The 60,948-nt window shown below is 38.6% G+C and overlaps 2 protein-coding genes and 3 long non-coding RNA genes across 7 annotated transcripts in view; all 5 read left to right on the top strand.

The window, feature by feature from the left end:
- Window positions 1-1,774: 1,774 nt before the first annotated feature.
- On the top strand, window positions 1,775-2,961 carry LOC144195802 (uncharacterized). Its single transcript, XR_013326162.1, has 3 exons — window positions 1,775-2,392; window positions 2,500-2,685; window positions 2,756-2,961. It is a non-coding gene; the product is annotated as an uncharacterized LOC144195802 (long non-coding RNA).
- An 8,563-nt stretch (window positions 2,962-11,524) lies between these two features.
- LOC144195792 (uncharacterized) lies at window positions 11,525-13,412 on the top strand. The gene is made up of 3 exons (XR_013326161.1): window positions 11,525-12,076; window positions 13,200-13,269; window positions 13,343-13,412. It is a non-coding gene; the product is annotated as an uncharacterized LOC144195792 (long non-coding RNA).
- A 1,354-nt stretch (window positions 13,413-14,766) lies between these two features.
- Window positions 14,767-16,328, top strand: LOC144195579 (uncharacterized). 2 transcript variants are annotated; one of them, XR_013326104.1, is made up of 3 exons: window positions 14,767-14,810; window positions 14,990-15,114; window positions 15,950-16,328. XR_013326104.1 is itself a non-coding variant. In XM_077715309.1 (3 exons), exons 1-3 carry the CDS (start codon window positions 14,777-14,779, stop codon window positions 16,224-16,226), a joined length of 384 nt encoding a protein of 127 aa, XP_077571435.1. In that variant the 5' UTR covers window positions 14,775-14,776; the 3' UTR covers window positions 16,227-16,328. The 2 variants fall into 2 exon arrangements, 1 of the variants encoding a protein (XP_077571435.1); XM_077715309.1 differs by having other exon boundaries at window positions 14,775-14,810; window positions 14,990-15,062.
- Window positions 16,329-16,451: 123 nt separating this feature from the next.
- LOC144195682 (uncharacterized) lies at window positions 16,452-48,102 on the top strand. Of its 2 annotated transcripts, XR_013326133.1 has the most exons (5): window positions 16,452-17,018; window positions 17,890-17,997; window positions 19,038-19,114; window positions 19,811-20,091; window positions 48,045-48,102. It is a non-coding gene; the product is annotated as an uncharacterized LOC144195682 (long non-coding RNA). The 2 variants fall into 2 exon arrangements; XR_013326134.1 differs by lacking the exon at window positions 19,038-19,114.
- A 6,772-nt stretch (window positions 48,103-54,874) lies between these two features.
- The window catches only part of paqr3a (progestin and adipoQ receptor family member IIIa), a 6,377-nt gene continuing 303 nt past the window's right edge, over window positions 54,875-60,948 (top strand). The window contains exons 1-7 of the mRNA XM_077716067.1: window positions 54,875-55,074; window positions 55,461-55,686; window positions 57,490-57,652; window positions 57,736-57,891; window positions 59,897-60,094; window positions 60,675-60,765; window positions 60,833-60,948. The exon at window positions 60,833-60,948 is cut by the window's right edge and continues 56 nt beyond it. Coding sequence (XP_077572193.1) covers window positions 55,014-55,074; window positions 55,461-55,686; window positions 57,490-57,652; window positions 57,736-57,891; window positions 59,897-60,094; window positions 60,675-60,765; window positions 60,833-60,948 — 1,011 coding nt within the window. The 5' untranslated portion in view covers window positions 54,875-55,013. The remainder of the gene's footprint in view (window positions 55,075-55,460; window positions 55,687-57,489; window positions 57,653-57,735; window positions 57,892-59,896; window positions 60,095-60,674; window positions 60,766-60,832) is intronic.

The raw sequence follows: 60,948 nt of genomic DNA, 5'->3' as shown, positions 1-60,948 counted from the left end.
TAGCTTAGCACGCAAGCTACAAATAGACGTAACGTGTGCGGGGGCGCTGATGTGACCCTCGGGGAGTCAGGTGTTAACTCCAACCTGATGGTCAGGTGATGCTTCATTTAAGCGAGCAGCAATTGGACAAAAAAATGAAAAAAACAACCCACAGCTAGCCTTATCTAGAACAGAGTTTGGAATAATTCATGTGGTCATTCTTATATTTTTCCTCAGTAACAACGCTTTATAAATATTCAAGTTTATGAATTCTCCTCCCAGTATTACTTCATTTACCTAATATTGAATGTTTTTTTTTGTCATTGAACAAGTATAATGAGATTTAAAGCTAATTTAAACATTAATAATAAGAAATACTAGCATTAAGTTATAAGTAAACAAGAAGTAAACAACACAAATAAGTAGAAAATGCACAAATAACCGCAAGAACTGCAATAATTAACAAATAATAAATAAACAATGAATAAGAAATAAATTAGTCATCAACATAAATAAATAGTATAGTAATTTAAGTATGGAAATTCACAAATAAGAACAACAAACTAATAAATAATCAATAAATAATAAGTAATAATCATAAAAGTAGTCAACACAAGAAGTAGTCAACAACATAAATAAGTAGTCAACATAGATAAGTAGTCATCATAGATAAATAGTCAACATAGATAACTAGTCAAGATACAAGGATAAGTAGTCATCATAGATAGTTTATCAACATAGATAATTAGTGATAAGTAGTCAACATAGGTAAGTAGTCAACATTTATGGGTGGTCACCATAGATAAGTAGTCAACATAGATAAGTAGTCAACATAGATAAGTAGTCAACATAGATAAGTAGTCAACATAGATGAGTAGTCAACATAGATAAGTAGTCAACATAGATAAGTAGTCAACATAGATAAGTAGTCAACATAGGTAAGTAGACCACATAGATAAGTAGACCACATAGATAAGTAGTCAAAATAGATGAGAAGTCAACATGAATAAGTGGTCACATAAATAAATTAATTTCCGGTTGACGTAACCAGAAAACACTGCTTTACTTAGTTTGTTTATTTATTGTTGGTAAAGTAACTAGGTTACTTTTGCAAGAAAAGTGTGTCAAACAATGGTACTAAGACCCCCGTGCAGATGTTAGCATGAAGGCCCGCTTTAATCCAGGACATGAAATTAAACAGATATGCTGATCTCAAATATTTATTAAGAGTATGTAATCCTAATATGGAGGGATTGTGAGGGGGGGGGGGGGGGGGCGTAATAGGGAGGTTTACGTGCGGAGTCTAAATCCAGGTGTACCAAGTACTAAAGCAGGCAGGATTAGGGAAAAGGTTATTGTCATTTTTTCGATAACACAAAAGCAGATTTGGTTATTAAAAAAGGCCCAACGGACCATCTGCAACTGCTACTCGCTAGATTTACCTTGATTTGGTTTTTCTGCTTTGACGTCAATCATTAATATTGTTTTTCATCTCGTGAGGACAGCTGGGGGGATGAACCAAAACTGGGCTTGTAAACAGGTAGCTTAGCATTGATTAGCATCGGGCAAACTCAGTCGAATCTATTGTTAAAGTCTGACCAGTTATTTCCGAGCGTACATTGCTGAATTTAAGAGACTTGGTTTTAGTTTTTTATTTAATATTTTTTTTATTTTTTTTTATCGTTTAAAGCATTTCGTCTATGCAGAGGCGAACTTAATTTTTTTTAAAAATAATTATTGATCTGTGACTATTTTTTTAGTACTCTTTAAAGAGATTTAATAATTTAAAACGGAATAGGACAACAGTGGCATGGTGGTGTAGTGGATTCGCATGTCCGCCTCGCATTTCTGAGAACGAGGGTTCAACTTAAAAAAAATATTTTAATAATTATTGATCTCTGACTATTTTTTTAGTACTCTTTAACAAGATTTAATCATTTAAAACAGAATAGGACAACTGGCACGGTGGAGTAGTGGACTTGCATGTCCGCCTCGCATGTCCGAGATCGAGGGTTCAATCTCTGCTGGCTTCTAAACTTCCCATGTGGAGTTTGCATGTTCTCTGCATGCCTGTGTGGGTTTTCTGCGGGTTAAAAAACATGCACGGTTGAATACTCAACAGGAGGGAGTGCGAATGATATGTCTATCGCGGCTAACGGGATTAGCATAACATAGCATCAAAGATACCCTTTTTTTCTTGTGTTCCCAGTAAATTTCCATTGCTGACACAAAGCAACCAAGGCACGCAAGGGACTAGAAAGTGCTGACCGAGTGACGCACCGCCGCGCCGGAGTTGGGCGCCCCCTCCCCTCGTCCCCTGGCGCCCCCCCGCCATTCCGCCGCACCCCTGGGCGGACTAATGTGACACCAGCCACCTCGTTTCTGAAGCTGGGCTCGCAGCTTTGGGTGACAGGTACGCCAGGCGGCATCAGCGTATCCCGCCACGCCGCCGCCTGCCCGCCGGCCTTCAGGTTCATGCGTTGTGACGGATATACTCTGCCGCTCGCCCGGGCGCCCCAGGGTCCGCCGGCGCCGCCCCGGCCGCCGACGACGACGCCCAGGCGCGAACGGGGTCTTTCTGGGGAAAGTGGCCGTCTGCTCCTCTTGATCCTCAGACTTGAAATCAATGAAGAACCATCTTTAAATGATGTAAACATCTGCTAGGATGGTTCCACTCCAATCCTGCGGGTGGCAGTGTAAGATACAGTACGTGCATCGTCATAGTCACTTTTCTTTAATAGAAATATGTTTTGTTGCTATTTTAATTCCTCACTAGGGTTGAGGGGGATGCATGAGCCTATCCCAGCTGACTTTAGGCCCGAGCCTGAATTGGTGGTCAGCCAATCACAGAACACCAGGAAACAAACAACCACTCATGTTCACATATAAGGACAATTTAGCCTACAATTAGCCTAGCTAACATTATTTTGGGATGGTGGAGGAAACCGGAGTACCCAGAGTAACCCTACACAGGCCCGAGGATAACATTCCACACAGATAGACTGACCTGGATTTGAACCCAGGTCTTCCACCGTGAAGCCGACGAGCTAACCACTTAATCCACCGCGCAGCCCTACCCATTTGCATTGTGGGAAAAAAATAGAAGGCAAAAAATTAACCCACAATTGACAAAAAAAAAAATCTTAAATTTGAAATGTAAAAAATTAAAAAGTATAATAAACCAACTAATTCAAGGTATTAAAATAATTAATAATAACACTCATTTTTGTTCCAGTTCAAAATAGTAGCCTTTTAATACCTAATCAGCCAATCCTCAATCATTAAAAAAGACCCACTTTTTAAATTTAAATAAAAACTATCTAATTAACCAACTAACTCGAGCTAAAAAAACATAATTGTTGTCCCATTTCAAAATAGTAGCCATTTGTAACTAATTATAGAAATATCAACATACAAAAGTCATTCTAACCAACCATTTAACAGTTATTATTAAAAAAACCTAACAGATTTTGACACAAAACGCCCCATCTAGTTTGCGTGAATATGTGCTTTGCGGCCATCTTGCGTTATTAAAGTCAAGATGCATTTACACTGACCTTCAAATTTCGGGGACTTCCTTGAATCTTCCCTCCCTCGCACGAATGAGCCCCTATAATGTCCCACAATGCACTTGTGTTGAGCGCTGGTATTTACAGCGAATGGGCACCACGCGGCGGGGGGGCCACGCCTTGATGTATGCGCGCAGTCACGGTCATGCACTGGCGGCTAGCGAACGGTCGGGGGTCTCCGTCCTGTTGTTTGTGATGGGGGGCAAACAAAGGGTCAGCGGCTCCGTTAGTAATGGAATCCCAGCCATGACGGCGGACTGACTACTTTTGCTACAAAAACACGCTTCTTTTGACCTTAAATCCAAAGAAAATATGTACAAATAGATTTAACGCAAAACCAAAGGTTCCTGGGCGGAGATTTGGTAGTAAAAGCGGCCATGATTGGTTGAGTGGAAACTAAAATAAACAGGGCGATAATATAGTACCGTATTTTCACGACTATAAGGCGCACCCTCAATGAATGACATTTTTTTCCATATATAAGGCGCACTGGATTATAAGGCGCCCTGTCTATTTTGGAGAAAATTTAAGACTTTTAAGTGCGCCTTATAGTGGTGAAAATACAGTAATTGCTATTGACTTCCAGGTAAGAAGCACTCACTACTTTACAGTCACCTCTAGAGCCAGCCATTGTTGATGTTTTGGATTTTTTGGTATAAAATCTTGTAGTGGGGGAGGAGCTATATGATGGAATATTTTGTAAACTAAGATGGCATCTGCATATTTAACAGTATTGTTTCAGTTCAGGCATTTGTGTTTTTTTAATATCCGACAGTGGTGGTTTTTGGTTTTCTGTTTTTTCCATATATAAGGCGCACTGGATTATAAGGCGCACTGTCTATTTTGGAGAAAATGTAAGACTTTTTGGTGTGCCTTATAGTCGTGTAAATACGGTAATTGTAGAAGTTAACTTTGTAATGTGATTTGATGCAGAATTTCGGAATTTTAGCTGGACTAAAAAAGCCATGCCCACACAGTGTTGTTTACCATAGTTGTTGTGAATGGTCTTATTATTTTTATGATAAAACCTAACCTTACACTAAACTTAATTCTAATTTTATTTCAGATTTGGATACGTTTCTTCTCCCGGGTTGGCTCGATTTTCCCCGTCTCCATCCTGACTTTCAGCTGCAGTTTTTATAGGTAAGCTTTTGTATTCCCTTAAAAATAGTTCAAAAATGATGTACACAAATGTCGTCACAATAGGATAATGCACGACTACTTGCCAACTAGAAGTAGTATATACTCCTCTTGTATTAGCGAGCAAGCTCCGCCATTCGTACTGACTAACGGGGGGAAAAAAACACTGAAGAAAATGCAAAGCTCCGCCCAGTACTCATAGAGACATTACACTTATATGTATAAAAATGTATCCCGTATCTCAAGCTAAATATTTGCTCAAAATTGTACTTGTATCAAATGCTACTTTTCTCTATAACTCAGGTGTGTGTCAAAGTGGCGGCCCGGGGGCTAAATCTGGCCCGCCTTATCATTTTGTGCGGCCCGTGAAAATAAATCATGAGTGCTGACTTAGGATCAGATTAAAATGAAGAGTATAGATGTATTTTACATTTCCTGATTTTCCCCCTTTTACATCAATAATTGTCATTTTTTAATCATTTTTTTCTGTGATTTTAGTTCAAAAATCATTTTGTAAAATCTAAAAATATATTTAAAAAAAGCTAAAATAAACGTTGTCTTAGATCTATAAAAAAACTGAATATTCAGGGCTTTTAATCCAGTTCATTTAATCCATTTATAAAAATAAAATCTAAATATTATATCTAATATGGTCCGGCCAACATATAATCGTCATAAAACGCGAACAGGGAGAGACTTTACTAATTTCTCTCCATCGTCTATCATCTTTTGTGTTCTTGGGAAGATTCCGGAAGATAACGTTTGGACAGATCTCCTGCACGAGTGTGTAAAGCAGAATTAATTATCACCACAACAAATGTCTGCTGTCCCGCTCTGTGGGAGGATGTGCTGGTGTGACGCTCAGACATTTGGAGACGGAACACTTTCGCAGCGTTTCTTTACACTTCGGACTTTTGGCGGGGAATAATATCTTCGTTCTCCGCGCCGGAAACAAACGGACAAGTCGAGGCCACGGATGCTCACCACTGCCGAGTCTGACGGCTTTGGCAGCCCACTCAATCACTTGGCCACAGAAACTCCTCACAAACATATCCGTCCACCCACCCACACTCTTTGGAGTACGTAGCCGAGCATCAGGTAGCACAAAAACTTCAATTTTAGCTTCAACCTAGCCAAACCATTTAGCTAGCGCGATCTGAAAATGATATTCAGTTCTTTGTCAACCTTCACCAGTTTATGAAAATATTGTTTGTGTTGTTTTTAGCCAGTTTTTAGCCTTAGCGGCTAACTGCGAAAGTCTTTCTTTGATGGACTTCCCGCTTGCTAACTCCCAAATGCTAACTAACAGACCTAGTCGACTCATTCAGTAAACAACAAGTTGGGGAACATGGACAAAGTAACTGTTTTGGTGACGAATTAAACAACTAGCAAACAAGCCAAACCGTTAGCTAACTCCCTAGCTGGCTGAGTTAAACAAGGAACTGGCTAACTTAGGATAGCCAAGCTTAGAACTTTATTTCATCTTGTATTTGGGAAATATTTTGGTTGCAGTAGCAAGACTGACACAAGACACACAAGACAATGTAGACCTAGTTAAAAAACTTAACCACTCACAAAGTAATCAAACCCGTCTGGCTACCCTACCCAAGTCAACTCTGACTAACTAGCTTAACACCCAAACTGTAGCTAGCTACCTTATACATTCACTCACAAAAATCCAACTCATTTACTAATTTACCAAATCAACCAACAAAAACTGACTAAATAACTTCCTCAGTGATAACTTAACCAACTACCAAAGTCAATCTACCTCACTTAAGTTTACTCTGACAAAGTATCTCAAGCCCAAAACTGAAAACAACCTAATTACCCAACTACATAACATTCACAAATGACCAACTAACCAACAAAACATCAAAAAATTCAGTCAAACCAACAATTTTACCGAAAAATACTACCATCTGACCAAACTAAACAACCCACCAACCAACCACACCCTATCAATTAACCACCTTGACTAACTAACTAACTAGCAATTTAGAACCCGACAACTCGCCTACATGCAACAAATCATAAAGCTAAATATTCCCGTTTTAAACATTAACCTGAAGGTGACTTCCATTCATGGAAGTTGGCACCAGAAGCCTGGCAGGCGAAGGGGGCGGGGCTATGTGGAAGGGGTGTGTACGGGGGTCCTGCTAGGCCGGCTGAGGCTGACCAGGTGGGAGATGTTAGCTCGTAAGTCTGCTGAGTGATGTGCTGATGGATATAAACAGCTGTTATTCTTGCTAATGGAAAGCAATTAGAAACATCTGCACGCTTGGCGGCAATTCGTGAAAAAAACCCTTCGCCCCCGCCCCCCTTCGCAGTTGCGCAGGTGCTGCTGGGAAATAATTACATCATCAGGACAGAAGGAAAGGGGGCGGGGCTGTTTGGATGGCGCTAGAACCTGGCTGATGATCTGTGAAGAGCGGAGACAGTTTTTGGATCCAAACCAAAGAAGAAGAACTTTGACTTGAGATGGGTTTTGATGGATTAGTGAGGTTGGGGTTCAGGTTTTAAGAAAGTTTGGGGACGTTAGTGATGATAAGGAGGAGTTTTGATTTGGGTTTTGGTTAAAGTTGAGGTTTTAAATGAGTCTTTCGGGCGGTATTAACGTCAACTCCATTTCAAGTGGGCTGGACCAAATTTTGATATAATATCTAGATTTTTTTTTTAAATTAATGGATTAAAAGAACCGGATTAAAAGCCCTGAATATTCTGTTTTTTTTATAGATCTAAAATAATGTTTATTTTAGCTTTTTTAAAATATATTTTTAGATTTTTTAAAACATTTTTTGAACTAAAAACACCGAAAAAATGGATTAAAAATGACAATGATTGATTTAAAGGAGGAAAATCAGGAAATTTAATATACATCTATACTCATTTTAATTTGATCCTAAAACAGAAAGTCGGCACTCAAGATTTACTTTTCGGGCCCCACAAAATAATCCGGTGGGCCAGATCTGGCCCATGGGCCACCACTTTGACACATGTGGTTTAGACGCTAAGGTTAGCATTTTAAAGTATATTTTGAAGCTCATTCCTGAAATGAGGCTTCCAACCATTGTTTTGTGCTTTAAAAACAGGATTGAAGTCACAGTTAAGAATTTCAAATGAAGCTAAGATTTGTGGTGTGCCTCGTTGATTAGCGTTTCAAGTTAAGAGCATTGAATGTGACTGTCTTGCTGGCATTTTGTGTGTGTGTGGCACGTGTGGCGTGACGCCAAGGAGAGCAGAATGTCATTAAGAGCGTCAGAGCGCCGCAACGGTGAAGGGGAATTCATCAGCGCCGCTGATGATGCTAATGGACTCGGCCGCAAATGACTTTGGATGAGCGCAGCTTCATTTTCTGCCGCTGGCACGCTTTCGTGTTTGCGCCGTAGCTCGCAAACCGGCCGGCTGGAAGAGGTCGCGCTGATGTCATCGCACGTCAGCCAATCAGAGTCTATTTCCCAGGAAGATTGATTTAGCTAGGATTTAAAATTTGGGTTTCAAATCAACTTAACAATGACATTTCAGTTCAATCTGTTTTTCACATTCTAGTTGTCCTCCCGAGCTAATGGAGCTAATGTAGCTAGCAACATGTCTTCTGGCTAACCTCGTCTCATGTAGGTCAGGTCGGAGCTTTTAGTTGAATTAATGCATATTCATGTAGCCCCTCCATTTTGGCTTCACTGCGGGGCTCTTTTTCACAAACATATGCAATGCAAATGGGGATGATAGTTGCTAACGGATGCTAACGGCTAGCTTAGATCCCCGCTAGCACTTTTTAAAATTATGTTTGTCCTGAACCAACTGCCATGTTTTGCAGTACAACTTGGACATTCAAAAATTAGCCTAGAAAGTCAATTTGTGGATGTTAGCTAGCTTTCATAAGCATGGAAATGGAGATGATAGTTGCTAATGTATGCTAACAGATAGATTAGATCCACCGCTAGCACTTTTTTTAAGTATGTTTGTCCTGAACCAACTGTAGTACTTGGACATTCGTAAGCATGGAAAAGGAGTTGATAGTTGCTAATGGATGCTAACGGCTAGCTTAGGTCCCACTCTAGCACTTTTTTAAAGCATGTTTGTCCTCCACCAACTGTAGTACTTTGCAATATAACTTGGAAATTCAAAAAATAGCCTCCAAAGTCAATTTGTGGATGTTATCTAGCTAATGGATGCTAACAGCTAGCTTAGGTCTCCCGCTAGCACTTTTTTTAAGCATGTTTGTCCTGAAGCAATTGCATTTAGCCTACAAACTCAATTTGTTCACTTAGCTAGCTTTAGCATGCATTGGCTATTGTGAGTACACCCACTAAAAAAAACTGAAAATCCGCCATTTTGGTTAAAAAATAAGTATTGAAATTATTTGGGAAATTCCGCCCAGAAACCCAATTTTACTTCGTAATATTTTTGTACTGATAGTCATTACTATTAAGAATTGACCCACAAAAACCGTCTTAAGGCCACAGTTGTTGGGTAAAAATTGGGCGTCTGGGTAGTGCGGCAGCTGTGTCGACTTAAACTGTTATCAGCAAGACAAACTCGAGCGGTCAGGACGTCGTGGTCACGTCAGCCCGCCGCGTGGCAGCCATCTTCAGCTCAGCCTCAGCGAGCGTCTGCTTCCATGTCAGTCAAGTCTTGTTTACTCGCATCCCGCATTGGCAAAGCTCTGATGCATCGTGGGTAATCAGATAAGTTGGGTCGCATCCTCCCGCCTTGGCGCCGAAAACGACAAGCCGGGCGGGATGCGCTCCACTGAAAACCAGAGTGCGCGTGTCAGGAAGATGACTGAGTGATGACTCCATTTTTGTCGGCCACCAATTAAAATGGCACAGCAGGGTGCCCCCGTTGGTAATATGCGTGACGGAATGTTGCATTGTGGGGGAATGGAGGAATTCCTACAATTGCCTCTGCACTTAATCATGTAGTTTTTATCCACTAAAAGTGTTTTAGTACTAAAAACAAAGCGTTAGACCATAGGTGTCAAAGTGGCGGCCCGGGGGCCAAATCTGGTTCGCCACATCATTTTGTTTGGCCCGGGAAAGTCAGTGATGACTTTGTTTTAGGATCAAATTTAAATCTAAATATTATATCTAAGAGAGTTAATGTGGGCTTTTCTCGAATACTCTGCTTTGCATGCTAAGCTAGCTCGTAGAACAGTCTAAATTCCCTTTAGCAATGATTAATTTGTTGTGCCCTCAGATTGGCTGACCATCATAGTCTCCGACACCCCTTGCAACCCTAGTGAGGGTAAGTGGTGATTATATTTTTATATCGTGATAACAATTTGAGTATTGCTCCTTATATAAAGCGCACTGGATTATAAGGCGCACTGTCTATTTTGTAGAAAATGTAAGACTTTTAAGTGCGCCTTATAGTCGTGAGAATACGCTAATTAAAATAGAGTCCAAAAATTATTTTATTCAAATTGAACTTTAAAAAAAAATGCCATAAAATCCCAATTTAAAAAACAATGCTTCAAAATCTCAGTTAAAAATCGAATATTTTCCAAAAAAATGGCCGACTTTGACGAATCATATTCCCGACTGTTTGACTTTGTAAACTCATGATTCCCCCCTAATTGCCTGGCATCCTCATAGCATCGCTCTTCCCACATTTTTTTGCAACCACCGCCCGCAGTGCAAGCTACGAATTAGCGTAGCATTTCCGCCTATCCAACAAACTACCCCCACCCCCTCAAAAAAAAAAACCCGAACTCAACAAGCGCTGCGGGTCCAAAGTGTTGTTGACGCTCACTCCCCTTCCGTCTTTGTCAAGGCGCAGATTAGCATTCCCGATGCTACCGGACAGCTGCTGCTGGCAGGCCTCTTTTTTTTCCGAGCGGCCCAGGCGGGAATCTGTCAGCCAGGCGGCGTCGCCAATGTGCTTCGCGCACCCCCGCGGTAGAGTGCGCGGGCGAGTGGGGCTGTGGGGGGTAGTGGTGGTGGTGGTCATGCGCCAATGAGGGCAGACAGATGTAAAAGTCCACTGTGGTTTTTTACAGCCTGGGTGCTTTCGCCCGCTTCCCATTATGCAGCACTCTGGCAGGGGCGCATTAATGCTCTGTGAGTGGACGCCTTCGCCAGAGTCCAGCTGCATCGCGCCTGGCGTGTTGACGCCAGCCAGCCAGAGAGAGAGCAAGCGGCGCATCAAAAATAATGAGAGCCAGCCTGGATGCTTGTTTTGAGAAGTCCTGACAAGGGAAGTCTGCCATTTTGGGTCAAAGGAGATCTTTTAGTATTGTTTGGTCTATTTTCAGTACGGATTTCAAATACATGCTTGGTTTAGATGTGTTGGCCAGTGGAGTTCATGATGCTAAATTGTCACCCCTCTTATAAATATTTGCCTGTGTGTGTATGTGTATGTGTGTAAGTGTGTATGTTTGTGTATCTGTGTGTATGTTTATGTGTGTGCTTGTGTATGTGTGTATGTTTGTGTATCTGTGTGTGTGTGTTTGTGTGTGCTTGTGTATGTGTTTTTGTGTATGTTTGTGTATCTGTGTGTGTATGTTTGTGTATGTGTATTTTTGTGTGTGTTTGTATTTTTGTGTGTATGTGTTTATTTGTGTTTGTGTGTGTGTTTGTGTATCTGTATGTATGTTTTTGTGTGTGTATGTGTATGTTTGTTTGTGTGCCTGTGTATGTGTTTTTGTGTATGTTTGTGTATCTGTCTGTGTATGTTTTTGTGTGTATTTTTGTGTGTATGTGTGTATGCATGTGTGTATTTGTGTGTGTATGTGTCTATGTATGTATGTATGTGTGTATGTGTGTGTATATGTGTGGCCAAGTCCTCATACGAACAAAAAAACAAATTTGGGTGGCCCGGTGGGGAAGGTGGTTGGCACGTTGGGCTCACAGCTCTGGGTTTTTGGGTTCAAATCCAGGTTGGTCCACCTGAGTCCAAATAAGCTACAATTGAAAGACTAGCCAAAACAGCTATTTTTGCCTTTGTTTGTGCATGGTCAAGTCCAAAACATTTCATCCAGGACGGCCCACTTTTTTTTAGCCATTCTGGCTAAGGATTTAAGATCATGTTGAGCTAGCTAGTGCTGTTCTAGCTAGTACAAGTATACCTGACATTATGGGCACATGGTAACAACAAAGTTTAAAAGCTTTGAATAGCATGCTAGCAGATTACAAATGGTGAATGCTAATATATAGCGAGAGGTTTTTAGCATGTCTAAAGCACTTTACCCACGGATGCTAACACCAATTTACCCACACATCTGCCATCCCACAGGTGCGCAATTAGCGTTCAAGGGCAGTAGGAGCCTGGAATCGAACGCTGACCCTTTAGTAACAGGACAAGTCCAGAAAATTCCAGCTAGCGTTGGGCTGACTTTTCCATCTCCTGCCAATTAGTGCGGGTTTTCTGCATGTGGTGAGTAAGAGGTAATTATGTTGCATTTTCTTACCATTTTCATGTCAGTTAGGGAGCTAAAATGATTAGCAATCCGTCAAATTGCGCGGATAGAACTGTCAATCAAACCATACCTTGGTAAAATGCCAACGTTAGCTATTTTAACGGCGTGCAAATTAGCTCGACGCCAATATGTCGCTGGCTAGTTGAACGAAATATGCTAAGGTCACGTTAATTGCTAGCATGCTCATAGCTAAGGAACATTTTGAGTGTTTAACCAGCTAGCTTAGCATGTATGTGAGGATGTAGGGAGACCGACTTGGGTTCGAACCCGGAACCCTGAACAGTGAACCGCCGATGCACTGACCACTACTCCACCGCGCCACTCTATAATTAATTTGTTCCTAAAAAGATGCTAACTTGTGAGGCATGCTAATGGAAATGTTGTGTTTAACCAGCTAGCTTAGCATGTATGTGCTAATCACAATTTGTCTAATTTGTAGAAAATTTAGGACTTGTAAGTGTGCCTTATAGTCGTGAAAATACGGTAATTATAGGAAGTCCGACTTGGGATCGAACCCGGAACCCAGAATAGTGAGCCACCGATGCGCTAACCACTACCGCCCCGCGCTATAATTAATTTGTTTCCAAAAAGATGCTAAATCGTGAGGCGTGCCGAAGAGACTCCTAGTGGCGGTCTTTGGATTTGGATTGACGAATGGGGTCCATTAAGGGCTTGCCGCCTTCATGAAGATGGACTCCCACGCAAGTGACACTATGAATCATGGGAGAGCGTTTGGACCCCAACAGACGCGTCGCCCTCAAACGGCGCAGCTAGCCAAATGCTAACGATTAATGATGCGGCGGGCCAAAACGCAGCTGCGGGATTTGATCTCGGGACTGCCACGTCATTGGTTGGCACGTGTGGCTAACGAGAGCTCGTTTAAGCAAATGATTGTCAATCAGAATCCGGGCTGCTCTTTAGGCTTGTCGTTATTTTGATTTAAATGAACGGACATTATTTATTTTTATCGATGCTTGGAGCATAAAATGGCAGAATTTTATAATTGTGTTTTCAATACTTGGATTTGAGTTAAAATTGAGTGGTGAAAATATTTATTGATTTATTTTTCATTATTTTTGTACACCCACAAGGTCCGCGAGGGTGCTGGAGACCTTATTTAGAGAAAAAAAATCATCGTTTTTTACAGAACTTCAAGTTCAGGTGCTATATTTTATCATTACCAGATCAGAATTGAATATTTATTGATTAATGTCCCTTTTTATATCCACTCAAGGCTCGCGGGGGTGCTGGAGACCTTATTTGGAGAAAGAAATCATCATTTTTTACAGAACTTCAAGTTCAGGTGCTATATTTTATTATTAACAGAGCAAAATTTTATCCAAAATTCTTCGCATTTTCTTCTAAATGATTAAATTTCCATTTATATCCCCACAAGGCTCGTGGGGGTGCTGGAGACTTGACCTGGAGAAACAGATCATTGTTTTTTACAGATCTTCAAATTCAGGTACTATATTTTATTTTTAACAGATCCAAATTTAATCAAATTTTTTTGCTATTTTTTCTAAATGTTTTTAATTGGAATTTAATCAAAATAAATTACATTAGCAACCCATTAAAAGCATATACTTCAGAAGAGAATCATAATCCATTTAATTTGATCAATAAAAAAAAAATCCCCAAAAATATTCCAAAAAATGGCTTTCCTACATTTTTTTCTAAAATATTTTTGTATTTTTCTCTAAATAATTTTCATTTGGAGTTTAATCAAAATACATTACATTAGCAACCCTTTAAAAGCATATATTTAAGAACAAAATTGATTTGATAAAGACACCATGGCGAAAGTGAGAAAGTGTCCCCGATTGCCAAATGACATATTTCCTGATAATGAAGCACTAGCATGGCTGAGTAAGTGTCAGATTTGGCGCGCTCCCCAACGCCGAAGCGTCTCGGAGCGCGCCCGAGCGGCGTTTTGTCCGCGAGCATCTGACGTCCACTCGAGATGATGAACAGGCTCGCACTTCACACATTTGAGTGGTTGGCAGCGGACGGGCCGGAAATCCCGTCCAGAAAAGCAGATCCCGACAACGTGCTACTTTAGCATGCTTCTTGGACGCTCCTCGGACAGATGGCGCCGCCGCCGTCCGTCTTTGGGGTCGGAAGGGGGTCTCGGACCCTCCCAACCGGCAATAACGCTACATCAATATACTCTCCTCGGGCTTCATTAACAACACATTAAAAAAATGGAGGAAAAAAACATATATTAGACATTACGGTATTGTAGAGATGCATTCTATACTATTTGGTTTAATTTTAAGAATATTTGGACTTATTTTATAATGTCAACTTCCATTTTCTAATGAGTAGTTTTCATTAACATCGTTTTATAAACATAGAGACTTTATTCGTTCATGGTTTTGGATAAAAATTAAAATATTTTGACCTTTTCTATGCAGGCAATGTTCGGCCATTTTGGGTCCTAATGTCACAGTCTCTTAACTATAAAGTTGGAAAAAAGATTTAAGTGGAAGAAATTGAATATAAAAGTAATTTAAATTACTTTTTTAGATATAAAATGAACAATATTGACAATATTTAGAGTTAAAAAGTACCTTATTTTTCATCTTTGTCAATTATATTCCGTTTTTTTCAGTGTTGAATAGTAATTAATTTTCAGGCAATGTATGGGTAGCTAATTCGGGTCCTAATGTCAGTGTTGTCACAATTGGAGAAATACGGAGGTAAAATATTTAAATAAATTGAAAATATATCACATTTTTGACATATACAAACTAATTATATAAACAAAAAAATATACTGAAGTGTGCTCTGTTTATTTATCAATTATATTAGATATCTGGAGATAAGGTTTAGGCTACCAAATTGATGCTAACAAGATTTTATGGAACTTTCTTTTCAGATATGGCCGGTCCGGTGGGGCAAGTGGTTGGCGTGTCGGCCTCACAGCTTTGGGGTCCTGGGTTTGAGCCCAGGTAGGTCCACCTGTGTGGAGTCTGCATGTTCTCCTGCATGGGTTTCCTTCAGGTACTCCGGTTTTCCTCACATTCCAAAAACATGCATGCTAAGCTAACTGTAAGCTAAATTGCCTCTAACTAGGAGTGATTGGTTGTCTGTTGTTCTTTTTGTGGCCTGTGATTGGCTGGACACCGATTCAGGGTGGCCCAGTGTCCGCTGGGATATGCTCCAGCACCCCCGTGACCCTAATAAGGATAAAGTGGTTCAGAAAATGAGACTATTTTCAGATATATTTATTCCTTATTTTCAAGCAATTTTCGAGTAGTTAATTCAAGTCCAAATGTCACCGTCAAGCAAGCGTGGAAAAGAAGAACCGGCGACCATTTTTTTTTTCATTGACTGCCAAGCTTAAATGGATTGTCACAACCGTAAAATGACAGCAAATGATTTGAAATTAAAAAATCCTAATGAATCACTGGCTAGCGGACATGCCAATCACTTCAACAAAAAACATTGATTGCTCTTGATTCAATCACCCCCCAATTTTTTTTTACATCTCATTAGCAACAGAGGAGAAGGAGGGTCGGCGTCAATTTACATGCTACAATATGTGCCGCATTCCCAAAAAAAAAAAAATCTCCAAAACACTCCAGGCCACATCTGTGACGATCTCGGGTGAGGTGACGCATGACTAATTCATTTTTGCGCATCACAATGAGGACCATCGCCAAACCCCGCCCCCTCCTCGCCAAAATGTGCATCACGGGGTGAAATGGGCAAGATGTCGGCTAATTTTATTTCTAATCTCTTTTTTTTTTCCTTCTTCCCCCTCTCTCTGGTGGTGGCCATCTTGTGAAACGTCCTCGCCTCTTTGATGGAAACATATTGGGGCGGAATGCGCCAGCTGTCGGCCTCCTCTCGCCGCGTCTGCCGCCATTATCCCGGGGCCCCGCCTCGCCTTATGGCCCGGGCCTCGGCGTTGCCAGACAGTCGAGCCTAGGTCCAAAAAATCAAAAGGTGGCTCTTTGAGATTCAAAAGCCCCGCACCACCACCACCACCATCGCAACCAGCCGTGCGTACAACCTTCAGAAACACGCCATCCGTGTTTGTGGCCGTCGCGCGTAGCATCACACGTGGGGCCATTTTGGCTCTCAGGCAACTTGTCATGCCTCTCATGTGACCATATGCCAACTTTCTACCTACTTATTTATATGACTGCTTATCTATTTGGACTATTACTTATTAATGTATTACTCACTTATTTATTGCGTATTTATTCATTACTTATTTATTTATAACCTATTTTTTAATTTATTTATTACCTATTTATTTTTTAAAATTTATTTATTACCTATTTATTTTTTTATTACCCATTTATTTTTACTTATTTATTACTTATTTATTTATTATTTTTATTGATTATCTGTTCATTTATTTGTTGTTGTTTTTTGTGCACTTCCCTACTTATGTTGTGACTACTTATCTATTCAGACTATTACTTATTATTTTTATTGATTATCTGTTCATCTGTTTGTTGTTGTTATTTGTGCACATCCCTACTTATTTAAGTTGTGAATAATTATGTTGACTACTTATCTATTTTGACTATCACTTATCTATTTATATTGTTTATCTGTTTTTGTTTGTTGTTGTTATTTGTGCTACTTCCCTACTTATGTTGTGACTAATGTTGGCTACTTATTTATTGATTATTTATTTCTTTGTGTGTTTGTTGTTTGCATTCACGGTGAACGCTTTAAATCTCTTTATATACTTGTATAATGAATTCAATTCAACAAAACACGTTCGAACTTTACGTGTGTTTATGTTCATTCACATCCTGTTTTATTTTGGTGGTTTCCTGTGTTATTCTCTGTACGTTTCGGTAGCTTCCTAATCAATTGCGTTCCGCACCTGTCTGTTGTTAGAACTAGCGTAAGCTAGTACGTCGGTAGAAGACACGACACTTAAGGTTTGCCTTTTCTTTCATTCTATTTAAAGTTATTATGTTCTTAGTTGTGCTTTTGCTAAACTTTGAATATTTGCCTGCTAATAAACGTCACGAAAACAACGTGTATCACATCTAGCGTCATGACCGACTATATTTACAACAACCGCTATCCATCTATGCCGTACAATGTACTTAATGTAAACTTTTTAAGTCTTCTTTATTTTTTAACATCATAATAGTGTGTAGTTCTATCTTATATAGCAATTTGGTCTTGGATATCGTGGTGAAAGCGAACTTGTTCAACTGTTTGTGTATTTTTCACATTTAAATTCGTTTGGAATAGGTTTGCACTGTGACGTCATCAAAATGCGCGACCTGTTCAACTGCGTATTTTTCACATTAAATTTGTTTGGAGTAGATTTGCACTGTGACGTATTCAAAATGTATATTCATAACAACACTAATTGCACGTATTTTGACAAAATATCTTATCTATCTTAATTCTGTTATGCGCAGTTGTATATTATGACAATAAGGGCTTTTTATTTTGTTGACGACTTCGGGCGGGGCGGTCGGTGGATTAGTGGTTAAGGCGTTTGGCTTGCCGTTTTGATATCCACGGTTCAATCCCGGTACAAGCCGTACAGAAAATGAAATGTAGCCAATCTCCAAACAAACTGTCAGAAGAAAAAAATAGTCAAAGAAAAAAATACAAATATTTTGAAAAGTTTGCTTCTATCCAATCAGAATGTGGCATTCCTGTCCGTGGGTTAAGTCCAGGGACTTGTTTTGACCTTTTCCCACCAAATGTCATCATGTTGTTAGGCGCACAATCTTAATTGGATGTGATTTCCTTTTTGAATCTTTATTTTTCTTTACCAATTGTTCACAGCGTTCATTAGAAGCAAACCAGCGTAATCCCGCTTCCCGCCACCGTCGTCCATCTTGCATCCAAGGGAGCGTCCACGTCCCCCAACCCTGTTAATGAGGCCTTCCTGAGGTACGCTCCTGTAACGCCGGGATATTAGCGGAATGATGCGCTCTCTCTCTTTCTGACCAATTTCCGGTGACATTTGCCATTAGCTCCTCGCTGAATTTAACGGGCGTCCTAAGCTGAAGAAAAAGCTCAAATCATTCCCAATTAGCCAAGGCATCAAAGACGGGGGTAAAAGTGCGACTTAGCAGGAGACTCCACGGCCGGCGCCCTGAGAAAGGTCACTAACAAAGACGTTGCGTTATGTTACGGCTAATGAGCGCGGCCACAGAATTAACCATTGGACGTCACGCCCTAAAAAAAACGTGAAAAAATGGACACTCGATCCGATGAAACTAAATCAGACATTGGCAAACTATGGCCCGCGGGCCACATATGGCCCGTTAGGCTTTTTTTAATCCGGCCTGCTGCCAATTATTAGTATTTTTTAAATTTTTTATTTTATTAATATTATTATTTTTACCCCAAGATGGCGCTGTCACGCAAAAGCCTGGGGCAGTAGCTCTGTCCACTCTTATTCGTTTTTTTGTGTTTTACAGCCCTTTTATCTTTTTTAAATGACATTTTAGTATTTCTTAATACATTCCTTTTTACTTGACTTTGTACTTTATACTTTTTACTTTAATAATGAGTGATGATAATGTTAATACTTTAGTTAGTCCTTTTTTTCAGTTTATGATTCATATGTACTGTTAACGGATGCACTTTTTTATATGTATCATATCTTGTGCTGACCTGGCCTATTTGTCTAATTTTTAAAGTCTTTTAATATTTGGTCTGTTGAGGTGTCACTCAAAAACGTATTTCCCGTAAACCCGCCCCTAAAGTTTGTCCGGTCCACGACATTAACAAAACTTAATTTTTCGGAACCCTTTAAGGCGACTTAGTCATCACATTGACCTAAACATATTCAACTAAAATGTTTGCAATGCTAGCAAAGTAAATTAAATGTTTTATAAACAGCAGCCATTTTATATGAAATGACCAATGGCTGTCCTTTGTGGAGTTAACATGTTTTCCTCCTTACCTGTGTGGGTTTTCTCCAGGTATTCCAATTTCCTCCCACAGCCCCAAAACATGCATTGTGGACAGATTGAAGATGACAAACTGTCCCTAGATGGGGGTAAGTGCATGATGTTTGTCTGCCACTTGAATGATGAATGAATCTAATTTGAATGGGGGAAAAAAAGACATTTCTTCCAAAACCACAGGTGTCAAAGTGGTGGCCCAGGGGCCAAATCTGGTCCGCCGCATCATTTTGTGCGGCCCGAGGAAGTAAATGATGAGTGCTGACTTTCTGTTTTAGGATCAAATTCAAATGAAGAGTATAGATGTATATTATAGTTCCTGATTTCCCCCTTTTAAATCAATTATTGACATTTTTGATATTTTTTTTCTGTGTATTTAGTTAAAAAAATCATGTTGTAAAATCTAAAAATATATTTTTAAAAAGTAAAATAAACATTGTTCTAGGTCTATAAAAACTGAATATTAAAGAATTCATATCCAGTTCTTTTAATCCATTTATAAAAAAAATATCTAAATATTATATCTTACAGAAACCGAGTTGACATTAATGCGGCTCGCGAGCCAACCCGACTCGTTATAACAGAATTTTTTAAACATCATTTATTCTGCAAAATCCCAAATAAAACATTTTTCTTGACCATCAAAAACCCCCACCACGTCTTTCTAGCCATCAAAGACAATTTACGCTAAGCTAACACAACTCCCCAATCAATTTGAAGCATTTTTATTTTTCATTGACGACAGGTGCCCGACAGCCGAATCCTTAAACATTCCCCCCTCTTTTAACCAGAACAAGTGGTCTCTTTCCCGGGGCCCCCCTCGGGCATCCCCCCGCTTGACGACTGTCTCGGCGACGAGGCGACCAGTCAGTCAAAGGGCACTCAGCTCGTACCCTGGTGACAGAGCTTTGGCAATTCCGGGCGACGTGCAATAGTGACAGGCATGTCACAGAGGAGGATGGATTCCATTAGAGAACAACTGGGACCCCCGTCTACCCCCCGCATCATATATCCCATCATCCTCCACCCTCCCCAGAGCCCAAAGCAGCATATGACACAGAGCCCGAGGCGGGTAAGTCAATCTTTCATCATCTACTGGACCAACACTGCTGATGTACCCCAAACGCAACATCAAAATCAATCACTCACTGGCTTTTTTGGTTGGAATAATTACATTGATTTGGCAAGATGCCCATTAAAGTCAGTTGGAAAGAGATTTTTAATGTTGCGAAACCCCATTTTTGGGGAAAACAGGTTCATCAAAGACACGTTAATGTCAATGTTTGCATATGTTTGGTTAGGAGGATAAAGTATACTTACATGAGGTGTCTTTGAGGGTGATAAAAGTTTAGGTTTGGTCAGTAGGAAAAAAAACGTATACTTGCGTTAGGTGTCTTTGATGGTGATAACATTTTAGTCTTTAACAGGCCAAAATTATATTGCTTAATTTGGAAAATAAATAGGATGAATATAATAGTAAATTTTAATGTTTTAGTCTTGCAAAAGTGTACTTACTTGAGGTGTCTTTGATGGTGACAAAAGTTCAGTCCTAAAAACGCAGCTTTTTTAAAATTCTGATATTTGCCAAAATTTATGATTTAATTTGTAATATCAGTAGAATGAATAGAATAAGGTGAGTTTTAAGTTTTTAGTCTTGCAAAAGCATACTTACATAAAAGGTGTCTTTGATGGTGATAAAAGTTTAGTCCTTAACAAAGTTAGACATTGAATTTTTTTAAAATTCTGATATTTGCCAAAATGTATATTGCTTACTTTATAATATCAGTAGAATGAATGGAATAAGGTGAGTTTTAAGTTTTTTGTCTTTCAAAAGCATATTTACATAAGGTGTCTTTGATGGTGACAGTAGCTTATTCCTTAACAAAGGTAGGAAATTGTTTTTTTTAATTCTGATATTTGCCCAAAATGTATATTGCTTAATTTTGTAATATCAGTAGAATGAATCAAATAGATTTTTAAGTTTTTAGTCTTGCAAATTTACATAAGGTGTCTTTGATAGTGACAAAAGTCTAAGCAATCGATTTATATAGTATCTCAGAAATACCATTTGTGATGATTTTTCTTAAGATTTTCCCTTCAAAGTAAAAAAATTGTACTCCCTATTAAAACCATGAATATGGAGGTGTAAATTGGGAATCAGGGGGCGGCTTATACGAGGGAAATTGTAAAATTCAACCTTTTTAAGGCCATTTTATAGGCGCGACTTATACTCCGAGGTGGCTAAAATGCGAGAAAATACGGTAAGTAAAATGACAACTGTTTTAGAAAGTATAAAGTACACTTTAGAGTTCTTCTCCCCCAAATAATTTCCCCCAGATGCTTCCACAAAATTGCATCTAAACTGCAAAAGTCAGTTTTTTTTTCGTCAAACAAACAACGCCGAAAACCCAACCCTCCTTCGTGCTGCCTCGTTAGGAAAAGCCCTGAGATTGCGCTCGTTCATCCACGCTGGCGCGCCGTTGTTAATTTCCAAGCCAGCGACTCCAACAACGTCAACAGGCCATTTTGAAAATGTGCTCCTTGCCCATCATGCGCTAAAAAAAACGTCGTCTGTCACCGTACCGATTACACTTTCTCACCATTTAATGCATGTGTGCGCCTTTTTGTGTGTGTGTGCGGGTGTACACGCACGTCGGGGAAACAAACTTGATTAAAGCGGCGCGCCGTGGCGAATCCCGAAAAAATCCGGAGTCAATGTGGCGGACGGCGATCACAGCAGGCGGCCGGTAAACAGCCCATTAGAAATTTCCCAGCATGCCCCTCTGCTCCAGCGCTCCAGCGATTCCACTTTCTGCTTGACTTCTGCAAAGATGTGACGCTAAATATGTCGCGTTATACATCCGCCGCTTTCCCCGGGCGAAGGGGGGTGGAAGAAAATGTGTTTGTCAGCATGCTTAATAAGTGCAGTGTGACAGGGTGTGTACGTGCGTGTTGTCGTCTCTGCCATGATTCACCGGCACCATGGCGGGCGGGGCGCCTTTAGGCACGCCCCCTTCCACCGTGTCTTTGAACCGAAGTTCTGCGTGAACATCATAGACGGTTTAGCTTTCAGTTCAGCTAATTCACGGTTTGCGCGGAAGACGATTAGCGTCAAATGTTCTTTTTTTCAGCGTCTGACAAACTTAATTCTTTGTGTGTCAGTCTTCAATGAAGCTAGCACGGGCTATTCATCAAAGACACGCTAGCAGCTTAAGTGAAGTAGAATTTTATAGCTTTTCCTAGTCAAATTAGGAAAATGTAGCCTTCGGAAGCTAGCACATAGTTCTCAAAATTGTTGGAGCTTCATTTTCTGAAGCGCTTTATCATCACTTGGGTTGTGGGGGGTGCTGGAGCCTATCCCAGCTGACTTCAGGAACATCCTGCTGTTGCCAATCGAAGGGCAGAATGAGATAAACATTCAATCGCTCTTAGCTAGGGCTAATTTAGCCTACAATTAGCCGAGCATGCATGTTTTTTGGAACGTGGAAGGAAACCGGAGTACCCGGTGAAAACCCACACAGGTCCAGGGAGAACATGCTAACTCCACACAGTTTTTGGGTGTGTCTTTGATGAATGTAAAGAAGGCAATTAAGAGTCTTCTTTACCAAATTTGCACTTAGATTGATCAAACTCAATGACAATTTACTTTTTAAACAGTACAACAGTTTTTGAGCGTGTCTTTGATGAATCTAAAAAAAGGCAATTTAGAGGTTTTTGTTTAACCAAAATCAAGTACAACAGTTTTTGGGAGTGAACACCAATGAGTATTCAATCTTCCACAGCCTTATCAAAGACACATTTTCATTGCCATCAATGACCATTTTGTCTTTGATGAATATAAAAAAAGGCAATTTAGAGGTTTTTGTGTAACCAAATTCAAGTACAACAGTTTTTGGGAGTGAACACCAATGAGTATTCTATCTTCCACCGCCTTATCAAAGACACATTTTCATTGCCATCAATGACCACCGTGTCTTTGATGAATGTAAAGAAGGCAATTTCTCCACCAAATTTGCATATTTTTCTAAAACCAAGAAATTATCCGGCTTCAACGAAACAAACGTCTTATTTTTGCCGCCCGCCAAAGCTAATTTTTCAACCAACGGAACGCACATGTTGCATTTCACGCCGCCGTATTAACGTTGCGTCATTAAGAGGGAAAACCCAGTGTTTGTCAGCATGCATAATAAGCTGGTGTTGACATGTCGTGTCGCGCCTCGGTCGTCGGGTGTCTACTCTCCGCCTCGTCTCCTTTGAGCTGATTCGCCGGGGCAACGGCCAAGCATTTAGGCGCACCCCGCCGTCCGCTTTTATCCGCGTCATCGTCACATCAGGCGAGGCCCCGGCCGGGCGGCGGCAGCAGCTGGACCGCAACAGATGCACGTTAAAGCCCAGAGAGAAGCGAGCGGACGTTCTCGCTCGCGTTCGTCTTCTGTTGCGCGTCCAGTCGAGCGGGCGCCTCGGCCCAGCAGGCTTTACGAGCGGCAGCTGCGCCGCCACGCCGCTCGCCGTATTCTCCCGGCTCCGGGCCTGACATTTCCAGAGGTGCTAAGTCACTCGAGATCTCGTTACGGTCCGTGACAAGTCGGGGGAGGGAGATTCGGCGCCCCCTAGGGGGGGGGATTGGGGCGGCGGGTTATCGATACGCCCCTACCTCGGAGGTTGTTGGTTCTCGAGGTGTTTATGAGGTGTCAGACCTGGTAGGTGCTGGTCAGGTGTTGGGCGGGGTGGCGGTTTTGGCGGCGATGGCGGGGGTGGTGGGTAGGCGCTGTTTGATGGAGGGGAAGGGCATCGGGGTGGCAGCTTGGCGGTGTCAGCGGTCAGATTGCCCAAAACCAGACTTCATGGCTGATTTTCTTGTGACACAAGTTCCCGCCGCCCGAGGTCTCCACGCAAGCTTGATTTACTTGTCATGTTTGTCGCATCGCGTGGCAAACAAGTCCGTCAGCCAACGCCGAGTGAGACGACGCACCCCTGGCAAAGGTCACTTGACTGCTGAACTGCAAGTTGCTGACGCCGTAGCTTGTTACTGCTACTGACGGGGAGATTTACTTGGGTTTTTTTAGGGGGTATTTTAAAGATGTTTTTAAGGAAGGGATTGAGGAGTTAGAAAAATATCGAAGATGTGTTGTGGTACAAAGCTGGCATGCTGCATTTTGGGTGGCCAGGGGAAGTAAATGATATCAATGATTGTCATTTTTTAATCATTTTTTTGTGTTTTTAGTTCAAAAATAATTTTGTAAAATCTAAAAAATATATTTAAAAAATATATAAAATAATCATATATTTAGATCTATAAAAACTGAATATTCAGGGGTTTAAATCCAATCTATTTAATCCATTTATGAAGAAAAAATCTAAATATTATATCTAAAATGGTCTGATGTATATTAAATTTCCTGATTTACCCCCTTTTAAATCAATAATTGTAATTTTTTAATCAATTTTTCTGGGTTTTTAGTTCAAAAATCATTTTGCAAAATCTAAAAATATATTTAAAAACAGGTAAATTAAACATTGTGTTAGCTCTATAAAAAACTATTATTAATATTAAAAAAAACATCAAAGACAACACAGTCTAGTGTAGACGTTACTTTAACGTTTAAAAAACATCAAAGACAACACCGTCTAGTATGATATATAGTTTTAGAATGAACCTGGACCTATTTTTCTCATAGATATCAAAGACCCCCCAATGTTGCCGTGACTCATTCCGTGCCGTAGGTTCGATTCCCGCTCGGTATGGGCGTAAATGTGACCTCGAATAATTCTCCCACGACTTCACCCAATTTAATTTGGTCTCCAGCACCCCACTACCCCTGACATGGACAAACATTTGAACATCAAAGACACGTCCCCATCAAAGTCCGATCTTCTCAGACTTAATGTATGCTTTTGAAACATGGCGGCTGGTTTCAATCGTGGCTCAAAAACAATTAAATCTTTGTTGAAGCTCACACGACTTGATCAAACTGCGGATTTTCCCGTGACAAGTTCCCGCCGCCCGAGGTCTTGACGCAAGCTTGACTCACTTGTCACATTTGTCGCATCGCGCCGAAAACAACCCCGTCAACGTTAGCGTACGCTACAAAAGGGTCACCTGACTGTCCAATGGACAATCGGACTCATTCGTTATAGTCTACGTCAATGGCAATTTCCGTGGTCATATTATTAGGGATAGCTTATTTAGGCGGTCAACAACAGCCAGCACTAGCGCCCTCTGGTGGTTTACCGTCATTACACCTTCGTCTTTGGGGACGGTGTCACGTTTAAAGCTCGTTTGCTCCACTTTTTGTCTGAGCAAAGCGAGACAACAGCTGTAATTTGACGCCTCTTCTTGGCTAATTCCTTTGAAGCCAACCCACCCGCCATGTTGGGAGGGGGGGGCTTTTCTATTATGCATGTGCCACCATTAGGCCCGTCGAGGTAGTGTCGTGAATTAATCAAATCGGAGCCACCGGCACATCAGAGGTGACTTTGAATTTTTTTTATTTTTTTGTAACACTTTTAAATCACACTTGCAATCAATTTGGAGAGTGCTGTTAATCATTCAAGTAGAAGTTTATACTGGGAGTTTTGGATTTGGCCAAAATAAAACAGAGTGGGGAGGGTTTATATCTTTACAATTGAACGTAATTGCGTACTTGCGATTTAATGGGAGAATACATAGTTCATCTATGATATGGAAAGACTCAATTCAGCATTTTGCGCATTAGAAAAATATCATTAACATTGTTGAAATTGACAATTTCTCGCGTATAAGCCCCCCTCCCCCTTGTGGAAGCGACTGGTAAGGGCAAAGGGACAAATTGATAGCTATAGCTAGGGCTACAACGCAAAGTACTTTTTTGTAAAACAGTTGTCTTTTTACTTACCGTATTATAAGCCGTACCCTTAAAATAGCCTTAAAATGGTTGAATTTGACAATTTCTCGCGTATAAGCCGCCCCCTGATTCACAATTTTCAGCTACTTATTTGTGGTTTTAATAGGGAGTACAAATGTGTTTTTTTGAAGGGAAAATCTTAAGAAAAATCATCACGTGGTATTTCTGAGATACTATATGAATCAAAAGTACATTATTATGAACGGGCAGTGACAAAAACAAGTGAGTTTTTTCATGTTTTTTTTTTCTTTAATTTAGTTCATGGACGTCAAAATACATTTTTGTCATGTTATCTTGCGTCATGACGTCAGGGCGCCATGACGTCATGACGTTATGATTTTATGACATTGACACCTTTCAGTTTCATACACTTTGTCTTTTTATGCGCATATAAGCCGTACCCTCAATTCATTCATCATTTCTTTGTCCGACAAATGTGGCTTATACTCGAGTAAATACAGTACATATAAAATTATTTGTCTTATTATAATATTGTATCCAGTCCATAAATCGATCAATAAATCAAATGTCAACGAATTGTTTTATGCTAAATTTCAAATGAAGAATATAGAGAATATTTTTTCAAATTTCCCAATTTTGTTCAGCAAAAAAAATCCTTTAAAACCATTTTTAAAAATCTGAAAAAAATCAATGAATAAAACTCAATATATCCTATTTTCCACTTATTTAATGTGGAAAATTGCTAAAGGCTGACAAATGTATTGAATTTATTGAGCAAATGAAAGAAAATGAGGGTCAGTCAAAGTATTTGAAAAAAGCCATTACAATAATATTCTGCCAGTTAACGATACGCAATAAAACTGCACATTGTTTTACGTTTCCTTTATTTCCAGCTGAAAAATCCCCCATTTCATCCACTCTGTGATTTTATCTGAAGCGTTTTTGCCTTTTTTATCGCTCTGTCTTGGAATTAGCGGCACTGTACGCTGGCCTGGTGGAACATGTCACAATTAGCACTCATACGCAAATATTCATCTTTTCCAAAACATTAATTTTAAGAACCAGCCTCGGTATGATGGTAACTTTCACCCAAAGATGGCCTCAAACACCCCAAAAAAAGAATAAGATAAGACATTACGTTGCAGACATTTCATTTTTATTTGTATAAACGTAAAAAATATGACTTGACTTCGTTGATCCAATACTGTATATTTGGATACTTGTGTAAAAATATTTGATGTTAATCACATTAGAAAAAAATATAATGAAATATGAAAACAATGTACATATACGCCGTATTTGTCGCAAAAAAATGTTGACTGAATCGAGGGTACAACCAAAAAAAACATATTTATTTCAAAATAGAGAAAACAGATAAAGTGCTAAACTAATTTTATTTTGACGTCTATGAATGAAATTTTTATTGAAAAAATGTAACTTGTATAAAACGCGATAAACTTTGCCATTGCTCGCTCAGGGCGCCGCAATCCTACCTTGTCCTAGTTGTACTGCTCACAGGACTTCCTTATTGAATTTGTTTAAGTACAGGCCACACCCTTTCGGAATCATGCAGTATACAGTATCTCAGAAATACCACGTTCGATGATTTTTCTTAAGATTTTCCCTTCAAAGTAAGACATTTGTACTCCCTATTAAAACCATGAATATTTAGGTGAAAATTGTGACGGCTTATACGAGAGAAATTATACAAAAATCAATAATTTTAAGGGTACGGCTCTGTAAGATGTACCAGGGAGTCGCAACTACAACAGCAGAAAAACACTGCCAATGAGGAGACAGACACACCAGTCAATTAACATTAAATGATAATTTATTAACACCAAAGTCAACAGAAAACGGGGACTACGGGACAACATAGCAAAAGATACTAAAATGGCACATTTAAACGTAAAATTGTGACATCTTATACGAGAAAAAATGTAAAATTCAACAATCTCAAGTGTACGGCTTATACACAGAGGCGGCTTATATGCGAGAAAATAAGATATATATGAAATTCATTCACAAAACCCATAGTTCCATATAAGGGTACAACTTTTTTATGACTCCCCCTGGTGGTAAGATGTACCATATAGTCGGAACTACTGCAGCAGACAAACACTGCCAATGAGGAGACAGACACAACAGTCAATTATCATTAAATGCTAATTTATTAACACCAAAGTCAACAGAAAACCGGGACTACGGTACAACATGGCAAAAGATACTAAAATGTCACCTTTAAATGTAAAATTGTGATGTTTTATACGAAATAAATCATAAAATTCAACAATCTTAAAGGTACGGCTTATACACCGAGGGGGCTTCTATGCAAGAAAATACGGTATGTCAATAAAATTCACTCCAAGAGCCTCATTTTGGGTAAACAGCTGGGATTCGGTCTCCGGTCGCGGATGCTAGCCCGAGCCACGCGGGGCTTGACAGGAGTGATGCACGCCGCCTCGTCCCGCCTAATGAGTGGCGCCGTTCTCCGTCATTATGGGGCATCATTAGGAAATTAGGGGGACAGAAGGTATTTACTGTAAAGCTGCCACCTCCCGAGGAGAGATAAATAGCGGCTGATGAATGCCACCCGTCCATTAACCTTCCCGTTTTTCCCCGGCGCCAGCATATGCGCGCCCAACAATCATTAACAATCGTTAATAGTGGCCGTGACGGTCATTAATAGGCCGCTTAACAATCATTGATAGTTCGTTTTGCACTCGTTAATTGGGCCTTTGTGATCATACTTGCTGAGCATCATAATCAATATTCGGGGGGGGGGAATGGTCGCTGAAAGTTATTGATGATTGGATGATAGAATAATGGGGCAAAATAGAGACAAAATGGGGGATTGACTAAGAGTAATTGGGGGTGTAGCTAGCGTTAGCGGTCGTTTTTAAAATTTTAGAGGGCGTTAAAGTCATTTTGGGTTGTCTTAGAAGTTGTTCAGGATTAGATATATTATCCTCTGACTAGAACATTATTAGGAGGGCAGTTATAATATTTTATCTTAAACTAAGAACAAGTATTTTCTAGCATATAGGCTTTATTTGTCGTTAAAAAATGACCACTGAATCGAGGGTACGGCTTATATGCGCACAAATTAGACTTGACATGCATGAAATGCAAGACAATGTGGCAGATGGAGTCATTTATTTCAAAATAAAGGAAAGATTAATAGATAAAATGGTAATCAAAATTTATTTTGAGGTCTATGAATGGAATTCAAGGGAAAAAAATTGTTTAAAAAATGTATCTTTGCTCGCTCAGGGCGCCGCTATCTTACCTAGGGATGACAAGCTAGACCACTATGGACACATTTCCTGGTTGTACTGCTCACATGACTTCCTCTAAAATGTGCAATCCAGTAGTCCATTCATACAGTATCTCAGAAATACTATGTGCGATGATTTCTTTTCAGATTTTCCCTTTAAAAGTAACACATTTGTACTCCCTATTAAAACTATAAATATGGAGGTGAAAATTGTGAATCATGGGGCGGCTTATACGAGAGAAATTGTCAAATTCAATGATTTAAAGGCAATTTTAAGGGTACAGTTTATACGTAGAGGCCACTAATATGTCAGAAAATATGGTACAAGTATTTAAAACACTTTAAAACATTGGAGTTATTCATTGGAGTTATAAATTGTGACTCAGGGGAAGGCTTATACGAGAGAAATTGTCAAATTCAACGATTTTAAGGCCATTTTAAAGGGTACAGCTTATACGTTGAGGCCGCTAATATACGAGAAAATACAGTAAAGTCACAATAATACATTGGAGTTATTCTGTCTGGTCTTAAAAATACCATCAACAGTTAGTTGTAATAACAACTAATAACAATGTTATACGAATCATAGTCAAAATGATCAATAAAGTCATATTCATTGGAGACTAAATTGTTTTTAATGTTGATAAAATACTAAGATTACTAAAGTCTATGTTGGAGAGAAGAAGGAGGGTCGGCAGCCTGAGTCCAGGGGGCCTTAGTGAAGGGGTTGAGCTATTCCTGACCATATTCTTCACACCTATGCCCAGGGGGGGCGCCATCTTGCCATTTGGAACTTTATCACCTGTCAGCCACACACGCCAGACTTCCCGGGCGTCCTTGGAAGTGGCGCTCGGAGAGGAAACACAAAGAATTCCCCTCCGGCCGACGTCCATCTTGTGCATCCTAATTGATTTGAAGGCTGTGAGGTGAACGTGTGCAGATTAGTTGCACACAATGTCTTTTCAGTAACGCACCAAAAAAAAAAAAAAAACTGGGCGCTAACGCCAATGCGACGTAGCAATTAGCGCTGGCGGTAATGACGACCATTTGAGGCGTAATTGTGAACGCGCTACTTCTGAGCGCTCGCTGTCAATTAGCTCATTAGCGTGGGCCGCAGCTGCAAACTTGCATGATATTGTGTGGGTGATTGTGTCTTTGATGTGTAGAGGAAATACACGTTAGTCGCAACAAAGATGCAAAGTGGTTTTAAATGCTTGCTGGAACATGAATGCTAGTGTTAGCTTCGGCCAAGGCTACATTTTCTTTGTTTACAAATGGTTTGTGGGTTTGTGTCTTTGATTAACGGGTGTTATAGACATTGAGGATGTGTCTTTGAGGTTTAGACTAAATATACTTTAAGCGAGGACTCTAGATTAGATTAATTTGGATTAAATATTAATTGAAGACCTGTTTTGGATGTTTAAAATGTATTAGGACTTTCATAGTGTTTTTCTATGATGGTGTGTCTTTGATGCTAACGGTTAATAAGATTAAAATGTATTCATAGTTAGATTTGGAATACCAAAGATGTCTCTATGAAGTTACAAAAATACATTTTTGGGTTATAAGTTTAATATAAAGACAAAAAATGTATACTATATGTATTTACTCGCATATAAGCCACCCCATGTGTAAGCCACACCCTTAAAATTGCCTTATAAAATCATTGAAATCATTGAAGTTTACAATTTCTCGCATATAGGCCACCCCATGTGTAAGCCACACCCTTAAAATTGCCTTAACATCATTGAATTTTACAATTTCTCGCATATAAGCCGCCCCCTGTTTCACAATTTTGACCTCCATATTCATGGTTTTAATAGGAGTACAAATCTCTTACTTTGAAGGGAAAATCTTAAGATAAATTATTGTATTTCTCAATCAAAAGCACATTATTAGGGTCAATATCATAAGGGATTAATTCATCCAGTAATGCTTGTTTTCTTACCGCAAAACAGAAAATAACCAACAAATAGTAAATGTTACTTTGCTGACATCTAATGGTGAAAAATATAGCGAGTATTGTGCGCCTATAAGTACTCGGGAGTAAATAATGCATTTATGGTTACACGTTTTTTTTTTATTTTAAAAAATGTATGGAAGTAGCAGTCTTAGCCAAACTTGCCAAAAAGTGGGACGTCTAATCTGGAAAATACGGTAATCGACAAATATCCCGTTCACAAAAACGTATGCTAGGCAAAGGTGTCCATGTTTACAAACCCTCGTTAGGTTCGTTAGAGAAACTAAATTGGAAACTTGAGCGCTTTTTTCAACATTTGTTTGCCTTTGTAGACATTTCACCATATTTGTGTGTATACACAATCATATGCATGTGGATTTACAATATTTGCCAGAGTCGATCCACACGTATTTAACAAAAAAAGCAGAGTAAATAAGAGTTAAAAACTTGTGAGGAGCAGATTGTCTGCATCTCTCAGATGTTTATACTTCGTCTGGAATATTCCAGAGGTGACTTTCCTACTTTTGTAGCCATGTGTGTGACATCATGGGTGGCCTCGGGGGAGGGTGTATTGGGGGGGTGGGCGCCCCCTGTGGAGAAACGCCGACGTGTCACCTTGACGTCTTTTGTCCTCCGAGCCGTCCCCTTCTTCGTCTACTTAAATGCATCATCTAACGGTCAAAATATTAATTTACGATTCCCGCAAAATTTTAGCGCAGTAATTAAGACAAGGAGAAAATACTCGCATATAAGCCGCACCCTTAAAATTGCCTTAAATTGTTGAGTTTTACAATTTCTCACGTATAAGCCGGCCCCAGTTTCACAATTAGTGATGGATGATTTTGTTTGAAGTCTGACATTATTTTTTAAATTGTTTTTAGCATCTAAATAGCAATTTTCTCTGTATTTTTTATTTTTTTAATTAGAGGATTAAATATAATAGTTTTTTTTTGTATTTACTTTGAAAACTAAAACTAAAATTTTTAATATATTTTACTAAAAACTTTTTTTGGACAAGATGGTACATATTCTGTTTATTAAATAACCAAAAAATGTATATTTAAATGTAACCCAAGGGAAACATTACATATTTTTGCTCTTTGTAAACTTTTACTCATCAGTTTTTGTAAGATAAGACAGTAATTATATTTAAATGTTTATATTTACATACAAAAATAAAAATGAAAACAGTAAACAATTAGTTTTTTAGATTAGCCTTTTCAAATAAACCTGAAAATGTTGAATTATTATAAAAATCATTAAACAATTCGTTTTTTAGATTTGCTTTTTGACTAAAAAATAAACCTGAACATTTTCAATTATTTATAAAAACAAAATATTCTATAAAGTATGAATTTTAGCAGGAAACGATGACATGGCGGGCCGTAGGCGGCCCCCCAACCGTTTCTTTGACACCTATACCATAACTTTTTACAGTAGTCAAAATCATTTTAACCCAAAAACAGCACTGCATTTTATTTTAAATTTTTTTCATCTTTCCTGTCCATCAACCCACATAATATCTACGTCATATCGCTAATAAACAACTGTAAAAACTAAACCCGAATCCCAAACTATCCATCTCAACCAAATCTGGTCTGGGAATGGCAAAAGCATCACGTGATGGCTAGCATCTGCTGCCGTCGCCGTGGCGACCGCAGTCATCAAGATGTTTCCCCGTCTCCGTGGCTAATGTCTCACTGAGGGCGACCATCTGCTTTTTGCGTCCCCGAGGTGCGGACCGCGGTGGCAGCGGCTGTGGCGGGGGGACGCCGGGAAACGGCCAGGGTCCGCGTTTCGTCCTTGGCCTTCTCTTATGATGTAAGACTTAAGTAAAAAATAAAATAAAAGTCACACGGAAGCCCCTCCCCCCTTCGAGCTCCAGGTGTCTTCGCGGCGAAACAGATGTGGCGTGACGGGGGCAGGTGAGGGGCGGTCTTCGGCGCCCCGCCGTTTGCCTGACCTCGGCGGGGTTTGTTTCCCCGGGGGCCCGCCTCTGGCCCGACCTCTTTCTCCCCCAGCACGCCCCTGAACTAGCCCACCTGCTCGTCACGATGCATCATCCATTGATGCCGCCCTCCTTGACTAACCGAGAAACGGCACCCCCGCCTGCACTTGCGTCATGACGACCAAAACATCAATCTTTACCGGATTAAAAAAAGACAAATATTGTGTGGGTTTAAGTCCAATTGAATGCTTTTATTGTCGTTATACACGTAGAACCAGAAGTGCACAAAAATGACCACAAAATTACCAAAAATATACCAAAAAAAATTCCCCCAAAAATGACCAGAGAATTACCAAAAAATGACCATAAATCCTAAATAAATATTAATAAAATAATAAATGTCTCTCAATAAATCATAATCAATAAATAATAATAAATAATCAATAAATAATACAAATAATCAATAAATAATAAATAATAAAAATCAATAAATAATAATAAATAATAAAAATCAATAAATAATAATAAATAATAAAAATCAATAAATAATATTAAATAATAAAAATCAATAAATAATAATAAATAATAAAAATCAATAAATAATAATAAATAATAAAAATCAATAAATAATAATAAATAATAAAAATCAATAAATAATAATAAATAATAAAAAATCAATAAATAATAATAAATAATAAAAATCAATAAATAATAATAAATAATAAAAATCAATAAATAATAATAAAAAATAACATAATCAATACATAATCAACAAATAATCAATAAAATAAAAAAAACAGTAAATTATAATAAATGATCAATAAATAATAAATAATCAATACTTAATAATAAATAATCAATAAATAATCTAGAAATAATATGACATAATCAATAAGTAATATTACGTAATCAATAAAAAAATAAATGTTCAATAAATAATCATAAATATAATCCATAAGTAGTCAACAACCTAAATAACTTCTATATGCCCAAATAACAACAGATAATCAATAAATAATAATAAATAATCAATGAATAATATTACATCATCAATAAATAAACAAGTAGTCAACATAATAAATTAGTAGTCACAATAATAAAGCAATGCAAACTCCACGCCGGCATGGTATCGAACCCACGACCCCAAAACCGTGAAGCCAATTCAAAAACCACTTGGTCACTGGTCTAGCCATTCAATCACGACTATCATTCATTTCTTAATTGTTAAAAGTTGTCAAAATGAACATGTTTTGGAACTTTATCTCCATTGGCAAACACAGCCAATCACGTCGTAGCAATCTAGCGGGGCCTCCCAGACGAGCCCCTCGGTAACCTCAGCGCGCCCCTCCTTGGCCCGTCCTCTCCAAGCACACGCGGCGAGACCGCCCGCCGCTCTCTCTGACAAGCCAAGCTGTCGGCTGACCGCTTCATTTTGGACGTTGGCAGGCGGCGGCGGCGTGCTCGTAGCGGCTTGAAAAAAGAGCGCCATCCCAAAATGGGGCGCTTCCAAGTGACCAAACACAGGCTGCTCCCCAAATGTTTGCTCCATCTCGTCTTTGTTGTCTGGAGGTCTTGCGGCGTGTTTGTCTTGTTCATCTCCGTCTTTATTGTGCTTCCCCGTTGGTCTCGTCGCCTCCTCGGCGGCCATCTTGACTCGCCGTAAGCCGCCGCTGTCGTCCCATTGAACCAACTGTGAAAACTCATTTATCGCGCGCTACTTACATGCTGTTCTGGATATGGATAAAATACATAAGTAAATTTGTATTTAATATTCGACTTGACAGTACTACATTTTTATTTTGGAACTTTTGGAGGAAAACAAAGTACCCCGAAGAAAAGCCTGAGTTTGACCTTATGACCTCAGAGCTGTGAGTCGTTTAATTGTTAAAATAGCAGTCTTATTTAGCTGGAAAAAGTGGGTTGTACCACTGTGCCAAAAAATGGGGGTTCTTTATTAGCCCATACATTTAACTAAAACATTCCTAAAACTGCAAAAACAACAGCAAAATATATTTTTTTAAGTTTTTGGTCCACTAATACATTCACAAAGTGACAACTTGTGTCCAAATACATATTAATAAACCCTATTATGGAATATTTTAGCATATTGCTGCAATGATTTTTATACTGCCAAATTACATTATGATGCAAAATGCCCCACCCCCCCAAAAAAAAACAAAATGTGAATAAACAAATTTACAAAACAAACATTAGAAAATTAACTAGTTACAATAAATAAAAAATAAATGATAATCAATATTCAATGAATGATAATAAATCATATATGATAAATAATAAATCATAAATGATAAATAATTAATCATAAATAAAAAATGATAAATGTATTATACATAAGCAATACATAATAATCAATAAACAATAAATAATTATTATTAAACAATAAATAATAATACATAACCAATGATTAATAATAAAGTATCAATAAATAATAAATCATCAATAAATAATAATAAATTATCAATAGATCATAATTAATTATCAATAAATAATAATAAATTATCAATAGATAATAATAAATTATCAATAATTCTTAATACATTATCTATAAATAATCAATAAATAATGAATCGGTGGCCAGCCAATCACAGGGCACAACTGCATTGATATTGTATAGCTTAGCTTGCAATTAGCCTAGCTTGCATTTCTTTGGAACATAGGAGGAAACCGGAGTACCCACAGAAAACCCACACAAGCCCAGGGTGAACATACAAACTCCACACCGGTAAACCGACCTGGATTTGAACCCAAGACCCCAAAACAGTGAGGCTGACTCGGTAACCACGGCAGCTAAACAAATCTAACGGCAGACGTGCTAACGTCAACGCTGGGGCGACGGCGAGTCCTCATGGCGTTAAAGCCCATAAAGCACCAATTGTTTGATGTTTGGCCGCCCGAGGCGCGTCTCGTCCCGGCGACCCGTCGCGGGAAATCAAGACATAGAGCAGATTAAACGGCGACCATCAGCGTGACGACAATTACCCCGTGAGCCGGTCCGGTCCGACCGGCCGACCGGACCACGGGGGGTTACGAGCACTTGAACCCTCCTTCAACTCGGCACGGCTGCTTGTTTTAGCTCCGTTTCGCTAGCTAACGCCGCCATTAGGCTGATCTACGGCCCAGTCGCAACGCCGATCCGAAAGCTGTTCCTCACCGCCTGGGGGGAGGAGTTTAACTCTACTCTTTAACTCCTCCTTTTTGAGAGGTGAACCATCCCCATAAAGGCCTGGACGGAGGTAGACACCATAACAATATTCAAGGTCGAAAATATGCTAAATTAAGGTAGAAATGTTTTGTGAATCGGGGAAATCGGGGTCAAGTGGTTAGCAAGTTTGCCTCACATTTCTAAGGCCGAGGGTTCAATCCCTAGTGGAGTTTGTATGTTTTCCTTTGCCTGCGTAGGTGCTACAAAATGCTAACCAATATTGATAATTTTGCACGTAAAACTCAATTTTCTGTTTTTTTTCTCTCTCGCGTATAAGCCGCATCTGCGTCTAAGCCGTACCCTTAAAAATGCCTTAAAATGGTTGAATTTGACAATTTCCCTCGTATAAGCCGCCCCCTGATTCACAATTTTCACCTCCATATTCATGGTTTTAATAGGGAGTACAAATATGTTACTTTGAAGGGAAAATATTAAGGAAAATCATCACATGTGGTATTTCTGAGATACTGTATTCATATCACATTGTTATTAGCTGTCAATACAACTAAGTGTTGGTGGTATTTTTAAGACTATACTTAGGTTAGTTAAACTTTGAATACATTCTAATTGAAGTGCTGGAATTAGGTGACCAATCAGTGTAATTTGTGAGGTTATAAACGCACGCTTAGTCTATTTTCAACTGAATAACTCCAATGTATTAATGTGACTTTAATGGACCATATTTTCTGGCATATTCGTGGCCTAGTTCCCTTAAAATTGCCTTAAAATGGTTGAATTTTGACAGTTTCTCGCATATAAGCCGCCCCCATGATTCCCAATTTTCACCTCCATATTCGTAATTTTAATAGGGAGTACAAATGTGTTACTTTCTGATATACCGTATAAATGAATTGCTGGATTCCGAAAGGGTGCCTTTATGTACACACATTCAAAAAGGAGGTCATGTGACCAGTTCAACCAGGAAATGTGTCTGTAGCGGTCTAGTTTGTCATCTCTATGTAAGATGGGGACATCAACGTCAATTTATCTTGCGTTATGGCATTGTGTACTTGTTATCTTGCAGTTTTGTGCATGTCAAGTCAAATTTATGCGCATATAAGCCTTCAGTCATCATTTTTAGCAACAAATATGGCATATATGTGAGTAAATACAGTACTTTGCTAAAGCTAACGTAAGTTGACAGCACATATTATGGTTCTTACTTGTCTACCAACTAAATTAACATCTTCCCAGTAACAAACTGGTTTGTATATCATCGCCACTAGCACTGAAAGAGTTAATTTACCTGTCCTAATACTTATGATTCTAACTTTTGTACTGGTAATGGTCGCCGGGCATTGTTCGGGTCTGGCTGTGAAACAAAATGGAGCTTCTCTGTGATTTATATAGCAGAAGGAAGGATTGGGGGGTGAGTGGGGGGTGTGGTTTCCAAGGTGGAGGGTGGGAGGGACTTATCCCAAAAGGTCATCCTCAATTTCTGTCCAGAAAATGATCTTTTCCCGCTCCGTAATAAACATTTATCTGATCCCTTTATTGGCTTTATGAGAGCTGACAGTTTAGTTAAGCCATTTGCCGTCATTCGCCGCCAACGCCGCTCGCTACGGTTAACGTTCCGTCGCCGCCGGCCAGGGTGGCGAGGGCGGGAGGTCCAAACTCTGTGTGTTTGTGTGTGTGTGTGTGGGTGTGTGTGTTGGCCGGGTGGGCGGCGGTGAACCATGTGCTGCATTTTAGCTCGTTGTAAAAACTGGATTTGAGCACTTTACTGAGGAAGGCGCTGCTATTTTTAAACCACATTTATTCAGGCAAGTGAGATGTGTTGGATTTATTTTTTTGACCTTACATGTGACTCCAAAGGAAAAAAAATACACATTGTCTGTGTTTTTTAGTTCAGTAGACATTGTTCTGCTCCTTTTGATGTACTTGGTGTGGCCACTGGGGGCAGTGTTGGAAATATGGCGAAGTTTCGGAAATGTAGTTTTTTTAAAGTAGTATGATAGTGTTATAATATAGTATTCCCTCGATTATTGAGGGTAATGTAGACCAGACATGGCAGCGATAAATGAAAAACAGCAAAGTAGGGTCACCCCTATTTAAAAAAAAAAGATATATATATATATATATATATATATATATTTTTTTTTTTTAAATTTTTTCTTCTATTTTTTATTTTTTTAAAGCGGCCATGTCTGTTTACATTAACCGCGATAATCAAGGATTAGTGTATAATGACAAAAATTTTATTGTTATTTTACTACAGTCCTAGTAGTAAACAGAGGAAAGGGGCGTGGCTTCTACTTGCGAGTTTCAGTGTCGATTTTCACATTTTTATGAATTAAAAATATATATATATATATATACATTAACCAAAAAAAAATTCCCCCAGGAAAAAAAAAACGTGATGTCACAAAGCCGCAATATTCGAGGGATTACTGTACTGGGATACACGTGCCCCAAAACAGGCTGGTTAAAAACCAAGATGGCTTCTTGGCGTATTTAGTCAAGCCGAAAAACTCGCTAACACGCAAAGGAAAATCAAAAACAGAAGGTCGAACCTGAAGTAACTGAGACGATGGGCAGAGTGCCACAAAAATTGGAAAAACCATTGAATACCTACACAAGGGAGTGGATCAAAAACAAGGAACGACAATAGGCAAATCCCTTTAAGACCAAAAAGCGCAATTTGCGGAAACTAGCAAATCGCAAAAGGTTAAGGGATTACAAATTTGGCAACGGTGACACGAAAGGTAATACTTAGGTGCCACACGGGAAACTCCGCCCACTGCCACACATACCTGGGCTCGGCAATAAAGGGGAATATCTTCACATTTTGGCAGAAGTTATGGCGCAGGAAGCTTAATAGTTAAAAGTTGTAATCCCTGTTGATGAAATTAAAATATTCAATAATATTTTTAGAAGCCTTTAAAAAATTATAATTTGATTTACCATACTTTCTTGTATATTGTCCGCATCCGCATATAAGCCAAGCCCTTAAAATAGCCTCAAAATCGTTGAATTTTACAATTTCTCGCATATAAGCTGTACCCTTAAAATTGCCTTAAAATCGTTGAATTTTACAATGTCTCGCGTTTAAGCTGTACCCTTGAAATTGCCTTAAAATGGTTGAATTTTACAATTTCTCTCATATAAGCCGTCCCCTGATTATTTTTTTTTCTTGAATTTTATTCATAGACCTCAAAATAAATTTTGTTTAGCATTTTATCTGTTTATCTTTTCTATATTTTGAAATAAATTACTGTATTGTCTTGCGTTATGGCGCTTCGTCTTTGTCATCTTGCAGTTTCAAGCAAATCAAGTCTAATTTATGCGCATATAAGCCATACCCTAGATTCAGTCATTTATTTTTAGTTAAGAATACGACTTATATGCGATAAAATGTGGTACTATATTATTTTAAATTGACTAGGCTAAGTATTTTCTTCTTTTTTAAGTTTAGTGTTGAGTTCAGAACTGTTAAAGAGAAGCTTAACCACAATTTAAATTTTTTTTCAGTTGTCTTAGGGGGGAAAAAAACCCTCCTTTCTTTCAATTTTTTTTCTTTTTTTTTAATTACGTTAAGTGAATGTTGGCTGGCAAAGTGCGCCAGGCGGGCTAAGTTAGCGCGTAAAGTGAACTTGTCACTCGACGGCGATGGAGGTTGGCGTGCGGGAGGGCAAAGCGGGAGCTTCGCCTCCCGATCCAGACCATCTGCGGCCCCAGCTGGAGCGCCGCCGATGGTCTGGCACTTGTACGCCGCCATATTTACAGATCTAAACACAAATGGCGACGGCCTGATTGTTTCACGATTCATTAGTCAGACAAGCTCGGCTCACGCGCCAGCCCAGCTGTTCCAGAGTAAACCTTTATTGCTTCCCGGGGCCGAAACGCCGTCAAATGTATTGATCTGCGGCCTCCGGGGTTTTGGGGTGGCGCAATACCAACAAAAAAAAATGGCTTTTGTCAAATGCTAACGCTAGTTTTGTTCGTACTCTGACTCACCTTTCAATGTTATATATGTATATGTATATCTTTATCTATATGTATATGTATATGTATATGTATATGTATATGTATATGTATATGTATATGTATATGTATATGTATATGTATATGTATATGTATATGTATATGTATATGTATATGTATATGTATATGTATATGTATATGTATATGTATATGTATATGTATATGTATATGTATATGTATATGTATATGTATATGTATATGTATATGTATATGTATATGTATATGTATATGTATATGTATATGTATATGTGAAAAAAATAAAATAATATAAAAATAATAAAAAAATATGTTGCTATCTCAAAATTCAGCTATGCAAAATATTCATTCATTTTCAGAACCACTTTATCCTCACTAGGGTCGCGGGGGGTGCCGGAGCATACTCCAGCTCACTTCAGTAAAGTTAACTGAGGCCCTATGCAAATATTTCAAAATTATTAAATTTTCTATTATAATTCATGTTTAATTGAGTTCCTCTGAACCAACAATTGCTATTAATAATCATCTGTTTATGCGCAATGATTTTGGGGGTGCTGGAGCCTCTCCCAGCCAACTGTGGTCAATAAGGGAGTCATCAGTTGTCATCATTAATGATGGCAACTATATTTTAAATGAAATCCAAAAGGGAGCCGTGCCATTGGTCGATATTTTGATATGTTTCCGTATTTTATTCGTAATTTCGTCAAGACAACGTCCACTTCAAAGTCCAACGATCGCAATAGGAAGAAGTAGTGCGCACTTCGCCCGGGTCAATTTAACGTATCGATTTCACATTACGACCTGTAAATATTTCACTGATGCTTATTGGCGTTCTGCCACCGGGCTAAAAGCCGCCATTGATCCCGTCGCATCGTGTCACCGCTCTCGCTCCAGGAATTAGCCTTGTTAAAGGCCCGAGGTGGGCGGGGTCAGGCGGCGAGTGGGAGGCGGGAGGGATTTTCGCTTTCCCCAGAGAGCGGCGAGACATTTACAACGGACGTCGTGGTGCTAACGTCTCCTCGGGCTGCGTATGCTACGATGAGCTTAGCACGCCTTACGACCGCCTGATTTAATTAACAGCGTATTAGCTAATTAGCATGTTGATTAACGCTCTATTAATCCGCCGCGGTGCCAATTGAATCTTCACTGGCTACCTTGGACATTAAAGTGGCAAACGGCTAATTAGCAACGCAGGCACCCGTGTAGGCCGATGCTGTTGAGAGTAGCGGGGGGCGGGGCTTGTAGTGACACCAAATTTGGTGGACTTGTCAATCATTGGTACACACGCAAAAAAAATTGATAAAATGTAGGAAATCTGGTGTTTTGGTTGGAAGCGGCCATTTTTTTAGTGGTCATTTAAGCCGTTTTGGGTTTTTTTTGAAGCGTTTTTGGGTTCAAAACCCAAAAGCCATTGGAAATACCTAACGTAAGATTTGCAAGATGTGAATTGTTCTTTGTAATATTTTTGTAGTGGATTTTATTTAGCTTGTTTGGTCTAAATTCAATTAATTAAGGTTGCTATTTAGTGTTAGCGACAAGCAGTTGTTTGCAAATATTGTGGCCGAGTGCTTGAAACATCTGCCAAGCGTCATGCCAGGCTTCCTTCCCGCCAACCACCGACCCACCGTGTCATCCGTCAGGCCCATGACAGCGCCACCCGCTGTTCAGAGTGAGATTTTCAGTATGGCTGCTTGGCACTTAATTAATGAGCCCGTTGATGATTTACTTCAGTAAAGACCTTCGGTATGCTTATTTTTCTCATTGTTCCCATGTGATTGGCTCCCAACCGTTTCAAAGCTAGTATCTAAAGTGAGCCAAGAAAGGCTTCAGCACCCCCGAGACTCTTGTGAGGATACGCGTAACAGAAAATGAATGGACGTCATGAATCAGGTTGCATGTAGTTGTCGGTTTTGAGTGTCGATGTGAGGAATGTTCTGTTTTACGTGATGTCCTTGAACGCACCGGAGAGAAAAGGGGAGGGGTGAACAAGTTTTGTTATTTTAACTGAAAATGAATGGACGTCTTGAATCAGATTGTGTATTTGTCAGCTTCGAATGTCGATGTGAGGGATGTTGTGGTTTACGTGATGTCATTGAACGCATCGGAGAGAAAAGGGGAGGGGTGAACTAGTTGTTATTGTCATGTCATCGTCTTTAGCCTTTTGCTTGCAAATACATAATTGTAAACAAAGTTAGCGACGCTACAATACATATTTCGGTCTTCTATCGTTTTACGTATTTATCAAAACAAAACAAAGTCGACTAATCCAAAAATATTTCACCAATTTAATGAAAAAAACTCAAAAGAAATAAACCTAAACATTTCTTTTCCTAGCTTGTAAACACACCATGTACCAGTCTAATGTGAGCTAGCTTAAAGCAGCGCACACTTTAATCGGCGCTAACATCTGCGTGCCATCCCCTCACTTCCTGTTTTTTTTCTGCGTCGCCACCCCCAAGTGGCGCCCAGAGCCCCGTACTCCGCCTTCCCAGCAGATGGACTGCAAATATGGCCTCTCATTTGTTTTTTCCTTTTTATTTTGTTTTTTTTCCCCTTTTCTCTGGCCGGGGCGAGAACGCAACAGTCGGGCAAATGTGCGCGGAGCCCCGGGGGGTGGGCGCCACGCGGTAGCTAGCGCCGAGGATGCTAATATATTCATGAAAATGTATTTGTCAGGAAAAAAGGGGGAGAAGATAATTGGGATCGAAGCAGCTTTTTTGGCGGCGGAAGGGACGAGTCGATAAAAACGCTGGCGAAATCATTGACAGACGCCTGTTATATGGACAGCACCCGCCATGACAGATGGGCGGGGGGTTAATACAGGGGGTGAGCATCATGATCACGCCGTGGGGGGGGGAAGTGTGAAAATGTTACACAACAATCGTTTCTTTCGCGCAATGAGCTAGCGGACGTTTACGTTAGCGACGTGCTAAAGGGTTGAGTTTTGGTAAGGTTACCGAACGATGACATCATTTGAACGCACCCAGTTTTTGTAAATACTCTTCTTGGATGCCGCTCAGACCGAGATAAATGGCGGCCATTATCGTGGGCGGCCATTTGTGCTGGTATTTGACTCGCTAATGATCGTCTTCCAAGTTTATCAGACACACATAAAAAAGCTAATTTGTTCTTTATTTTGGTGCGTTTTAGTGGACAAGTTCAATAGAACTGGTAAATATAAATATACAGTGATACCTTGAGATACGAGCTTAATGTGTGAGCTCGTATGTTGATTTACTCATATCTCAAATGAAAGTTTCACATAGAAATGAACTAAAAACTAGTAAATTTGTTTCAACCCTATGAAAAAACACCAATAACATTTTTATTTGTTCTAATTTGCCATCTATTAATAAAGTAATAAATAACTAGTGGTTTAATAGTACTAAAATGTGTTTAATAATATTAAAATTAGACAGATTTTACAGAGGGGAGATTTTTTTGCATAGCAACGCACTGGTAACATAACAAACTAATTTAAATGAATTTAGATTACAATCCAGATACTCAAAAATAATTACTCTAACCTTACACTTAACTTAATTCTAATTTTGTTTAAAAGTTTAATACCTTTCTTCTCCCTGATTGGCTCTATTGGCCCCGCCTCCACCCTGACTTTCAGATACAACCTATTTGTCTTCCCTTCAAAATATTCCGCCAAAAATATGGACATCCCAATTAATTTTTTCCTTCACCTTTTACATATTTCTTCAAATAATAACATAGTAGTTAACTTACAGCAACAAAAAATCCTCTTCAAAAAAATATCAAACTCTAAAACAAAAGTAGAAACAGCGCAAAAACCCAAGACAAAAAAAAAAAACACAATAGAGAACTATGGGGAAATATGAATATTTCATTCTTAAACTTGAATTATGCATGGAGGATGGCACTTTGCGAGTGGATGTTGATAGGATTGGACTAAGTGTGTGCGTGGATGTGTTAATATAATAACGTTTGGGTAATATTTGACATGGTGTAATGGATCGGCAGCCATCATTTATTCATTAATTAGACCAACGATCTTGTTAAAGGCCATCAAGAGCGACTTGACGAGTTCACTTGACTTTTGGAAGACGTTTGCGCAAATCCCAAATTACTTTAAAAGTAAGTATTGCTTAAATCAAAAGCTCTCAAGTCAATTTATTCAAGCCTTCACACAATTGAGTCAAAAACTATTACTCTGAAGTTCAAAGTGCTTGTCAGAAGTTGCACATGTAACCAAATAAATTAATTTTATAGGTTGGTTTTACAAAATGTGGCTGCCAATTGGATTCCTCTTAAAATTTGATTTTAGGAATGACTGTTTACATCTTGATTTGGATGTCGGTCTTAAAAATGTCTTTGTAAGAAGCTGTTTCAGGACTAGTGTTTACTTTTTATATATATATTTTTGTGTAAATCTTAGGTGATTTTCAAAATCTCATGCAAGTCTTAGGAAGTCTCGTGGAAGTCTCATTATGATTGCAACAAAATTTTAGCTATTTTTTATCGGTGTTATTGTTGCTTGTGTTATTCAAGCCATTTAACAATCTCATTTCTCATATCCGATTTTAAATAATCTTGTGTGTGAATATCTGATAATCAAAATCTCATGCAAGTCTTCGAAATCTCAGTCAAAATCTCATGTAAATCTTGCCACAGTAGCAATCTCATGTTTATAGTCTGATTTTAATTCATCTGCTCGGTGAATTTCCCCCCAAAAAATCACATAATCTCATGCAAATCTTAACATTTCGGTCAAAATCTCATGGAAGTCTCGACCCATAATTTTTTGCATTTTTTTCCGATTCCCTCAAGTTCTGACTTATTTTTGCTTGCACGATTCAAACCATTTCTCATTTCTCAAGTCCTATATTAATTAATCTAGTCTGTGAATCTCATTAAAATTCTTATGTAAAACTCGGGTGATTTTCAAAATCTCATGCAAGTCTTAAAATCTCAGTCAAAATCTTGTGGAAGTCTCGGAGCAATAACAATCTCATGTTTAAAGTCCTAGTCTCTTGTTTTGAGTTTTTGAGATACAAAAACAACCTTTTTTACAAGCTATCATCTAAAAAATATGTAACAATATAACTCCTATTCGGTCTATTCTTCGTATTTAAAAAAAAACATAACCAAAAAATATCCGGATCCCACCATCCATCACAAAATGAAACATAATCAGAAATTCACTGTCTTTAAAAAAGCTTCCATCCGTCAACGTCCATTTTGTAGTTCAGCTCCATAGTCGCACTTCCTTGGCTTTTAGAAACCCCGCCCCATCCACCTCCCCGACCGCTATTGGCTCACCACACTTAATCCGTCCCAAAGATCCGGCGCCCCGGCGCTAAATGAGTCGCAGCCTTCGCGCGAGCGCAAGAACGAGAGGAGATATTTATTTTTCTCAGGGCTAATGACCTGTCGCCGGGCCCCGCCCACTGATGGTTATTTACTAGGGCCCAGATGCTGGCGCTCAAAATGAGTGGTCATGTCAACGGCGGGCGCCATCCTTCAAACCGCCGTGCCCCCTCCCCTGATTGAATCCCGGCCATCCCATTGACATTGACTCGGTGACTTTTAAGGCCATTACCCGGCTCCGCCCACCGCCATCGCCTGGTGGCGGCCAAAGAGCTGACAGCTGATTAGCGACAAATTACCGACAGGAGAAGGCTGCGCGGACGTGGGAGTGGCGGGGGGTGTCGGAGCCGGCCCGGGCCCGGCCCGGGACGCGTTCATGGTAATGTAATAAGCGGCGAGGGGCTCATATGTTGATGTTCGCCACCGGGAGGGGACACTGGCAGCTGCTTCTCATTGGTGGAGAGTTTGAATATAGTGGAATTAGAAGTGTATTTGGGAATTTGAAGTTGTGTCCACGCCCACTGTTGAGGGCCGCCAATGCGAAAGTGAAACCAGGGAACGGGGAATTTTTCGTTGTTTTAGGATAGAGGTGTCAAAGTGGAGGCCCGGGGGCCAAATCTGGCCCGATGTATCATTTCGTGTGGTCCGGGAAAGTAAATTATGAGTGTTGAGTTAGTGTTTTAGGATCAAATTTAAATGGAGAGTATAGATGGATATTATATTTTCTGATTTTGCCCCTTTTAAATCAATAATTGTCATTTTTTTTAATCCATTTTTTCTGTTTTTAGTTTAAAAATATTTTTTAAATCTAAAAATATATAAAAAAAGGTCAAATAAACATTGTTTTATATCTATGAAAAAGGGAATAATAGTTATTTTAATCCATTTATTTAAAAAATATCTAAATATTATATCTAAAATGGTATACATGTTTTGTTTCTATTTGTGACTTTTTGCAGCGGAATCAACATTTTCCTCACAACCGCAAACAGTTAGCAATATCATTTTCTTCATTTTCTTTCTATTTCTGACTTTTTTGCAGCGTTATCAAAATTTTCTTCACAATCCGAAACAGTTAGCAATAGCATTTTCTTCATTTTCCTTCTATTTCTGACTTTTTACAGCGTCATCAACACTTTCTTCAAAAACACAAACAGTTACCAATAACATTTCCTTTATTTCATTTCATTTATTCCTGCTTTTATTTTCAATACTTACAACCACTAAAAAAAACATTGCTAACCCAGTTAAAGCTTGAAAAATGACACAAATGTGTTTTTTTTTTTGTTAATAGCACACAAACTGTCTCCGACGTTGACCACCCACCCCCACCCACCAAGCGCTATCTCCTCTCCATTTTGACATGTTGCGAGGCCCCGAGATTAACAGCCGTACGCCCTCCTCGCCCTGACACACACACACACATGTACGTCCTTTTATCCCCCCCGTTCCGGGGTGCCACGCTCATTTGCATAACCAGATAATCCTTGATAAAAATTTCCATTAGACAAAGGTGAAATGGATCAATTTCCCGCTGCCAAGATAAATCTGGGCTTTTTACACCGACGGGGTCATTACACAAGCCACATTTTCCGAGAGAGCGGGGGGTCCCGGGGCCCGATAGCGCTAAGGAGGGGGCTCCATTTCCCACTTTCCAATTACCTTTAAGAAAAGCTTATTCTGTGGACAATAAAGCACATTACGGCACAATATGATACAGTCCATAAAGATCAGCGTGTTTGATGAGGGCTTAGCGAAAGAAAGCTCAGCAGATTTCCCAGGGCGGGGCCGAGCGGCTCGGGTGGGCGGCGGCCACGTTAACTGCCGACGCCCCATGCAAATGCGTCCGTTCGCTAGCTCGCTATTAGCGGAAAAGTCGGCGAATATTAAGAATCTATCGGAATATTGAGAAAAACAACCCCCTTCCCTCAAGATAGGGGGAGGCTTGACAAGACGGCGAGGTGTTCAGGGGCACCGCGAACAGCGGGGAAACTCATTACTCGGCTCGCACCCGCAATTCGACGCTTTGACCTTCAGATTTGCGCCCCCGCCATTTGCCATCGTTTGAGATATGATTTTGTTCTGTTAGATGGCAAATTTTGTCGTTTGCTAAGAGACCCCGCCCCCAAAGTACGCACAAAAATGGCTACGGAATTCAATAATAAAAGTATTAAATGTGTGGAAATTAGTTTTGTTGTTGTTAGCCAAAAATGTTAACACAAATGTGAAAAGTCACTTTCATGTCCATCAAAAATCAAGAGCCCATTTTTTTTAATCCCAAAATATTTCAATGTAGCTATCATTTTTTACACTATGCTAACTGAGTAGCACCATGCTAACGTGAAGCTTACTTATGTGTTATTTATACATTTTCATAGACTGCTAACTGTAATGCTACTCCACCAACTGAATGAACAAAACAAAGTCATTTAACCAGACAAAACTAATGACTTTTCTTTCTTTTTTTTACAGTTACAAGCTGCGGAAAGAAGAGCCAATCTACCATCGTTCTTCGACTTGACAATCAAGGTGAGTCAAATATAATTTAATATTTGTGTGTTGTATAAAAACATTGTTGTGTATGAGGGACAGGACTAATACAGTAATGTACAGTTCATGTAGATTAGAAATAACGAAAAAAAACATGATGTAGGCTCACCTCTATTAAAAAAAAATAGAGTAAAATTGTACTTCAGTGTTGAGTTTTAGTGTAGTTTTTCACATTTTATGAACTTATAAAACATTTATTTGACAAAAAAGTTCCCCAGAAAAAAATCTATGATTGTAGTGAAACTGTGATATTTGAGGGATTACTGTACTTAGTCTACACAGGTTTTACATGTCAAATTTTACCTGCACTCGCTTAAGTGTTTTTCTTTTTTTAAATCCAGTGCTAAGCGGTCGTATGAACGGAAATAAAACGACAGCAATTTTAGCATTTTTAGTTAAAATTGCGTCAGTAATTTACTAGCATAGCAATTTAGCGAGATAGCTATCTATGTGTTCTGAGCTAGCTAGCTATTCACTCACTGAATTAGGCCGTATGTATCCTATCAAAGACAAACAGAAATACCTTTTTATGCTAAATAAAAATAATGATGTGCTTTTAACAAACTATTTAGAAAGTGAAAGGCTAGCTATAAAAATTAAAACCTTTTTTTGTAGTTTTAGATGCACTTTCACTGCGTAAAGTCAGTTTTTAGCTCTTAAAGTAAATAAAAGCATGCTTTTGTTGAAGAAATATTGAACATTTATTGGCCAAGTGATTGAAAATAAAGCTTTTTATACTTTTTTTAGGACAGTTAAAACATTCCTAACAATAAGCACAATCATGGCTTTAATCATCTGAATAATGATACTTAAGCCATACAAAATGCAATAATGTTTAATAATTATAACAAATAAATCCCAAAGCTATTTAATTTGCAACAGCAAAAACAACAACAAAAATATTCAGCCCTTGTTGAATTATTTTGAATTAAAAACATCAAAGACTACTTTTCTACAGGCAAAAACTTTGGACACCCGTCTCGTCGTTCATCATTGCGAATTATTAATCCCGCCATCCATTTTTGATCAAATCCAAAATGCTAAAATATAACGTCAATTATTAGCATGGACTAATGCACTCAACTTTAATAATAAATCATCAGTACTTGAAAGAGACTCATTTTTATTCACAAACCACAACGGTCCTCTGTCAACTTGTTTCTTCTTCTTCTGTGGTTTATTTACGGCGTGACAAGCGCACGTACGTACGCACGCACGTTAAGGCTAAGAACGACGAAAAAAAAATGTCAAAATGGACACCAGGAGCGTATTAGCAATAATTCACATGAGTGAGTCCAGTAAATGGAGGAGGATGTGATTTATTTCTCAGGGGTGCAAATGTCACATGGTGGACTCTGTCGGCTTTTACGCTTCGGATACAAAACGGACAATAATTTACACTTCTTTATTTTAGTACCGTATTTTCACGACTATAAGGCGCACCCTCAACGAATGACATTTTTTTTCCATATATAAGGCGCACTGTATTATAAGGCGCACTGTCTATTTTGGAGAAAATTCAAGACTTTTAAGTCCGCCTTATAGTGGTGAACATACGGTAATTGCTATTGACTTCCTGGTATGAAGCACTCACTCACTACACAGTCACCTCTAGAGCCAGCCATTGTTGATGTTTTGGATTTTTTTGTATAAAATCTTGCAGTGGGGGAGGAGCTATATGATGGAAGATTTTGTAAACTAAGATGGCATCTGCATATTTCACAGTATTGTTTCAGTTCAGGCGTTTGTGTTATTTTTAATATCCGACAGTGGTGGTTTTTCATTTTTGGTTTTCTGTTTTTTTCCATATATAAGGCGCACTGGATTATAAGGCGCACTGTTTATTTTGGAGAAAATTTAAGACTTTTAAGTGCGCCTTATAGTCGTGAAAATACGGTATATTTTATTTGTAAAGTGAAAAATAGAGAAATTACCCCAAAAAACAACATCACCTAAAACACTCCCACTTTGTAAACAAAAGATTATTTGGCTATTTTCCCCATATATCTATACGTCTTAAAACTTTATGGATTTCAAATATGTATGCAGGCTTAAAATAGGTTTTATGCACCAAAAAACATGAGTATTATTAAAATAGGATAAGGTAGAAATGTGTTTTTGGGAAATTCTCCAACGTATAGGATTAATGTGTAAAAGTATTTGTTTAAATCTAAAGTGTAGTTTTAGGAAATTCTCTAACATGCAGGATTAATACGTAAAAGTATTTTTTATATATATAAAGGGTATTGGATTGGTTAAATCGTTGTTTTAAAAATAATGCATTATGAAAACAAAAAGCTTATGTGCGTGTTTGTCTATGATAGCCGAGTTCTGTACTAAGCAGGCAAATAGTGACATCTGCAGGAAGATCAGGGAACAGCACCACACTTGCTGTTTCCAAGGGGGGAAAAAAATGACAAAATATGCTATTTTCTATTATCATTTTTCAAACGATAACCCGTTTTAGTGGTGTTAAATATAGAAGACTAGTAAAAAAGATAAAAACTAAAATCAGCTGTTAAATGTAATTTTTTAATCCTATGTCGTTTTTTTACGGAAAAAAAAGCCTTACTATACTATGTTGTTGTTTTAAGTAAAAAGCCTTACTATACTGTGTCATTTTTTGCATAAAAAAGCTTTACTATACTATGTAGTCTTTAAGTAAAAAACCTTATTATACTATGTTGTTGTTTTTTAGGAAAAAAAAGACTTACTGTATATTATGTCGTTTTTTTTTACGAAAAAAATACTTATTATACTATGCGGTTTTAGAGCATCGTGTCAACATAAAAGATGTTCGAAAATAACGAAAAGTCGAGCGGCGTACTCGGTTTTGCGGCAAACGAGTCGAAGCGGTGCCCGTGGCCTTTTTTAGCGATGCTAACACGACGTGTCAGTGTCTTTACGTATGGCCAGCAGACATCTGCCTCTGTCCTCCGCATGTCCTCGCATGACCGGAAGACACTGGGAGGCTTCACGCTTGGTCTCGTGTTGTTTACGCTCGTTGTTTCGGGTGCGGACGAGACGTCTGACGAGACCTTTTGACCTCCTCCGTCTCGCGCCACGCGCACACTTCCTCGTCGGCGGTCAGTACGCCGGTGTCTTTGATGGAAAACGGCAGCGACGGCGCGCGAAAACCAAGCGGCGGGAGATATTCGCCGTTCCTAAAAAGAAGGGTAACACCTTCTCCGGGAACTCGGCGAGGACAGCTTTGTCTCGTCAAGATTGGTGTCAAATGTTTTGCCTTTTACGAACGTTGAACACCACCACGACAAAGCTTGTTTGTGTGTTGTTTGTGTCTTTGAGTGTTAGTTTCAGTCAGTTAGTGATGGGATCTGTCCAGCAATTCACCGTGGTGGACTGTCAATCACTTTTAGCTGGTTGCAAAACTTTGATTATTACTGTCAATCACTTTCAGCCTGTTTGGGTTCAGGTTTAATATCTAAGTACATTTGACAACAGTTAGGGTTGGGGTTTAGCTAGGGTTAGGGTTTGGTTGGGGTTTGGCTAGGGTAAGGGTATGGCTAGGGCTAGGGTTTGGCTAAGGTTAGGGTTTAGCTAGGGTTAGGGTATGGCTAGGGTTAGGGTTTGGCTAGGGTTAGGGTATGGCTAGGGTTAGGGTTTGGCTAGTGTTAGGGTATGGCTAGGGTTAGGGTTTGGCTAGGGTTAGGGTTTGGTTAGGGTTAGGGTTTAGCTAGGGTTAGGGTTTGGCTAGGGTTAGGGTATGGCTAGGGTTAGGGTTTGGCTAGGGTTAGAGTATGGCTAGGGTTAGGGTTTAGCTAGGGTTAGGGTATCGTTAGGTTATGGCTAGGGTTAGGGTTTGGCTAGGGTTAGGGTTTGGCTAGGGTTAGGGTATAGTTAGGGTTAGGGTTTGGCTAGGGTTAGGGTATGGCTAGGGTTAGGGTATGGCTAGGGTTAGGGTTTGGATAGGGTTAGGGTTTGGCTAGGGTTAGGGTTTGGCTAACCCTAGCCCTAACTATACCCCAACCCTAGCCTAACCCTAGCTAAACCCTAACCCTAGCCATACCCTAACCCTAGCCATACCCTAACCCTAGCTATATCCTAACCCTAATGATATCATAACCCTAGCTCAACCCTAACCCTAGCTAAACCCTAACCCTAGCTAAACCCTAACCCTAGCTAAACCCTAACCCTAGCCAAACACTAACCCTAGCTAAACCCTATCTTATTTGTGTTGCAAAACTTTGAGATGTACATGTATCCATATGGTAGGTCTCACCACTCAGCCATTTTTAGGGTTAAAGAGCCTGACAGCTGATGGGAGAAAGGATCTCCGGAAGTGCTACTTCCTCCAATGAAGGAGCTTTGGAGGGACTCCACAGACTCATGCATGGTATCCAGGTATGAACATATTTTTTTTTCGTTTATCAAAATTTCCTAGGCTGACAGATATTTGATATCAAAAGACACCAATATTGTTCTCCGCGTCATTTTTTAAAAACCTCTTCACGCTCTCAAACCATGGCCGTTCCTACCCGCGTGTGTCTTTGATGATTGTCGATGGTGAGGCGTCCCAATACTTTAGTTTCAAATCCCCCTGGCAGCATCTGGCATCACTGAGCTCTTTCCGATTTAGTTTGTCCTTTTACCTTATTATATATTTTAGATTCTTTTATGGCAGTCAAAGTTTGATCCGTGCAACAATATTGAAAAGCATTAGAAATAATCTGCGGGACATCTTTTAGACTCTACGTCTTAAGAGATACATCTGGTCGCTAGTAAATCCCAAACCCAGGAAAAAAGCCACAAAAACAAATTTGACAAGAGCTCCAGGATTAGCGCAGATTAAAGTTGGAGCGCTTGCACTTTTTTTTTTGTTGCAGCTGGATGGACGCCCAAAGAAAGTTGCCGCTAATCCCTCGGGGATGAGGAAGTGGAAGACAGACAACAAGGGCGCGTACTTGATCGAAACCTTTATTAGGGAACAGAACGTAGCTTTAGACGCGCATATGCGTCGTGATCCGCTTTAGCGACTCGCAGATTGCTTTTTTTCTTCGCTTGTTCTAAAGAAGATTGGGAACATGTTTCATTTTTTTTATGGAAATCAAAGAAAAAGCTTTTAGTGATTGTTTCGTGTTTAACAAACCTCTAGAAAGGCACGGCATGTTTTTTGATGGACAAAGCGTACTTGAAAAAATTGATGTAAAGTCCTCAAAGTGACAAATGCAGTTAAGTGTATACATTCATGATATACGGTTATTGATTGGACAGTTGTTTTTTTAAAGGAGACCATAAGATAAAGTGGATGATTTACTATACTATGTCGTTTTTTTACGAAAAAAGCCTTACTATACTATGTCGTTTTTTGAAGAAAAAAGCCTTACTATACTATGTCGTTTTTTAAAGAAAATAAGCCTTACTATACTATGTCGTCTTTTGAACTAAAAAGCCTTACTATACAATGTCGTTTTTTTAAGAAAAAAGCCTTACTATATTGTCGTTTTTTAAAGAAAAAAAGCCTTACTATACTATGTCGTCTTTTTAACTAAAAAGCCTTACTATACTATGTCGTTTTTTTAAGAAAAAAAGCCTTACTATACTATGTAGTTTTTTTTTAAGAAATAAGCCTTACTATACTATGTCGTTTTTTAAGAAAAAAGCCTTACTATACTATGTCGTTTTTTAAAAGAATAAATCCTTACTATACTATGTCGTTCTTTTACGATAAAAAGCGTTTAAAAGTAAACTAGCCAACTTTTTCTTCACCAACACAAATAATACAACAAAATCTAGCATATGGTTAAAGAAACACACGGATTGAATGGATTTTTTGTACACAAACACATATTTTGTACAAGTTTCGTGACACAAAAAAGACAACCACTGTAAATCTTTTATTAAATCCAGCATGGCTGACGTAAAGGCATCTGAAAGAAAAAAAAATACAGCAGTTTAGCATTTTTTTTGGTCAAACTCCAGCAGCTCATTGCATAACTTACCATACCAAATCAAACTAGCGCCTTGATGTTAGCGTAGCAAGCTAGCTTCACGCGATGGCCCGTTTTGTCCATTTTGTCGCAACGTTTGTCAACGAGCACGCCGTATTTTGTCATCACTCCATGCTTTTTACGACAAACATTGGCAAGAGAAGCGGCTTCCATTTCATGTTCCATTAAACACCACCTTTGCGGGCAATTACACCCTCCACTAGCAAAATGGATGACAGGAACAGTAGGTGCAAAGAAGCGGGACCACGCTGAATACGTTTGAAAGGTCAACTGGAGGAAGAAGAAGGTCACACATTCATATTATCTTAACAATTACATTAAAACTCACACTCAACATATAGGCAAACCTTAAAAGATAGAAAATGTCAGATATTTAGACAGCTATTACAGTGAGCGATGTAGCTAATATTAGTTTGCTAGCAAGCTAGTTGATTAGCTAGTCCCTTATCCGCTGAAAAATATATTATGTTTTGAAATTGAATAAGTACATGCTATTCTCAAGAAATATGACTTGTGAGATCGTTAAAAAAGACACTTATTTGTTGTGTTGTTTGGAATCATAATATTAATCATACATTTACATGTAGATTGTAATTTAGTTTTGCCCCATTTTAATTCATTTATAATTACGTTTATTTTTGTGACAAAAAAGGAATAAAATGATACAATATTTTACTCATGTTAAGAAGCCCCGTTTATATAAAGATTAAAGGTGACAAATTCTACAAATCTCAATTCGCTGTGCTAATGATCAGTGTATTTATTATTATTATTTTTGTTCAGGCACTGTTAGGACGCCCTTGTGTTTTGGAGACATGCAGGTCCTTCGTTGATGACGTCATTGCTGATTTGGAACATGGCGTTTCAATTACAGCGGAGCAGTCCTGTGTTTCAACATAATCATTAACTTTTATAAATGTAAATGTACAGTACGTTTTATAAATCACCGGACGGAACAAAATGTTCGTACACCAAGTTGAAAGGTGCGTTAATCCTATTCTTTCGATAGCTAGCACGCTTGTTTTGTAGCATGGTTAAAATCATAATCGCTCAAATCACTCGGAATTTAATACATATTTATTTACTTTAGCACTTGTGAGAGCCATATTAGAGAGCAATTGTGATTTATAAGGTCATTTCAAGTACCGATTCGCTAATATTTCATTGTCTCCCTTGTATGCACATATTGGGGGGTTTAACAAATTGGGAGTCACGTGACCTCCATTTGTTAAGACAGTACACTAATGTAATTGTATTGAGGAAACTACTAGTACTCAACTCAACTTCATGTTATGACGAAAGATATTCATCAAATAATTGAATACGCCGAGAACTGTATTCACTAGACTTGATTTTGTCCCCTCCACAGGTCATAAGACGGCACCCCCGGCGGGCACCATGCCTCCTCACAAGGGTCAGAAGAGCAGCCAGACGGCCCACTACATCGAGCTGGGTGGTTACCAGTACTGGCCTGTACTGGTTCCCCGTGGGATCCGTTTGTATACTTACGAACAGATCCCCGGGTATCTGCGGGAGAACCCCTACATCACAGACGGATACCGGGCGTACCTGCCATCAAGGCTCTGCATCAAAAGGTGACTGATTATTATTTTTAAAAAGACAGGTGACATTTAAATATATTTAAAAAAAGAAACATCTCAATCTACCACACAGTGAGGGCTTCTTAAAAAAGTATTGAATCAAATTTTTGAATGTGTAAAGTTCTCCGAAAAAGTCTTAATAATCTATTGGCTTTGATAACTGGTCAGATTATTTTTTTTAAACGACATAGTATAGTAAGGCTTTTTTTCGTAAATAATGACATAGTATAGTAAGGCTGTTTTTCGTAAATAATGACATAGTATAGTAAGGCTGTTTTTCGTAAATAATGACAGTATAGTAAGGCATTTTTTCGTAAATAATGACATAGTATAGTAAGGCTTTTTTCTTTAAAAAACGACATAGTATAGTAAGGCTTTTTTTCGTAAATAATGACATAGTATAGTAAGGCTGTTTTTCGTAAATAATGACATAGTATAGTAAGGCATTTTTTCGTAAATAATGACATAGTATAGCAAGGCATTTTTTCGTAAATAATGACATAGTATAGTAAGGCATTTTTTTGTATAAAACGACATAGTATAGTAAGGCATTTTTTCGTAAATAATGACATAGATAGAATGGCATTTTTTCGTAAATAATGACATAGTATAGTAAGGCTGTTTTTCGTAAATAATGACATAGTATATAGTAAGGCTGTTTTTCGTAAATAATGACATAGTATAGTAAGGCATTTTTTTCGTAAATAATGACATAGTATAGTAAGGCTGTTTTTAGTAAATAATGTCATAGTATAGTAAGGCATTTTTTCGTAAATAATGACATAGTATAGTAAGGCATTTTTTTGTATAAAACGACATAGTATAGTATTTTTTTGGTAAAAAAAATGATACAGTACAGTGTTCCCTCGCTTATCACGGTTATTTTGTTTCCACCTCTTGTAAAATGATGTAATTATTAATTTTAACTTAATATCTTTAAATTTTTTATATTATTTTTTTCCTGAAAATAATCTGCGAAGCTCTGAGTCCGCGATAGCTGAAGCGCGAAGTAGCGAGGGAATACTGTATATAGTAAGGTTTTTTTTTTTTTCGAAAAACGACATAGTATAGTAAGGCATTTTTTTGTATAAAACGACATAGTATAGTAAGGCATTTTTTTGTATAAAACGACATAGTATAGTAATTTTTTTTGGTAAAAAAATGACACAGTACAGTGTTCCCTCACTTATCACGGTTATTTTGTTTTCACCTCTTGTAAAATGATGTGATTTATAATTTTAACATAATATCTTTAAATTTTTTATATTATTTTTTTCTGAAAAAAATCCGCAAAGCTCTGAGTCCGCGATAGCTGAAGCGCGAAGTAGCGAGGGAACACTGTATATAGTAAGGTGTTTTTTTTTTTTTTTTTTTTTTTTTTTTTTTTGCGAAAAACGACATAGTATAGTAAGCCTTTTTTTATGTAATGAAAAACAAACTTTTCTACGTACTTGGACTAGAAATACAGTGTTCCCTCGCTACTTTGCGCTTCAGCTATCGCGGACTCGGAGCTTTGCGGATTTTTTTCAGAAAAAAATAATATAGAAATTAAAGATATTAAGTCGACATAGTATAGTATTTTTTTTGGTAAAAAAACGACACTGTATGCCTTTTTGGGTTAAAAAAAAAATGACATAGTATAGTAAGGCTTTTCTTCTTAAAAATCAACAATATATTGTAAGGTTTTTTTTCGCGAAAAACGACATAGTATAGTAAGGGTTTTTTTATGTAATGAAAAAAAAACTTTTCTACTTACTTGGATGAGAAATAACGTCTTGTCTGTTATTCACCCGACAGCTTGTTCGTCCTCTCCAACGAGACGGTGAACATCTGGACTCACCTGCTGGGCTTCCTGCTCTTCTTCTTCCTGGCCGTGTACCACATGGCCCGAGTCCTGCCGCAGCTCGGAGTCGCCCGAGAGGATTACGTCATCTACTCCGTGGGACTCTTCTGTTTCCAGGTAGGCTGGTGGGCGGGGCGAGATGGGGCGGAGCCAGGAGCCTCTGTCAAGGTGTGTGTGGTCTTCTCCATCCGTTACTTTAGTTGTGCCTGCTGTGCTCGGCGGGCTACCACATCTTCTGCTGCCATCGCTCGGAGAAGACCAGTCGGCGTTGGATGGCGCTGGACTACGCCGGCGTGTCGGTGGGCATTCTGGGATGCTACGTGCCCGCCGTCTTCTACGCTTTCTACTGCAATAATGTGAGGGCCTCAAAAAAGGCAAAAATATTTGTTGAATGACGGCTCTTTTGAAATTGGAGTAAAAGTGCAGCATAGTCAAATATATTGAAATGAGAGATATAGACTATAGTTTTTTTTAAAAAAACCTTACTATACTATGTCGTTTTTTAAGAAAATAAGCCTTATTATACTATGTCGTTTTTTAAAAGAAAAAACGCCTTACTATCCTATGTCGTTTTTTAAGCCAAAAAGCATTACTATACTATGTCGTTTTTTAAAGAAAAAGGCCTTACTATACTATGTCGTTTTTTAAAGAAAAAAGCCTTACTATACTATGTCGTTTTTTAAAGAAAAAAGCCTTACTATACTATGTCGTTTTTTAAAGAAAAAAGCCTTACTATACTATGTCGTTTTTTAAAGAAAAAAGCCTTACTATACAATGTCGTTTTTTGAAGAAAAAAGCCTTACTATACTATGTCGTTTTTTTAAAGAAAAAAGCCTTACTATACTATGTCGTTTTTTAAAGAAAAAAGCCTTACTATACTATGTCGTTTTTTAAAGAAAAAAGCCTTACTGTACTATGTCGTTTTTTTTTTAAAGAAGAAAGCCTTACTATACTATGTCGTTTTTAAAAGAAAAAAGCCTTACTATACTATGTCGTTTTTTAAAGAAAAAAGCCTTACTATACTATGTCGTTTTTAAAGAAAAAAGCCTTACTATACTATGTCGTTTTTTAAAGAAAAAAGCCTTACTATACTATGTCGTTTTTTAAAGAAAAAAGCCTTACTATACTATGTCGTTTTTTAAAGAAAAAAGCTTTACTATACTATGTCGTTTTTTAAAGAAAAGAAAGCCTTACTATACTATGTCGTTTTTTAAAGAAAAAAGCCTTACTATACTATGTCGTTTTTAAAGAAAAAAGCCTTACTATACTATGTCGTTTTTTAAAGAAAAAAGCCTTACTATACTATGTCGTTTTTTAAAGAAAAAAAGCCTAACTATACTATGTCGTTTTTTAAAGAAAAAAGCCTTACTATACTATGTCGTTTTTTTAAAGAAAAAAGCCTTACTATACTATGTCGTTTTTTAAAGAAAAAAGCCTTACTATACTATGTCGTTTTTTAAAGAAAAAAGCCTTACTATACTATGTCGTTTTTTAAAGAAAAAAAGCCTTACTATACTATGTCGTTTTTTAAAGAAAAAAGCCTTACTATACTATGTCGTTTTTTGAAGAAAAAAGCCTTACTATACTATGTCGTTTTTTAAAGAAAAAAGCCTTACTATACTATGTCGTTTTTTAAAGAAAAAAGCCTTACTATACTATGTCGTTTTTTAAAGAAAAAAGCCTTACTGTACTATGTCGTTTTTTTTTTTAAGAAGAAAGCCTTACTATACTATGTCGTTTTTTAAAGAAAAAAGCCTTACTGTACTATGTCGTTTTTTTTTTAAGAAAAAAAAAGCCATACTGTACTATGTCGTTTTTTAAGAAAAAAGCCTTACTATACTATGTCGTTTTTTAAAGAAAAAAGCCTTACGATACTGTCGTTTTTTTTTTAAAGAAAAAAAAGCCATACTATACTATGTCGTTTTTAAAAGAAAAAAGCCTTACTATACTATGTTGTTTTTTAAAGAAAAAAGCCTTACTATACTATGTCGTTTTTTAAAGAAAAAAAGCCTTACTATACTATGTCGTTTTTTAAAGAAAAAAAAGCCTTACTATACTATGTCGTTTTTTAAAGAAAAAAGCCTTACTATACTATGTCGTTTTTTAAAGAAAAAAGCCTTACGATACTATGTCGTTTTTTTTTTTAAGAAAAAAAAAGCCATACTATACTATGTCGTTTTTTAAGAAAAAAGCCTTACTATACTATGTCGTTTTTTAAAGAAAAAAAAAGCCTTACTATACTATATGATTTGGTTGATTTGTAAGACAGTATTTAGTCTAGAGTGCAAAAAACTGAAACAAGAGGTTTGAACATTTTATTAAACAATGTCAAAAACAAAATGTTTTTGTCTGTTGCGCCAGTACTGGCGTCAGGTGTACTTGGTGAGCGTACTGGCGATGATCCTGGCCGTCTTCCTGGCTCACATCCACCCCAACTTCTTAAGCAAGCAGTGGCGACGCCCCCGCCTCTTGTCCTTCTGCGCGCTGGCGTTCTGCGGACTGGTGCCTATCGTTCACTGGATCTGCGACGCCGGGGGATTCTCCTCGGAACTCGTCCAGGTAAATACCATATTTTCTCACATATTTGACACTCAGAAAAATGACTGAATCAAGGATAAGGCTTATATGCACATAAATTAGACTTGACATTGACAAAACGCCATAACGCAATACAATATAGCCAATAGGGTCACTTATTTAAACATATAGAAAAGATACATCTATAAATGAAATCCAAGAGAAAATTTAACTATCTTGCATAAGACGTGCAAAAAAAAACGTACTTTTGCCTGCCATTACTTGTCAGGCTACCACCATCTTACCTAGGAATGGCAATATAGATATCTAAGGACACACTTACTAGTTGTACTGCTCACTTGACATCCTTTTTTTTTAATGTCTACATCCAGCAAACAATCCTTTGGAATTATACAATATCTCAGAAAGTTACTTTTCTTTAGATTTTCACTTCAAAATAACACATTAGTACTCCCTATTAAAACCACAAACATGGAGGTGAACATTATGAATAAAGGTGCGAGAGAAATTGTCAAATTCAACCCTTTAATGCAATTTTAAGGATACAAATTATACACGAGAAAATATTTATTTCTGTATATTAACATTGATCTCCCCACAGGCCTTCATTCCCCGCGTGCTGGTCATGTACTTGATGGCGGCCTTGGCGCTGGTCTTCTACGTCTCCAAAGTACCCGAAAGATACTTTCCAGGTACTCCTCACTGGATGTTTTTTCCATGTTCGACAGCCTTCAAAAGAATGCGCGTTATCTCTTTTAGGGCAGCTGAACTACGTGGGCTCCAGCCATCAGCTATGGCACGTCTTGCTGCTCCTCATGTTCTACTGGTGGCACCAGTCGTCTTGCTTCATCATGGCGTATCGACATAGTAGACCG

This window comes from Stigmatopora nigra, chromosome 4 (genome assembly GCF_051989575.1).
Source record: "Stigmatopora nigra isolate UIUO_SnigA chromosome 4, RoL_Snig_1.1, whole genome shotgun sequence".
Taxonomy (NCBI): domain Eukaryota; kingdom Metazoa; phylum Chordata; class Actinopteri; order Syngnathiformes; family Syngnathidae; genus Stigmatopora; species Stigmatopora nigra.
The sequence above is the reverse complement of the archived record's forward strand: the minus strand, read 5'-3'. Positions and strand labels throughout refer to the sequence as shown.

Coding starts and splice junctions, on each gene's coding strand:
- LOC144195579 (XM_077715309.1), top strand. CDS start 14,777: ATGTCAGTGTTGTCACAATTGGAGAAATACGGAG. Junction 14,811..14,989: donor ACAATTGGAGAAATACGGAG/GTAAAATATTTA, acceptor CTTTCTTTTCAG/ATATGGCCGGTCCGGTGGGG. Junction 15,063..15,949: donor GGTCCTGGGTTTGAGCCCAG/GTAGGTCCACCT, acceptor GGAATGCGCCAG/CTGTCGGCCTCCTCTCGCCG.